The sequence below is a fragment of the Felis catus genome, chromosome D4 (genome assembly GCF_018350175.1).
Source record: "Felis catus isolate Fca126 chromosome D4, F.catus_Fca126_mat1.0, whole genome shotgun sequence".
In the NCBI taxonomy this organism is placed as follows: domain Eukaryota; kingdom Metazoa; phylum Chordata; class Mammalia; order Carnivora; family Felidae; genus Felis; species Felis catus.
In genome coordinates, this window is record NC_058380.1 from 32,373,575 (window position 1) to 32,434,522 (window position 60,948).

The 60,948-nt window shown below is 39.5% G+C and overlaps 1 protein-coding gene and 1 pseudogene across 25 annotated transcripts; one reads left to right on the plus strand and one right to left on the minus strand.

Moving 5' to 3' along the window:
• The first annotated feature begins 3,539 nt into the window (after positions 1-3,539).
• On the plus strand, positions 3,540-60,730 carry LOC123381494. 25 transcript variants are annotated; one of them, XR_006588547.1, is made up of 11 exons: positions 3,828-4,105; positions 9,027-9,118; positions 17,936-18,012; positions 23,953-24,014; positions 24,601-24,780; positions 37,274-37,296; positions 40,258-40,328; positions 42,064-42,098; positions 44,512-44,606; positions 55,502-55,731; positions 60,340-60,730. XR_006588547.1 is itself a non-coding variant. In XM_045042643.1 (8 exons), exons 1-7 carry the CDS (start codon positions 3,944-3,946, stop codon positions 40,292-40,294), a joined length of 633 nt encoding a protein of 210 aa, XP_044898578.1. In that variant the 5' UTR covers positions 3,828-3,943; the 3' UTR covers positions 40,295-40,328; positions 43,113-43,551. The 25 variants fall into 25 exon arrangements, 12 of the variants coding, with proteins under 12 accessions (XP_044898578.1, XP_044898577.1, XP_044898576.1 ...); XR_006588549.1 differs by lacking the exons at positions 44,512-44,606; positions 55,502-55,731 and having other exon boundaries at positions 3,829-4,105; XR_006588545.1 differs by lacking the exons at positions 37,274-37,296; positions 40,258-40,328; positions 42,064-42,098; positions 44,512-44,606 and adding exons at positions 50,508-50,589; positions 55,911-55,979 and having other exon boundaries at positions 3,829-4,105.
• LOC101094142 lies at positions 15,972-16,591 on the minus strand (annotated as a pseudogene).
• Positions 60,731-60,948: the final 218 nt, after the last annotated feature.

Consider the following 60,948-nt stretch of genomic DNA (forward strand, 5'->3'; position numbering starts at 1 on the left):
TTACTTTTCTTTTTTTAAATTTACATCCAAATTAGTTAGCATATAGTGCAACAATGATTTCAGGAGTAGATTCCTTAGTGCCCCTTACCCATTTAGCCCATCCCCCCTCTCACAACCCCTCCCGTAACCCTCAGTTTGTTCTCCATGTTTATGAGTCTCTTCTGTTTTGTCCCCCTCCCTGTTTTTATATTATTTTTGTTTCCCTTCCCTTATGTTCATCTGTTTTGTCTCTTAAAGTCTTCATATGAGTGAAGTCATATGATTTTTGTCTTTCTCTGACTAATTTCACTTAGCATAATACCCTCCAGTTCCATCCACATAGATGCAAATGGCAAGATTTCATTCTTTTTGATTGCTGAGTAATACTCCATTGTATATATATACCACATCTTCTTTATCCATTCACCCATCAATGGACATTTGGGCTCTTTCCATACTTTGGCTATTGTTGATAGTGCTGCTGTAATATTGGGGTGCATGTGTCCCTTCAAAACAGCACACCTGTATCCTATGGATAAATGCCTAGTAGTGCAATTGCTCAGTCATAGGTTAGTTCTATTTTTAGTTTTTTGAGGAACCTCCATACTGTTTTCCAGAGTGGCTGCACCAGCTTGCATTCCCAGAAGTCACAATTCTTTAATATTGCTCACAAAGCCTGTATAACCTGGGCCTTATTTCTCTCTCCAGATTCATCTTGGCAACTCTTTGTTCATAATGCTGCAGTAGCACTGACTTTTTTTGCTCATGGAAGTCATTGAGCTTTGTACAGCCTCAGGACCTTTGCACATAATGTTCCCTCTGTCCAGAAGGCTCACTCCACAACTTTCCACCTGACCAATTCCTCCTTATACTTCAGCTCTCTAATTAATTTGTGACTTATTCACTGACACCTACCCAAACACTGCAAACTAGGTTAGGTCTTTCTGTTTTATACTTTCATAATACCCTGTACTTTGTCATGGCTGTACTTATCACGAACCTAATTAAATAATAGTTGTTTAGTTATTGAATATCTAGCTCTTTGGGTTGTGAGCTCCATGAGATCAAGAACTTATATCTTATGTTCAAAGCTATAAATCAATTATATAGTACAGTTAAAAGCACATAGCAGGCACTCAGTAAATAATGAATGTCCACAATTATCCATATTTGCATCTTTGGTCATAGATCTGTGCATATGAATGCTATATATATATATATATATATATATATATATATATATATATATATCTAGAACAAAAGAAATGTAGCTGATTTACTGCATTCTCTTTGGTAGCTGGAGGTTTTTTGTTTTGTTTTTCGTTTTGTTTTGTTGTGTTTTTTTTTTTTTTTGCCTTATTTTCTGAGGGAGACTCACCATGATAAATTTTGTTCAAGTTTGGCTTGAAAAAACCTTTTTTTCAAGGTTTATCCATACAAAAAGAGCATGTCAACTATAAAGGATAGGGTAAATCAGGCTGTTAGCAATCTCCATATCAAAATTTAATGTTAAAAGAAAATGACGCAATAGCCTATAAAGCACACAGGCAAGAAAAAAAGTGTGATGCAAGATTGTAACATTCAGTACGGTGTCTTGAGACATAAAAGTTAAGAGAATGAAGAAAATGAATTAAATCTTAAATTTCTATTTCCATTTATGATGGGCTAGGTTATTCAGACCAATATGTCCATAGATAATGAATAAAGATGCTGAATGAACTATATACATATATAAAAATTCCTCCAAGGCACAAAATTGCTGACAAGATAGTAAAAACTATTAGGCCAAAAGCTAAGAAAAGGTGGAAGCCCAGAAAAGGTGGAGTACAAGAGCACAAAAGCTACTCTTGCCTTGAGGACATTTTCTAGACAGGGACATCTAGCATTGTTTTTAGTAGGTTCACTGGGCATGGAAAGAGCAGACAAGGTCCAGGGCTACCCAAGGTGAAAATGCTATTAGGTGGACTCTTCCTATATTAGTTTGGGACTCCATAGGCTATACCGTAAGGATAAGGGTGAACCAGTACCCAAGAACTTTAGAAAATGTTGTTTTTTACATGGACTATAATAGGAGAAAAAAAATAAAAGCATCTCTCCCTATCCCATTTTTGAGCAGATATGGCCACCACACAGCTCCTGCTTAGATTTGTAGCCTGGGTTAGCAATGACTCAAGGAACCTCAATCCATGAAAACAGGTCTTACTGAGAAAGCCCTGGGGCACCTGGGTGGCTCAGTTGGTTAAGCATCCAACTTTGACTCAGGTCATGATCTCACGTTTTGTGAGTTTGAGGCCCATTTGGGGCTCTGTGCTGACAGCTCAGAGCATGGAACCTGCTTCAGATTCTGTGTCTCCGTCTATCTCTGCCCTTTCCCCCACTCACTCTCTGTCTCTCTGTCTCTCTCAAAAATAAACGTTAAGAAAGCCTCAAGGCACTTAGCAGGAGCAAACAAAAATCATTTTTTTTCCCCCAAGAAGCCACAAATACTTTCCTTCACAAATAGTTTTTCAAGGATAAGAAGTAAACATACAAGGAAACTAGACACCACAAACAACACACAGCAAAAATATCAGGCAGCAGAAATAAACCAGAAAATAATTGAGACATTAGAATTATGATACAGATTACAAAAGAACTATGATTACTATGTTTAAAGAAATAAAACAACACAACTACCAATGCAGGAAATAGGAGAGAGGAACATGTTTAAATGCTCTATATACATGCAATTGGCAAAATCCAGACTGGAGGAAACTCTGTATTGTCAAAGAACCCAGGTTAGTTAACAAAAAATTGTAAGGAAGAGAAAGCTTTAAAATTTGAAGATTATCATGTTAATTTCCCCGTTATTCCTGGTTTTTCATGAACATTTGTCATAAATGTTTCATTTCTTCTACTTTTTTTTTAGAGGACATTCTCCACATTAACCATTAGTACCTTGAATTTTGATGTTAAAACAACCCAACTTGCTTGTAATGTATTGTTCTTTCTATACAATCCTGGATTTAGTTAATATTTTAAGGATTTTTGAATCTACCTTCATGAGCAAAACTGGAATATAATTTTCCTTTAACTTGGTGCCTGTCAGGTTTCCCCATCAGGGTTATTCTGTGCCTCATAAAAAGTTGAAGTGTTCCCTGTGACTGTCTCCCTTTCCCCAGTTTGTAAATATCTCATTAAGACAGGAAAGTTATCCTGGTAATATGTTTGGTTTAACTTTCCAAGGAAATCAGGGTAGTCTGTAGTCTTCTTTGTGGGTAGCCTTTGCACTACTTTTTCAATTTGTTTTTAAACGATTTCGGTTTTCTATTTCCCTGTACGCAAGCAAAGAAGTACCGGCCCAGGACTTCTCAATTCCGGTAAGCCGACTGCAGAAAACTGAAGCCACAACACAGGAAAATGCGCACAAAACAAGTCACTTCCGTCTAGGAAGTGACGGTATAACCACGTCGGGCGCAGCGGGGCCTCAAAACCCCTTCTGCGGAAGCCGCGTTCTGACGTCACCACGCAGCCGAATACCCATAAGACCGCAACGAGCCGTATTGCATTGTGGGACACTTGTCCATACCCTGGGGGCTCAGTGCGTCAGTAGGGGGTTCTCCACAGTGACGTATGCACCTGTTCATTCCGCCTGCTCAAAATCTCTCCCCTCTATTAAGAACGGGGGCCGTCCCATCTTAGAGGAACAATAAAATGCTAGAGGATGGCTCCGGTTTTCGGTGACGCTGAAGGTAACAGAACCTGACCCAGGGCCTGAAACCCATCAGAGACTCACGTGACTCACTGCTACTCTCCCACTGGTCCCTTTACTGAGGCGTGTGTGTGCGTGCGTGTCATATGACAGACTTCTGGCTCAGCTGTCACGTGACTGCCACGTCGCTTGCGACTTTGGAGACTACTAGCCTCTAGGGGGCGAATGTCTTTACCGCCTCTTTTCCCACTTTGGGTTCCCCGTTAGTAGCGCATGCGCAGCATACGACTGCCGCCAGCTTTGTCTCCTGAACACCTCGTTCACCATTTCTTCCTCCGGAGTCGGAAAGGCGCGCTTCTTTGGGCTCTTGAGAAGGTGGTCCGGAAGCTGGCGACCAAGGGTAGTTGTTCACCCTCATCTGCTGAGACTATAGAGGTCGCCCCCACCCCAAACCCCAGGGTTGAAGAAAGGGTGCAGTGGGCAGGGCGGCGCAGCTGGGGAATCGGTCCTGCGTTGGGTGTTCTCTCAGAGCCAGAACTCGAGTGGGGAGCGCGCGTGCTAGTGACCCATAATGCGGCTATGTCGCTGTCATCTTCCCTTTCCATTGGGTTATCCTGGGTGTGAGCCTGCGCCACACGAATGTATTCTCTCACTCAGGAGAACCGCAATCCACCCTCTCTTCCACTAATGTAAATCTAAGTTGGCCTGTTTTTGTTTGTTTGTTTGTTTGTTTGTTTGTTTTAGATTTTTAGCTACCCAGTTCAGGAAATACCTTCTATCTTGTCCGTGATTTCCATCCTAATCTCATGGTGCTAGGACTAATCCACCGTTGCCATCTTTAGGTGTTTACCATTGTATTTGGCATCCCCCATCTTTTCATGGTATTCGACTTGATTTGACATGATAACATTTTTAAAATTTTATTTAATTCCAAGTTAGTTAAAAAATAGTGTAATAATGGTTTCAGGAGTAGAATTTAGTGATTTCATTACGCATAACACCTACTGCTCATCTCAACAATACCCTCCTTAATGCCCATCATACCCCCACCCCCCCTCCCAGCAATCCTCAGATTTTGTATTTAAGAGTCTTATGTTTTGCCTCCCTCTCTGTTTTTATCTTATTTTTCTTGCCTGTATGTTCATCTGTTTTGCTTCTTAAATTCCCATATGAGTGAAATGATATATTTGTCTTTAACTTATTTCACTTAGCATAGTATGTTCTAGTTCCAACCAGGTTGTAGCAAATGGCAAGATTTCATTCATTTTGATCGTAATATTCCATTGTGTACACACACCACACTTTCTACATGCACTCATTCAGTCGTTGGACATTTGGGCTCTTTCCATAATTTAGCTATTGTTGATAGTGCTGCTATAAACATTGGGATGTATGTGCCCCTCCGAAACAGCATACCTGTATCCTTTGGATAAATACCCAGTATTAAAATTGCTGGGTTGCAGGGTAGCTCTATTTTTAATTATTTGAGGGATTTCCATAGTATTTTCCAGAGCAGCTGCACCAGTTTGCATTCCCACTAACAGTGCAGAAGTGTCCTCCTTTCTCTTCCTCCTCTCTAGCTTTGGTTGTTTCCTAAGTTGTTAATTTTAGCCATTCTCACAGGTGTGAGATGGTATTTCATGGTTTTGGTTTGTATTACCCTGATGATGAGTGATGTTAAGCATCTTCATGTGTCTGTTAGCCATCTAGATGTAATCTTCGGAAAAGTGTCTGTTCATATCTTCTACCCATTTCTTCACTGGATTATTTGTTTTGTGGGTGTGGAGTTTGATACATTTCTTTACAGATTTTGGATACTAACCCTTTGTCTGTCATTTGCAAATATCTTCTACCATTCAGTTGGTTGCCTTTTAGTTTTATTGTTTCCTTTGCTGTGCAAAAGCTTTTTATCTGGATGAGGTCCCAATAGCTCATTTTTACTTTTGTTTCCTTTGCCTCCAGAGACATGTCTAATAAGAAGTTGCTGTGGCCAAGGGCAGAGAGGTTGTTGCCTGTTTTCTCCTCTAGGATTTTGGTGGTTTCCTTACATTTAGGTCTTTCATCCATTTTGAGTTTATTTTTGTGTATGGTGTTAGAAATTGTTCCAGGTTCTTTCTTCTGTAGATTACTGTTTGCTGAAGAGACTGTCATTTATCCGTTGGCTATTCTTTCCTGCTTTTTGGAAGAGTAGTTGGCCATACATTTCTGTATCCATTTCCGGGTTCTCTATTCTCTATTTTATTCCATTGATCTATGTCTGTTTTTGTGCCAGTACCATACTGTCTTGATTACAGCTTTGTAATACAGCTTGAAGTCCAGAATTGTGATGCCTCCAGTTTTTGTTTTGTTTTTCAACATTACTTTGGCTCTTCGGGGTCTTTTCTGGTTCCATTCAAGTTTTAGAATTGTTTTTTCTAGTGCTGTGAAGAATGATGGTGTTATTTTGATAGGGATTAGCTGAATGTGTAGATTGCTTTGGATAGCATTGACATTTTAACAATATTTGTTCTTCTAATCCAGAGGCATGGAATGTTTTTCCATTTGTGTCTTCAATTTCTTTCATAAACTTTCTATAGTTTCCAGATACAGATATTTTACCTCTTTGGTTAAGTTTATTCCTAGGTATTTTATGGTTCTTGGTACAGTTGTAAATGGGATTAATTCCTTGATTTTCCTTCTGCTGCTTCATTATTGGTGTATAGAAATGGCCACAGATTTCTGTACATTGATTTTATATCCTGCAACTTTGCTAAAATCATGGATCAGTTCTAGCAGTCTTTTGGTGGAGTCTTTCAGGTTTTCCACGTAGAGAGTGAAAGTTTGACTTCTTTCATACTGATTTGGATGCCGTTTATTTCTTTTTGTTGTCTGATTGCTGACTCTAGGACTTCCAGTACTATGTTGAGCAACAGTGGTGAGAGTGGACATATCTGTCATATTCCTTTTTTAAAAATATATATATTTTTAATGTTTATTTATTTTTGAGAGAGAGAGAGAGAGAGAGAGAGAGAGAGAGAGAGAGAGAGAGAATGCAAACGGGGGCTGGGCAGAGAGAGAAGGAGACACAGAATCCAAAGTGGGCTCCAGACTCTGAGCTGGGCCCACTAGGCCCCAATGCAGGGCTCAGACTCATGAACCATGAGATTATGACCTGAGCCGAAGCTGGACACTTGACCAACTGAGCCACCCAGGTGACCCTCCTGTCGTATTCCTGACCTTAGGAGGAAAGCTCTGTTTTTCCCCATTGAGGATGATATTAGCTGTGGGTCTTTCGTATATGGCCTTTATGATGTTGAGGTTTGTTCCTTCTATCCCTACTTTGTTGACTTTGTTGAGGGTTTTTATCCAGAAAGGATGCTGTATTTTGTCAAATGCTTTTTCTGCATCTATTGAGAGGATCATGTGGTTATTATCCTTTTATTAATGTTATTTATCACATTGATTGATTTGTGGATATTGAACCATTCCTGCAGTCCAGGAATAAACCCCACTTGATCATGGTGAATAATTATTTTAATGTATTATTGGATTCGATTTGCTAGTACCATGTTGAGAATTTTTGCATCTGTCTTTATCAGGGAAATGGTCCATAATTCTCCTTTTTAGTGGGGTCTTTGTCTGGTTTTGGGATCAAGGTAATGCTGGTAATACACAGAATCTGAAGCAGGCTCTGAGCTGTCAGCACAGAGCCCGACATGGGGCTCGAACCCACAAACCGTGAGATCATGACCTGAGCTGAAGTCAGATGCTCAACTGACTGAGTCACCCAGGTGCCCCTAAAAATCCAGTCTATCTTTAAGATAAGTTTGGTAAAAGTCTTTTAGTCACACCATTAAAAAATTAAAATGTAGAAAAGTATATAGTGAAAAATCTGTTTCACATCCTTACAGCCTATTTGCTCAATTTCCAATGCACCCCATCCCAAAGACAACTAGTTGGGAGGTTATGGTAGTTTATGCTAGTTGGCTAGACAACTAGTTGGGAGCCAAGGAAATACAAATACACTTATTTTCCTACTTTCTTTTTTTTTACACACAAAGAGTAGCCTAATATACATAATGTTCTGCATCCTACTTTTTTTTCATTTAAAAACATTTTTGAGGGGCGCCTGGGTGGCTCAGTCAATTGAGTGTCCAGCTTTGGCTCAGGTCATGATCTCGCAGTCTGAGTTTCGAGCCCCGTGTCGGGCTCTGTGCTGACAGCCCAGAGCCTGGAGCCTGCTTCAGATTCTGTGTCCCCCTCTCTCTCTGCCCCTCCCCCACTCATGCTCTGTCTCTCTGTCTCAGAAATAAATAAACATTAAAAAAAATTAAAAAAAATAAAAAATAAAAACATTTTTGAGATTCATGCGCATATACAATGTTATCACTTTTTGTACAGCTGTACAGATTCCATGGTATGGCTATACTATGTGGTTTTTTTTTTTTTATTTTTTATAACCAGTCCCCTATTGATAGCCATTTGGGATTGTCTATTATGAACAATGCTGTAATGAAAAAAAATTGTTGTGCAAATTTATGATGATACAAATTCCTAAAAGACCATTTCTGTGTTAAAAGTTATATGTATTTGAAATTTTGATAGATAAATGCCAACTGCCTTCTGTAAGCATCATACTAATTGAATTTCCACTACCAATGTGTATATATTTTCTGATAGTCTTATCAACAAAATGTTAGCATACTTATTTCATTTGATGACTTGATAGATTGTCATGATATCACATAATATTTTTAATTTTCATTTCTCTTGGGAAATGAGCATCTTATATTTAAGAGCCATGTATATTTTTTCTTTTCTGGGAACTCAGTGTAAACCGTTGTCAATTTTTCTATTGATTTGTTTTATTCATTAATTTTTAATGTATTTTTAGTTCTTTTTTTTTTAATTTTTAATGTTTATTTTTGAGAGAAAGAGCACATGCATTCGGGAGGGGCAGAGAGAGAGGGAGACACAGAATCAGAAGCAGGCTCCAGATTCTGAGCTGTCAGCACTCATGGGGCCTGAACTCATGAATTGGGAGATCATGACCTGAACCAAAGTCAGAGGCTTAAATGACTGAGTGAGTCAGGTACCCAAATATACATGCTGCTTCTTAATAAAAGGACCTGCAGCAGAGATAATGTATTCAATATGATTGGGAAAATTGAAAGGAAAATTTTCTGCCAAGCTTAATTCATTTGCTGTGATGGAGCATAGTTCAGTCTGAGCTTCTATCAGCTATGGCAAAAAGGGAAAGGTATTTGGCAAAAGGAAACAAATAGAAAACCTTTAGTGGGTTCTAAAAATTCTAAACGAACTATAAAGCTATAAGAGGAATCCATTACCCTGACTCTGTTTTGTTTTTTCCCCCTAGAACAAGACAAATTCATGGGAAAAATGGAAAAGCAAAAGTTCTGATGTTTTGCTTTTGATTTCACCAACTCCAGGTGTTTTCTTTTTAGAAAGGTAAGAAATTTATCTCAGAAACTAACAAATATGCTGTGCTTGAAAGATTCATTCTCACTTAGATTGCTGAAAAGCATCTCTAACAATTCAGCTAAAATAAGAATGCTTACCTGTCTAGTATTTTTTATTTATTTATTTAAATTATTTATTTATTTATTTAAGTAATCTCTACAGCCAAAGTAGAGCTTGAACTCATGACTCTGAGATCGAGAGTTGCATGCTCCTCTGACTGAGCCAGCCAGGCGCCCCCATGTGTCCAGTATTTGATTCAATTGAAAATGGACACCAGAAAATCCCTTTCTTTTTAATAAATTAAATAAAAATAATTTAAAATGAGTACTTTTGAAAGCACTGATACTATAAAAGGTAATACTAAAAAATAAAGGTCCAGAAGAAAACAAAATACTTGGAAACTTACAAGATGGTATAGGGACCATTTGGAACCCCAAGGTCAGTATGAAGATTATTTTAAGCTGAAGACATTTGAGAATCAATACGTGCAGAAAGAAGCCTTCTCAGAGCTTCCCTTATCTAACTAAAAGCAGAAACTTCTGGGAAGTGAGGCTGCAAGAATTTCCCTGTCAGGGTCAGCCTACCCCAAGGAGAGAAATCAAGAGTAAACCTACTATAAATCCCTTTCCCAGAAGAGTTTTATGGCCATGAAAAGTAAGGAAAACCACTCACAGCAGCATAAACAAACTATCACAAAGGTTCTTTCCAGATTGTTTTTTAAAAACCCATTTGTTTTTCTTAAGTAAATCTCTTTATTCTTCCCACAAAGTCTGTTTTTCTCTACTAAATTAGATTAGCCTCTGACTAACTGTTCAATGAGCTAGATTCCTCCTTTATTAACACCATATGCCTATGAATAAACCTTAATTATCAGATCCCCAGTTGCTGAACTTAAAAGGGTGGAGGAAGTTTTTCCTCTCTAACAGTGGTCAAAGGGACAGCAGTTTTTTCAATGAGGAAAAGAAAATGGGGTGGTGGTGCAGGGAACTTCAAATATTTTCCAAAAAGAGGAAATCTAAATGGATCATAAACAAAGCCTTTTAATTTCATAAATATCCAGAAAAGGCAAATTTAAATCACCCTTCTGATTGACAAATATTAAGAATCTGACAGTACCCAGTGTTTGGCAAGAATGGTGAACAACAGGAACACTCAAACACTGCTGGACAGAGTGTAAATAGATGCAACAATTTTACAAACAGCTTGACATTTTCTAAAAAATTGAATATACAGATATTCTAGGACCCAGCACTTTCACTCCCAGCTATACACTCATCCTTGCTACTCAACTGCGGACTATACACCAGAAACCTCAGCATTTCCCAGCAACTTGTTAGAAATGTAAATTTCTGGGCCTTACTATAGATCATATGAATTGAACTCTGCATCTTAACAAGATCTTGAGTGATACATAAGCACCTGTGCCCCAGGATCCATGGACAAGAATGTTCTTGATAGCTACAAACAAATAATCCCTTTATCTGTGAACAGGAGAAAGTATGCTATATTCATAAAATATATGAAAATTATATGTTAATGAAAAGGAACAAATTACAGTTAAATGCAACATGGATAAGTATCACAATGTTGAGAGAAATAAGTAAGACAAAAAAATACATAGACTATAATTCATATATGTAATCTTCAGTAACAGTTACAACCAAACTGTGCTGTTTATGTATGATAAGGTACATTAAGGTAATGATACTAAAAAGGGGAGAAAGTAAAGCAAGAAATTGATTCAGGGTGAAATCAGGGTGGAATTTCTCCAGAGGAGAGGGGTGAGTTGTGATCTTGGAGGGAGGGAGGCAGTTGTAGGGTGCTTACAGAACAGGCGTATGTGTTGGATAGTGTCTAAAGTGTTTCTATTTTATAAGTATTTAAATGGTATATAAGTTCTGTGTAGTTTTCAGTATGTGTGTTATATTTCACATTAGATAAATAAGTGCTATAGACTTATTTCCAACGATATCTGGATGGCTGACAATGAGAAAAACAATAAACAGGAAGTAACAGCAAAGTAAATTGGCACTGGATAGACTAGAAAAAGAAAAACCAAGGCCTCCCAGTGTTTGTTCTATTGAAAATAAGGCCTTTTTTTTTTTTTTTTTCCTGGGTAAGGCAATCTTTATTTTCCATGAGGGAAGTTTGGGCATACAGACTCAAAGAGTGGATGTGTTCTAGGGGGAGGGGTAGAAGGAAGCAGGAGAATGGGAGGAGGCTACAGACCATGCCAGGGTGGAGGAGGAGATGGGGATGACAGAGGGTGGGGAGGGGTTGGGGTTGGGTGGCAGGGGTGGTAGTGGTAGATGGACACAGGATACAGCACTTAGAGATCAAAGAGGAGGCCATACCCCAAGCTCTCAACTTACATGTTTTCCTCCTTCCCCTAGTCCTGCCCCCTGTCCACCTGTTTGCATTTGACCACAGACCCTCACAGGAGTAGCAGTTCAAGAACCCTTTTCTGAGTCAAACATAGAGGGAAATGGTGTCCCATGTTGGAACTATCAGAGGAACATCCCAAAAATTGAGTTAAGGAAGATTTGGCCACTAGGGCACCTAAATAGGAAGTTAGGTAAGGTGAAGAATGCCCAAAAAGAAAACAATCAACCTCGGCTATGCTTTCTGTAGCTTTTATACCTAGATCTGATGTTCATGGAGTGGCCTTGAAGCCTCTCATTATCATGGCCTTGATGGAGATTGGTGAATATATTATTTTAATCTGGAGAAAGTTCCTTTCTGTGTAAAATAGACTATGTAAGATAACTAAACTTCAAATTGTTGAAAATAAACCTCACCTGAAAAAAAAAAAAAAACAAACCCAGAAATTCCTAAGAATGTGTCCAAACATGAACAGATGATAACAGGAACAAAGAAATCCTTGGGTTCATGACCACTTCAGAATATACTTCAGAATACAACTCACTTTTTTTTTTTTTTTTTAATAACTCATTAAGAAGGCTGGGCTTAAAATTGTACTCGGGACTCTAAGAAAGTAGGCATAAGACAGAGGAAGATAAATTTAGGATGGACTTTGAGAAAGAAGTGGCATAGAAATCTGAAAAATGTTACAAATTTCTGGAAAGATAAAACATAAGAAATCACTAAAATTTATAAAAATAAAAATGGTCATTAATTGTCTTAGTCCATTCCGGATGCCATAAGAAAATACCACAGACTGGCTAGTTTATAAACAACAGTAATTTATTTCTCACAGTTCTGGAAGTTGGGAAGTCCAAGATCAAGGTGCCAATATGGTCACTTGGTTTACAACTGTGCTTTAGTGCTGTGTCCTCTCTTAGTGGAAGGGGCAAACAAGCTCTCTGGGGTCTCTCTTATAAGATCATTAGTTCTACTCATGAGGGCTCCACCTCATGAATAAGCCCCTCCCAAAGGACCTACCTCCTAATACCACTACACCAGGCATTAGGATTTCAACATAAGAAATTTGGGGGGAGGGGCGCCTGGGTGGCGCAATCGGTTAAGCGTCCGACTTCAGCCAGGTCACGATGTCGCAGTCCTTCAGTTCGAGCCCCGCGTCGGGCTCTGGGCTGATGGCTCAGAGCCCGGAGCCTGTTTCCGATTCTGTGTCTCCCTCTCTCTCTGCCCCTCCCCCGTTCATGCTCTGTCTCTCTCTGTCCCAAAAATAAATAAACGTTGAAAAAAAAAAAGAAAAAAAAAAAAAAGAACTTTTGGGGGAAACACGTTAAGACCACAACATCAATGAAGCAAAAGTTGTTAAAGAAACCATCAAATGTGAGCTATTTCAAAAGTAGGGGGCAAGAAATTCAGGTTTTGGAAAATAGAGCAGTTGCCACAGAGAGTAGAGAATTGGGATGAACCAGCCACATTGAGCTGAGTAAAACCTTGAAGATCATAAGAGGTCTCCAAATGTGGGGCGCCTAGGTGGCTCAGTCGGTTAAGCATCCAACTCCTGATTTTTGACTCAGGTCATGATCTCATGGTTGGTGAGTTTGAGCCCCACGTTGGGCTCTGCGATGACAGCACAGAGCCTGCTTGGGACTCTCTGTCTCCCTCTCTCTTTGCCTCTCCCCTTCTCTCTCTGTCTCTCTCTCTCAAAATAAATAAATAAGCAAACAAACATTAAAAAAAAGATGTCTCCAAAAGGAAAGAACAGATTTGTTGATTACAAAATTGCAAAGAGAATTGGAACAGTTATTTTGAGATGAATTCTGAAACTGAGGACAAAAGTAATGAAAAAACTTTATGTATATACTGAAATAAGCAATAGAGAATCAGGGCCCAAGCTCTATTAGAACATGAAGACAGAAATGCTTCACTAGGCAAGATAAAGTGATACCAGCCACTCACAAGTCATAGATTGTAGATGGAAGTTGGAAGACCACAGAAGGAAGTTGAAAGAGTAGTCCTGTTCATTGCGATTATTCCAGGTTTAACTAGAAACAGACCCTAAAGCAGAGTATGAAGAAAATAAAAACAAATGTTATGTACTAGGTTGAATAGTATATCTCCCAAATCCATGTCCACCTGGAACTTGTAAGTGTGACTTTATTTGGAAATAGGGTCTTTACAGATGTAGTCAAGTTAAAATGAGATTATGCTGGATTGGAGCAACTGGTGTCCTAAGAGGGGAATTTGGACACAGATATATACACAGAGGGAAGATGGACAGAGATAGGAGTGATGCTGTCATCTGGCAAGAATGCCAAAATTTGCTAGCAACCACCAGAAGCTGGAAGAGTCAAGGAAGGATTCTTCCCTAGAGACTTTAGAGTTGGTGTGACCTTGCTGATGCCTCAATGTTTGACTTCTGGCCTCCAGAACTGTGAGAGAATAAATTTCTGTTGTTTTAAGCCACCCAGTCTGTAGTATTTACTATATAGCCCTAGGAAACTAATGTACCTATGATCAGATGGCAGAATGAGAAAGGTCAGGAACAATTAGTTGAAATAAAACAGTAAAAGCAGAGAATTCAATATCTGGAAAATTAATACAAAACAAGAAGATAACATTGCCATTCTGTAACAAAGTCCACTAAATTTTTTTTTTTTTTTTTTTTACACAAGTGCAATTTTAATCCTCCATTATCCTGCAGTAACATCCACTGCTGGCTTTATATGTATTAAAACTGCATTTGCCAAGAACTGTGAACATTGAGAATCTTTACATGAAGTCACATGGTTGATACAGGTCCATAGATACCTTCTAGCACCAACAGAATACATACACAATACATATCAAATGGTCTTGATGGATAAATTTGCTTCATTAGATACTCATATTTAGTAAAATTCACAGTTAATACAGAATTTCATTTTCTTAGTTTATCTTTATTACACATTTTTTCTAAGATTTTAAGTATTTAAGAAAAACACCACTTATTCATTCAAGGTTGTAATTTGTAGGGCAATAAACAATGGGTTCTAAATTTCTTAAAGGTGTCTATAGCAATTTAAAATACCAGGAGTCTTCTTTTCAATTTGTAGCACCTGACTTGAGACCTTTATTAAGTGCAAAGTTTAAGTTCATTTAGTGCATTCATTAAAATTCATTGTCACTGTTTCTTTTGTGAGAAAGACTTATTTCAATTGTTATTTCTCAGACTACCTATATATAGAGAGAGAGAGCATGGATGTATATTCTTTCCAATTGGGTAGAATTTTATTTTCAGAATTTATAGCTAGAACAAGAACTCACAGCATCTCTGAATGGCCTTTCACTCAAAACAATGGTGATAGTAATGTATAAAATGGATTTGGGGTCTTCCCCCCTATTTAACATTATCAAACATGTTTCCAAAGTATTCTTGGAAAATATTTAAAAATATATGAATAATCTACCATATGATACACCATCATTCTCTAACCATTTCTCAATTGTTCATTTACATCAGTTGCAATTTTTTTATGAGTAACATTGTGGTGAACATCCTCACCCACAGTTTTAAGCAAGAATGATTCTATCTTTAGGATAATGTCAACTAAGTAGCTTACTGGGTCAGACTGCAGATGGTTTTAAGGCTTTAGTATACTTTACCAAATAATCTCCAGAACGTGAACAACTCCTACCAACATTAGTTTACTGTGATCACGAAGTGAACTTGGTATCAGTGAAGGAAATTCAACCACAAATCTATTAGATGCCCAAGCATCTCAAAACTATCACACCAAAGAAGCAAGGAGACAATATTAATGATGATTAAGCCAAAATTCAAATTCTCTAAAACATTACTCAGCTTCAAATCATGATTTAATTAAATCATGATTATTTTAAGAAAACTAACTCATTAAATCATGATTATTTTAAGATAATAAACAGAAAAGCTTTGCACAAAAAAATCTGTTTTTCCAAAAATAAAAAGTTAAAAAGAGAAAAAGTCAGTACTAAATAACCAAAAATTTTTATTTGACTAAATTCTATTTCATGCGCAAGCATGACAGTCTCCCCTGTTTTTTAGACTTTGGCAATTAAAAGAACACGCAGCCTTATACAGAACAGTGAAAATGCCAAGGATGAGAGTAGTCTACAGTTTTACTGTAGGATAAATATATATATTTTTAAAAGGCCTCTCTCCCTTTGGCCATATCTACTCTCAGTTCAAATCATTAAATAGGGACAAATTTTCTTTTCTTTTTTAATTTTTTTTTTTCAACGTTTATTTATTTTTGGGACAGAGAGAAACAGAGCATGAATGGGGGAGGGGCAGAGAGAGAGGGAGACACAGAATCGGAAACAGGCTCCAGGCTCCGAGCCATCAGCCCAGAGCCTGAGGCGGGGCTCGAACTCAGGGACCGCGAGATCGTGACCTGGCTGAAGTCGGACGCTTAACCGACTGCGCCACCCAGGCGCCCCCAATAGGGACAAATTTTCAAAATCACTTCTTTACTTCTCCAAGATTTTCGATACTACCATCATTTACCACCTCCGGCCATATTTCCTGAATGACATCAATGATGTCATCTGTAAAGTCTTCCTGAATGATGATTTCATCCTCTCCTGTTACTGAGATACCACAGGAGAATTTTTGAGCAAAAAATCTTTGTACTTCTTTTTGATCAATTTCAAAAGTTGCAGGGCCACATACTCTTGTTACATATTTCTTCTTTGCTCTGGGAATTTTGGCTATCATAACCTTTTGTGGTACATTCTTCTTTTTTTGCTTTATTTGACCCCTTCCACCTGTCTTCTGCTTTTTCTTCTCTTCTTCTTCCCCTGGTGTGCCTTGACCCTCACTAGTTCCAGCCTCTTGTTTGGGTGAATTTTCCATAGTTAAGTTTTGCAAACTCATTTGGAAAATTCTTCTCTAACCACTGTTCACATTTAGCGACATCAGGCATATATTCACAGTACTCTGTTGGTAATGAACAGACTCCACAGTAGAGGACTTAAAGTGGGTAGTCTGCATCTAACTTGGTATTTGCCCAGCTCTCCTTTGCAATCATGCCTACCAGATTCAGAAATATCAGCAGGCATCTCAAAAACCCAGGTGGTCACGCAACCCCTGCTGCCTCCACTCCACCACTACTGCCAGCTCCACTGTAATTTGACCCTTGTCTAGGATACAGAAGGAACTGTTGCTAAAGAGAAAAAAAATCTTCCTAAGGCAGAAATGAATTCAAGTTATCAGAATTAACATCTCACTCACAGTGCCTTCTTTAAGAAGCAGTCTGGGGCGCCTGGTGGCTCAGTCGGTTGAGCCACTGACTTAGGCTTAGGTCATGATCTCACGGCTTGTTGGTTGGAGCCCTGCATAGGGATCTGCGCTGATAGCTGGGAGCCTGGAACCTGCTTCGGATTCTGTGTCTCCCTCTCTCTCTGCCCCTCCCTCACTTGCACTCTGTCTCTGTCTCTCTCTCAAAATAAACAAACATAATAAAAAAAAAAAAAAAAAGGCAGACCTAATTTCAGTTCCTGATGTTACCATCCTGTGTGTTACTTTGGGCCTTTTAGTTAATCTTCCTAAAAAACATTCCTCATCTCAAAAAATGAGTAGGGGCGCCTGGGTGGCGCAGTCGGTTAAGCGTCCGACTTCAGCCAGGTCACGATCTCGCGGTCCGTGGGTTCGAGCCCCGCGTCAGGCTCTGGGCTGATGGCTCGGAGCCTGGAGCCTGTTTCCGATTCTGTGTCTCCCTCTCTCTCTGCCCCTCCCCCGTTCATGCTCTGTCTCTCTCTGTCCCAAAAATAAATAAAAAACGTTGAAAAAAAAATTAAAAAAAAAAATGAGTAAAAGGTATTAATTACCTAATATGGTGCAGGCTTTGTAAAGCACCCATTATGTAGTAGGGACTCATAGTAGTGCACTTCCTTTTTCCTTACCCTAATATAAGATGATAAAATGCTACTTAATAAGACTTCGGTGCTGTGCTTATAAAATGTACATGCCAGAAAGGGTACCTTACTCTGACATTTATGCTGCTGTCTTATTTCCCTCATGAGCCTGTGGTGGTGAACTTAACCAAATATATTTTCTAATCTCCCACCCTTAGTGACAGACTGATACATATACCAAATCTTACACTGTAAACACTTGACTTGTTGAAAGAAGAGTAGAAAGATTTTTTAAAAAGAACAAGTACAAGGTGAAACACTTGTGTTATAATGAACAGAGGTCTTTAGAATTGATTGAGGAAGATTCCTTTCTCCCCCTGCTCTACCCTCTTCATCACCACAAAGATGAAATCACCTTGTATTGATTCTTTAAAAAGGTAAGTAAAGTATAATGGAGGGACTTTATAAAGTATAAAACAAGGACAGGCTTAGAGGTTAGTTTGTTACTGTTTATTTGTTTTTTATTTAATCTTTTCTCTACATAATCCTCTACAGATGCTTCATTTTTAAGGTTAGTAACTGCTATCTTGATGGAGGCAAGTGGGAAGGCCCCTGGAAGCAGGATCCCCTGGGTAAGAAAGATTCCATGCTCAAAGAAGACTTGGCTTAGGTTTTGTCAGGAGTGGAGAAAAATGGGTCATTTTACCCAGACGATCTTGTCTAAAAGCTGCCATCTAGTGTTCATTTCTGAGAATACATGCTGATATACTAATCCTGTGGTTCTCTATCCCAAGGACCATTTTTATTGATGTTTTTTATGGTTATGCATAGATTCTAAGACAATTTGGTTACCAAAAGGAACACAATGTTAGAAGGAAATTGTTTTTCAGATATTTTCATCATATACATATAGTACTGCCAAAATAGGACTTTAGAATAATAACAGTATAATATTTCTGAAGGAAATTATCTCATATTGAACTGCTGTAATAGCAATTTAAAAAAAGTAACTCAGGTTATCTTATCCATCCTTCTAGTTAGTAAATGTTGCCTATAGTTTTTATTGTAGAGAGGGAGAGAAAAACCATTTATTGTATATTTTCAATATGCCAGACTCTAAAAACATTATCTTATATAAGTCTTACTGCAATCCTTTGAGTTAAGCATTCTTTTCTTTTAAAAAATATTTTTATTTATTTTTGAGAGAGAGAGAAGAGAGCATGAGAGAGGCCAAGAGAAAGGGAGACAGAGAATCTGAAGCAGGCTCTGTGCTGACATCAGAGAGCCCAATGCAGGGCTTGAACTCATGAACCATGAGATCATGACCTGAGCATAAGTCAGATGCTTAATGGCCTGAGCCACCCAGCACCCTTGAGTTAAGTATTCTTTACTTTTTGCCCCTCATCTTTACTGAAGTGGAATTGACAAAGGAAATTTGAGTTAGTATTCCTAACACTATTTTACATATGAGAAATTGTAGTGAAATAATTGACTTTAATTTTTTTTTTTTTTTTCTCAACGTTTATTTATTTCTGGGACAGAGAGAGACAGAGCATGAACGGGGGAGGGGCAGAGAGAGAGGGAGACACAGAATCGGAAACAGGCTCCAGGCTCTGAGCCATCATCAGCCCAGAGCCCGACGCGGGGCTCGAACTCCCAGACCGCGAGATCGTGACCTGGCTGAAGTCGGACGCTCAACCGACTGCGCCACCCAGGCGCCCCAAAAAAATTTTTTTTAATGTTTATTTACTTTAGAGACAGAGACAGACAGAGTGCGAGTGGGGGAGGGGTAGAGAGAGAGGGAGACACAGAATCAGAAGCAGGCTCTGGGCTCTGAATGGTCAGCACAGAGCCCTACATGGGGCTTGAACTCAAAAACTGTGAGATCATGATGAGAGCCGAAGTAAGACCCTTAACCAGCTGAGCCACCCAGGTGCCCCTAATTGACTTTTTATCAAAGAGCAAGTTGACTAAAGAACTCACATCTGTCATACTCACGGTCAGTGCACGTTCATTTATACCACAATACCTAGTAAACTTTTTGAAATTCAGGGGAAGTCTTACAAACCCCTTTTACTGCTTTCATAAATTGTTCAAAGGCCTAAACAACTCTAGAAATCATGGCATTAAAAGGAACCTCTAAAGGGGCGCCTGGGTTGCTCAGTTGGTTAAATGTCTGACTTCGGTTCAGGTCATGATATCATGGCTCATGAGTTCCAGCCCCGTGTAAGGCTCTATGCTGACAGCTCAGAGCCTGGAGCTTGCTTAAGATTCTGTCTCTCTCTCTCTCTGCCCCTCCCCTGCTCGTGTTCTGTCTCCCTTTCTCTCTCTCTCCCTCTCAAAATAAACATTAAAAAAATTTAATAAAAAAAAATAAAAAGGAACCTCTAAACTCCCACATTGCTCCGTAGGATTATTTCCTTAAAACAGATTGTAGTTTTGAGACCTGAATCAAAATGTACACAATTCTTTTTTTTTCCAATAAAGTTTATTTATTTATTTATTTTGAGAGAGAGAGAGAGTGCGAATGAGGGAGAGGCAGAGAGATGGGGAGAGAGAGAAACCCAAGCAGGCTCTGCATTGGTAGCACAGAGCCCGATGTGTGGCTTCAACTCATGAACCATGAAATCATAACCTGAGTCGAAACCAAGAGTTGGACTAAACCACCCAGGAGCCCTGAAGAGTTACAAAATTCTAAGTTAAAATCACTTGGGTGGTTTTATTCTTGAGTTTTGCTAAAGCAAATTCATGAAACGTATGGGTTTTTTTAAAGATATACTTTAATTATAATACATTTGACTGAAATCCCATATTTTATATTATATTTACTTAAACCTTTAGCTATTCTGTATTACTTCAGGAATGCAGGTTCTTGCATGGATCAACCAAATGTGCCATGCCCCCAAATTTCTATTTTTCATTGTGTACAGACTGTACTAATCACAACAGAGAAAACACACAGTTAATTTTTAAAAATTAAGATATTAAATTTCCTAGATTCATTATGTAATGTATTTGATCACCTTTTGAAATTTGATGAGTATTTAATGCTAAATTCCCTAATTTGGAACAATTAATTTAGGGAGCCAGTATGATTTATTAAGGAATCATTTAGCATAGAAAAGAGGACTCATTGATTGCCAGAGTCCAGCTCCAGCAGGTCCAGGGGTTCCCAAAGGAAGAACGGCGTCGGTGAAAATAAAACAAAACTAAAATAAAAAACTAGAAAATAAAAAACTAAGATAAAAAACTAAAACTAAAAAAAAAACTAAAAATAAATAACTAAAATAAAAAACTAAAATAAAAACAAAAAATAAAAATGGACACAGACAACAGCAGTGTGTTGAACTGGCCGATTTATTGTAGTAAACATGCATTATATATGCTAGTGATTTCCTTGTAACATACGTCATCTATGTTTTTCTAACATTACCTAATTTTAAAAATGTTCCTATGTGTAAACAACCTTTAAGAAATAGCATGGTGATTTTCCCCTAACTTTCCCGCATACCCTTTGATTATTGATTAATTTCTTACCTTATTCCATTATGCATCTGCATTTATCTATAATCTACAAAGCATTCGCTTTGCTGTTCTCGTGAAAGGCCCTCCATTTCTCAACACCTCAAGTGGAACAGTTACAGGGACATGACCTCCTAACCACATGAGGCCAGAAGAACAATGTGTTAGCCTCGGTCCGAGGTGCCAGAAAGGGGCTGAAAAAGCCTTAGAAACCCATGCCCCATACATTCTCAGAGAGACAATGCACCTAGGAACCAGTGAACCATTCTATACCTTAACCGACTAGGTTCAGTCATCATCTGGAATGCCTCCGGGGGGCCAGGTGGGCCTAGGGGTTGAAGTCACTTGTGCCCAGAGATACACTCCTTAGTTGCCGGAGTGGGGCTTTCAAATCCATATGTCTCTCCTTAGTTGGCTGCCTTTGCTGGCAAAGGTATGAGGCTATCCTTCCTGTAAGTAGAGGAGTCTCCATGGGGGATGGCAAGGGCTAAATGTAAGGCCGCACAATTTCTTGCGGAACCTTATTTTTCTTCCCTAATGGTTCTTTTCCCAGGGGGCCTGCTGAGGGCAATTCCCCAACAGACAATACCCCAGGTAGTTTTAAGGCCAAATTACCTAAAAGTGGGAGTATAAGAAGCTTCACTGTCTGTGGGCCGCCCTGCAGTCACCAATCCGTCCACAGCCCAGGCCCTGCCACTCAGGCTGGGATAGCTTGGCTTCCAGCAATTGATTTGACATTTATCTTTCTAAAACCTGAGCTGCTTTTCTTAGGCAAGATTATTTTCCTTCAATCCTGACAACAGTTCTGTTAGGTTTGTAATAATTGTGTGAATTTTTAGGCAAACTACTGCAAATAACCCTCATTTTAGGGTGCTCAACACAATAAAATTTTATTGTTCACATCACAGTCTTAACATGGATTGGTGGAGGTTCTGCTCCATGCATTCATTTAAGGAACTAGGCTCCTTCTCTCTAGTACTCTACCACCTTCAAGGCAGGTAGGATTGTCTAAATCCCAGTTTTCCACCTTTAGGAGTCTGGCTTCAGGGCCATGCTTTTTTATCCATTCCTTCCCTATGGCTTGTTCTTACCAACCCAGAGTTAGATTTCTCTTTTTGAGCCTAAGATGTGCTTTTATTTATTTATAAATTTTTTTAATGTTTATTTTTTTTTTTGAGAGAGAAAGACAGAGCATGAGTGGGGAAGGGGCAGAGAGAGAGGGAGGCACAGAATCTGAAACCTGCTCCAGGCTCTGAGCTGTCAGCAGAGCCTGTCGAGCCCAATGCTGGGCTCGAACTCGGAAACGGCGAGATCGTGACTGGGCTGAAGTCGGTAACTTAACCAACTGAGCCACCCAGGTACCCCTAAGATGTGCTTTTATAAAGTTGACTATAAAATAATCATAGAATATTAAGCATCAGACACAGTCCTTCACACTGGCAAGTTATCTTTTTGGCTAAATAAATCCACAATTACATTCAGGCAAAATATTCAGAAACAAATTCTTCACATTTCATACATATTTATGAATTGAAACTTCATGATGTTACTTTTGAAAATATATGTATAGACCTATCTGTATATATGTATTTTAATTGACTGGCAAATGGGCAGTTGTTCTTCAGACCTTAAATATAGATGCACACATACATATATTTATTTTTAACTTAAGAAACTGTAACACATTTGTAGCATTATAAACTGTTTTTAGAGGGTAAAATTATTTTATCTGCAAAACAGAGATTACATGTTAAAACGGAGCTTTCACTTACACATATTTAGATTTTAATATTTACTCCTGCAACATTAAGATTCTTTTTTTTCCCCCAAAAAGCCGACAAGTTCTGTACTCCCTGGCCTTTAATAATTTCTTTGAATAGTGTGAAATTACCTTATTTTTATATATTTCCAGTTACTGAAAAATTAGGTTTGGGGCAATTAAGGTGTTAAATTCATCAAAACACATCTAGGGGGCCCATTTAACATGAAGAGATGGCTTCCATTGGAGCACAGATCTTTTAGGGAGTAGCTGGGTACTCTGGATGCATCCTTTCTATGGTATGACTTCCTAAGGACTATAGGCTATAGGCTTTTGGTGATAATTCAGGCAATTAGTCCTATATGGAGGCAGTTTGGTAGAAGATTCCTGCATCAACTAGTTCCGGGCATCCCAGAAGGAAACCTGGAAGGTTTAGTCAGTATAGGGTGATTTTTAAGTTAATAGCAACATCAGGGAATTGCTGAGGTTTATTGGGGCATTCATTTTTCCAATGGCCATGCTTTTACCATGGTTACATTTGGACTACATAGTCCATTGGGGGGAAATGGCCTGTATTTGGTGCTTATCATAGGAACCCAATAAGGAAGTATTTACTTTTAGACCTGAGCAAGAGGGCCCTGTACTTAGTGGCCCACACATACCACAAACACTAAACTTGTAAGGCCTGTAGGAGGCAGGAGAAAGTTCTTTTCCTTCTCTTTCTCCTCCTCCTCCTCCTCCTCCTCCTCCTCCTCCTTCTTCTTCTTTTCATGGTTTTCCTCTTTTTTTTTTTTTTTTGTATTTTTTATTTAATTTATTTTTTAAATTTATATCCAAGTTAGTGTGTAGTGCAACAATGATTTCAGGAGTAGATTCCTTAATGCCCCTTACCCATTTAGCCTATCCCCCCTCCCACAACCCCTCCAGCAACCCTCTATTTGTTCTCCATATTTAAGAGTTTCTTATGTTTTGCCCCCATCACTGTTTTTGTGTTATTTTTGCTTCCCTTCCTTTATGTTCACCTGTTTTGTATCTTAAAGTCCTCATATGAGTGAAGTCATCTGATATTCGCCTTTCTCTGACTGACTAATTTCAGTTAGCATAATACTGTCTAGTTCCATCCACGTGGTTGCAAATGGCAAGATTTCATTCTTTTTGATTGCCAAGTAATACTCCATTGTGTATATATACCACATCTTTTTTATCCATTCATCCATGGATGGACATTTGGGCTCTTTCTATAGTTTGGATATTGTTGATAGTGAAAGTTCTTTTCCTTCTACCATCATAGGTTCTCTGGCTGAGGCCCTGCAAATTAGACTGATGAAAGACAGACTAACAAGAGAAAAACAGGTTTGTTAATATGCGAATCGTGTATATATGTGGGAGTACTCAGAGATAAGTAACTCAAAGGGATGATTAGAACTTGGGCTTATATAGCATTAAAAAAGTGTTTTTTAGTAATCTCTACACCCAACTTGGGGCTTAAACTCGTGACCCTGAGATCAAGAGTCACACACTCTTACCATCGAGTCAGCCAGGTGCTCCATGGCTTATATAGCATCTTAACAAAAGAACAATAAATGTTTAGAGAAGTGATAAAACAAAGGAATTGAGTTTCTAGGGCAGCAAATTGTGGGAAGGCAAATATATGGGGAACTAATGGAACATAAAATTAGTAAAATTTGTCATGGAGATTCCACTGGTGTAGTCTCCGAGCTGGTAAGGGTATAGAATTGTCTCTGGTCATTAACTTCTGTTCTTTCTGGTTGAGAGAAGATGGGGAATACCTTTAGGAGTTTATGTTTTGCTTTTAGGCAAATAGGGGGAGGAAAGAAAGCTTTTTTTTATACTTGATTCTTCTCAGTTGCCCTCAGCTCAAAATAATCCTGATGCCAAAATGATATGTTTTGAAGTGGTGTGTTCTGCTACCCTTCAGATCCCAGGGAGATTAACACTTCAAGACATCTCTTATCTTGGACATATTCTGATGTCCTCAAAAGAAAATGTGACTGCATCCAAATGCTATGATGGCTCCCCAGTTGTGCATTGTGACATTGTGCCAACATCAGAGATGGATACTACTGCAGAGTGGAGAGGTTCTGAGAAGCAGAAGCATGTAAGTAGGACATCATAGCAAATTACATTTTTTGCCAGATCCTTTCAGATAGATGAATGCAAGGGATTCTTACATAAAAATGACCATTTGCCAGTAGTGTGGCGCATCCATTTCTTACTTCTCTTCATATTTCAGTGAGTGGTTCCAGAATCACTCATGAATTAGTTTAGCACAGTGTTTGCAAAGCTTTGGAAACATTTATGAGTATTAATTTATATTGTGTTTAAAGTCCTCTACATGTATGCCAAGATCTGATATACATGAAATATGCTGTTAACATTGTCAACTAGATGAAAAAAATTGGCAACTAGCTGGACATTGACTGTTAAAATCATGTTAGTTTTATTAAAAAAAATTTTTTTAATGTTTATTTATTTTAGAGAGAGAGAGTGAGAGAGTGGGGAAGGGGCAAGGAGGGTGTGGGGGACAGAGGATCTGAAGCAGGCTCTATGCTGACAGCAGCAAGCCCAATGCAGGCTTGGACTCACAAACTGGAAGATCATGACCTAAGCTGAAGTTGGAAGGCAGCTATGCTCACCACTATACCACCAATGCTGCACGACCTGAGCTGAAGTCGGAAGCTTAAGCCATTGAACCACCCAGTTGCCCCTTAGTTTTCTTTCCTTCCTCCCTCCCTCCCTCACTTCCTTCCTTCCATCCTTTCTTTTTAAATTTTCATAACAGTGTTTAATAAGGGAGTACCTGGCTGGATCAGTCAGTTAAGTGTGTAGCTCTTGATTTTGGGGTTGTGAGTTGAAGCCTCATGTTGGGTATAGAGATTACTTAAAAACCTTAAAAAAATTATATATATATATATATATACATGTATATGTGTGTGTGTGTGTGTATATATATACACACATGTATATATTGTGTGTATATATATGTATATATTTACTAAGATTTAATTACATTTTATTACTCATTGCTGTTATTACAATCACTCATGTCACCCGACCTCCTAAGTAGTGTTAGAAGTCTGATATTGAAAAAAATAAAATGAAAGAAAGAAAAAGAATGAACGAACCCTGGTAATGTGCTCCTTATTAGGAATATACCCAATTATGTGCTAGTATAGGGAAAATTCAAAGTTTTGTGAGTGTGTAACCATGAGTATCATGCTCCCTTTATCTTCACTGTTCCCTTCAAAACCAAGAAAACATATGGGTGTAGAGACCACATAAGTTTTCAAATAAGCTGAAATTAGAATTTTGTAGCATTGAAATGGAGTCTTTTCACCAAAGTACAATATAACTTGAAATAGGAAACAGCAATTGGACTCTGCCCAAATCTGTTGACTAGCATTGGGCTAATCTTTCTTAGGTGGGAACACTACAGAAGAAAGTCCCACAGGGACTGGCAGTTGAGACACTGTCAGGCAGTTATGAAAATTCATTTTACCTTTGCTGAACATTTGTATGTTGAGCCAGCTGCCTCTGACAGCACAAAAGTTCTAAATTTGACACATTGAAAGGCTGGTGTCGAAGTGCAAAACCAAAGGCTGCAACAACCTGACTTTGATACAGTGAATGGAACCAGAGTGCACCTGCACTTAAATTCTTTCAATTTTAGCCCACAGTGGGCTCCAAACATTCCTGATAATGTTCCTGTTCAGGTTCCCTTTTTGAAGGCTCCATTTGTGGGGATAGAACATGCTCCATACAGGTGCTTCCAGCAGATGGCTCTTGCCCTCCCCTAAACTTACAGCACAGCCATTGCTTAAGTGCCCCCTTCAAAAAGGTCCAAAGAAAGATATGTAAGCCCATCTATGACATTACCACTTCACAGAGGCTGCAGAGACCCCAGGCCTGAGGGAGACTCACCACATGACATGATCTCTCCATTCCAGAGCTCCAAGGCTGATGAGACCTGCAGCTGGTGGGTGGGAACTCACACCTCTAAGGTCACTGCTCTGGAAGGCCCTATGCTATGGTGTGGGAATTTATTACTAAGTGGGGTGCATTGACTCCAGCTGGTTCCCACCCTACAGGAATCCCACAGGGGACTAGGTATCATTTCCAACTTCTATTTTCCAGCTGTGTGATGACCGGTCTGTCTAACAAGGAAGTAGGATGCTTCAGTGTCTGTGGCTTTAGTTCAGGTGCTGTGTGGAAGAAGCCTAGAGAACTTAGGTCAGACAAACAGTTGACCAAAGTGATGTAGGGCCTGGCCTAATGGTGCTCACTTTCACCAGTAGATGCAAGCTCATGTGAAGCACCTCAAACCTAGCAGGTCACATGAGGCCCTAAGAAGCAGGACCATTGGCATCCAGGTCTTTCTGTCTACATGTAGGCAATCTGCCACCTTGGTGGAAAAATTTCTCAAGTGGTACCCTTAGTACTGTACTGTGCCACCTTTCTTCTGCTACTTTCTCTTCCAAGGTCCTGGAGGAGTAACTGTCCTTCCCAGCACACAGTGTTGGTGGAGGGTCTGGAACCAGGCAGCTAAGAGGTATGGAGACCACTGGAACACAGACAGTTCCTCTTAGGTTTGCTGTGATATGCCCATTGTCACCTTGAGTGAGCTGCAGACTCTGACATCTTACCCAGCCCTGTTGGACTTTTGCTGTCTCAGCTTGCAGCTCTCTGGAGGACCAGAGTTGGTAGTCCTGACCAGTTGAATATTGGTGCATGCAGATGTCACTAGATGCCAGACCCAGCCCTGTCCTTCGCCCCATGGGCCCCTCTTTTTCTGAAACCACCATCCCCAGAGAGTTAGTTCTCCTGGGATATTCCCCAGACCCTTTGGCCAGCTTTTCCACCTTTCCCTTCTGGGGTCAATACTTTACAGTGTCTACAACCAAAATATCTCCCCACCAGGAGAACTTTCACCATCCACTGGTCATTTAGAACCCTTCTTCATTTGTGGACATCCATGAGCCTTATTCCACTTCACCTTTCTGGTAGGCTATCTTGGTCTTAAGACAGTACATGTCTCCCTCCTGTATAAATGGATCATCCCTTTGGCCCTGAAGACTATTAAACTGACCCCCATTTGTGTTTTTAGACCTAAGCCCTTCAGCTCAGATTGTCCTTTCCTCAAGGTCCTTGATTACCAACCCATCATAGGACTGGAGTAACTAACCGACCTTTCCCTTTTCAAGGTAGAAGTTTCTTTACATTCTTTCCTCGGGCTACTTTGTTAAAGCGCATTTCAAAATAAGGTATACATTTTCCTTTGATGTTTAGTTTTAGCAGTTTTATCAAACAGTATTTTTCTCTTGGAGCTGCCCTGGTATTACGCATTTCTGAACTAAACAACTCATATATGATTGTTCTATCAAAAAAATAGGTTTGACATTAGCTGCAATGGAACACCACCTCAAAGCCTGTCCTCTTTGAACTCTCCTGCTTGGGTCTCAGCTGCTGCAGCAAGGAAGCCTAGATAAGGCCATATGGAGGAGAACTGAAACCTTTGGGCAACAGCCCCAGCTGAACTTCCAGTTGGCATCTGCCACCAGCTGTCAGCTTTGGGAGTGAGGTCGTTTGGACCTTTCTTCTGCACATCACAGAATGGGAGTCCTTTTCCAGATGTACTCCATGTGTGAGGTTTGGAAAAAAACACATATTAGTTGATAATATTGCAGTGTGATGGAAAAAGAATGGCAAATAAGATCTAGCAGAGAAGAATGCCAATAGGATCCCTGTGAGGTGGGCATTCCAGACAGCAAGAGGGATGGATGTTCCAAGAGTGGGCAAGCTTGAGGCGAGCAAAAAAGACACCTATTATGATGAAGTCATAGGTATTGAGCTGGAAATAAATAAGGACAGGTGGCTAGGTCCGAAGACTAAATAGAGATTTCTTGTGGCAGAAAGATGAATACCCAATACTTGTTAGAGGTGATTGGTTTAGAAAGGGTTTTACCTTATCCAGATACTTGAAGAACCATTATACAGGGGGCAAAGAAAAGAATGCCTAACAACACTATTACTAAATTATACTTGAATTTAAAAATAAAGCCTCTTTCATTCTTAAAAGTACCCATTTCAAAAGCTTACATTGCCCACCAAACAGTCTTTATTTTTTTATTAAAGTTTATTTTATTTATTTATTTTGAGAGAGAGAGCAGGGGAGAGGCAGAGAGAGATGGAGAGTGGGAATCCCAAGCAGGCTCCACACTGTCAGTGCAGAACCTGATGCAGGGCTCAAACTTAAAAACCGAGATCATGACCTGAACCAAAATCAAAAGCCAGACACTTAACTGACTGAGGACACAGTAGCAGCAGTTTTTAAAGGATAATTTGGATCATGCTCAAATAGAGCTCTGCAAATTTCTTATTGCACTTTTCTTCACTTGAGAGAGAAACTGTTTACACGAACATGAAACAAACCTAAAACCTGGACCTTCACAGAGCTTTCACTCATCCAAATAAATGCATTTATTTGTTATTCTTAGCACTTAACCTAATAATACCCCCTGGGTTATATATAACATTCTTCTGAATATCTACAATGTAGCAGTTATTTCTGAACATTTACTCCTGGAAATTCACAGGATGAACAAGTTTGCATGGCCGTAGGATTTCTGAAAACCATCTTGGCAAAAATAAAATAAAAATAAGTGAGGTAGGGCACCCGGGTGGCTCAGTCAGTTAAGCATCGGACTCTTGGTTTTGGCTCAGGTTATATTCTCATGGTTTGTGAGTTCAAGCCCCACATTAGGCTCTGCACTGATAGTCCGGAGCCTGCTTGGGATCCTCTCTCTCCCTTTCTCTCTACCCCTTCCCTGCTTGTTCTCTCCCTCTCTCTTTCTCAAAAAAAAAAAACAAACAAAAAAAAAAACAAAACAAAACAAAAAAAAAAACTTAAAAAGTGAGGTAATCATTTCACAGTATATACATATGTCAAATCATTATGTTGTACATCTTAAAGGAATACAGTGTTCTATGTTGATTATATCTCAGTAAAACTGGGGGAAAATGAATGAGGGCTTTGGAATAAAATTGGAACGTAATTTTACTAGCTAAGTATTTAGTCTGTCTTGGCTTAACTACAGTGAAAGTATTCTAATATTAACCTCAATGAATCCTATTCCAAGAATATGGTAGTTAATGGTAAATAGGGCTGGAAGGAAGTTCCTCATAGGTGGAGATTTTTACGAAACCAATTAGAGTCTCAAAGTTCTATTTTTCTAGAAACATCAAAAACTATCAGGATGTGTTGAATTTTGATAGTGACTCTTGAAAATGTTTAGAAATGAAATGCACTGGTTCTTTAGTTGTATGTATATTATGGTGGATTTAATGAAAAGAATCTTCTCAGATCAAAAGCATATTTTCCTCAAATCTATCTTAGTTCCTTAACTACCTTGACATCCCAATTAAGAGCAGGGAGAAAATCAAGGAGAAGACACAGGGAAAATAAAAACTAATACAAAAGGAAGACAGTGATGTTTTACATTTGTATCCCAGCATTCTTCATTTGCCCTCATTTTTTGCTGACAATAATAAAATCTGAAGCATGCAGTCTCACATAGTGAGTAGCTCAGTCACTGTAACCTATTATGGTAATACCTGCTCATAATTCATCAGGGGACCACAAGAAATACAGAACTACATGCTCACAAAAACAGCAGCTAGCCTTTAAAAAAGAAGCAAAACAAAAAAAAAAAAAAACAAACAAAAAAAAAAAAACAAAAAACAAAAAAAGGAAAGGAAACAAAATGTATGGGGTCATTTCTTCTCCAGAGAATAAAAAAAGACTAAAATATATCAACTGATGGCAGAATATGAGAATTCATTACTCTTCTGTAAAATTTACAAAAATATTTGTATGCTAAAACCTATCAGAGTTTATTAACAAGCTGTCATTTATTGAGCACCTACTAGATACAGAGCACTTTTACATGTCAGTTGGGGTTACCATTCACAGTTCTAAGACAGAGTAGCAGGGACTGTGGTCATAGGCATACTTGTATGTATGTAACATAATTGTTACAACAACTCCTTTGGAAATAATACAAAACCCAGTGCAAACTGGCTTAAGAAAAAGAATTTATTGGGTTACACAATGCAAAATTATTTTCAATAAAAAATAGTTTTGATTTTTTTTCCTTTTTTCTTAATGTTTGTTTGTTTATTTGTTTAGAGTGTGCACAAGGAGCAAAGGGGCAGAGAGAAGGAGAGACAATCCTGCACAAGTGGGGAAGGGGCAGAGAGGAGAGACAGAATCCCAAGCAGGCTCTGTGCCATAAGTGCAGAGCCCGATGTGGAGCTCGAACTAATGAACTAAGAGATCATGACCTGCGCTAAGATCAAGAGCCAGATGCTTAACTGATTGCACCACCCAGGTGCCCCAAAAATAGTTTTTGAAAATAAATTATTATTATTGTTTCAATGTCTATATTTTCCAGAGTCCAATGGACTTCAGAACATCAAAAACTGATTATGTAATTTGCTATTAGTATTATGAGCAATTGAAAAGCTCATTTATTTACTTATTTATTTTTAAATGTTTATTTTTGAGAGAGAGCAAGCGTGTGTGCGCATGAGTGGGGGAGGGGCAGAGAGAGAGGGAGACAGAGAATCCAAAGGAGGCTCCAGGCTCTGAGCTGTCAGCACAGAGCCCGACGTCAGGCTCAACCCCACAAACACTGAGATCATGACCTGAGCTGAAGTTGGATGCCCAACTGACTGAGCCACCCAGGTGTCCCGAAGAACTCATTTTTTAAAAGTTTATTTATTTTGAGAGAGAGTGGATGAGAGCACAGGCAGGGGAGGTTCAAAGAGAAGGAGAGACAGAATCCCAAGCAGGCTCCACACCATCAGCACAGAGCCCATGAGATCACTACCTGACTCAAAACTTTTTTTTTTTTAATGGCCAATGTGGGGCTTGAACTTAAAACCTCCAGATCAAGAGTCACCTGTTCTATCAACTATGTCAGCGATGCCCCCAAAAGCTTTGGTTTTGTTTTGTTTTGTTTTTTTTTTTGAGAAACTCATTTTTTACAAGTAGTGTCTCTGAGGTAATTTCAAAGGTAATTCATTCACATAAAGGTTTCTTTTTTTTTTTAATTTTTTTTTTCAAAGTTTATTTATTTTTGGGACAGAGAGACAGAGCATGAACGGGGGAGGGACAGAGAGAGAGGGAGACACAGAATCGGAAAGAGGCTCCAGGCTCTGAGCCATCAGCCCAGAGCCCGACGCGGGGCTCGAACTCACGGACCGCAAGATCGTGACCTGGCTGAAGTCGGACGCTTAACCGACTGCGCCACCCAGGCGCCCCATCATTCACATAAAGGTTTCAAAAGGATCACAGCTACCTTGCAACTGTAGTTCATTATCAGAACTAAATGAATTATTCTGACAATATTAATTACAATCCAAATTTAATGGTAATTCTACTTCAGGGATATATTGCAGTTGTTTGGATTATAATTTAGTCAGTTTTCCTAAATGGCCTACTTCAATAGTCAAGACTGAAACAAGTACAATGTAACATTTTATATAGCGTTTTATAGCTTTAAAAATGCTCCCATTTAAAAAAAAAACATTGTGTTTGGAGTGCATAACAACTCAGGGAGGTCAACACAACTGATTTAGTACCTTCAGTCTCAAGGTGAAAAAACTGAGACTCAGTTATACTTAGTTGAGCAGTTGTAACTTATAAACATTACACAACTGGTAAATAGTGGGGATGGTTCTGGAATAGGGCCCCAGACTTCCAGTCATTTCCCATTACACCAAGCGTAAAGAATACTACTTAAAAGGGCAGACGCTGGCTCCATGTGACTGTGAGCAAATTAATCTCACCAGGCAACAATCTGTCTGTAAACTGGGAATAATAGCATGTACTTCACTGGATAATACTTCACTGAAGATAAAAGGTGCTAATACCTGCAGAGCACCTAGAACAGTATCTGGCAAATCACAAGCCCTATATAAGTTCTACCATGTCACCTTAACCCCTAATGAGATGGGGGTCTTCTACACCTTACTAAATAATACACCCAATTAAGCACAGAAGGAGGGCACATCTCAGAAATTTTCTAAGTGTGAGAAGAGTAGAAAGCAAACCATATTTTTTACTTCTAATATTCCCACTATTTTTGATTTAGTTATATTTCCACAATGTCTTTACAACCAAGTAAATCTGGCAAACCTGTGTTAGCACTTGCCTAGGATTGAGACCACCAAGACCCTTAATTACTCAAGAAGCTGACATCAAGAGGACATGCCAGTCAACGTGTAACATAATTTTCAATAAAAACGAAGCAATTGGTCTTAGCCCAAACCCACTGATAAGTACATGGAGTGACCTAATGAAAGATGGCTGGGTCAAAGCCCCAGCGAGACCCAGCTGCAACAATGAAAATTCTTTAAAGAAGTGTTTCAGGCCGCTAAAGGTCTGCGCGGGTCTTTTGGATACCTTGGATTGGGCAGAGCTTAATGCTCAGCTACAACAGGTGGCTGTAAATCGTCCGTGACCAGGAGGCCCCCACAGTTCTAGTTCTGCCAATGCAGGCCGAAGTTGGCTCAGCCTCCGTGCTCCTGACAAACCTGGAGTCCCCATTTCCCATTCGTGCCTCGCCCTCTAAAATCTCCACCAGTGGGGGCGGGACGTTCTCCGAGGTCTCGCGTTACTGGCGCGAATTCAGAGCAATTTCGCGAACGGAGGCCTTTGCTACAAAGTCGGGGGTAAGGGGATGGCAGAGCCCAGGTCTTCCCTGGCAAGAAGACCGTAAATGGAAGGCGACAAGGCGACGCCATAAGAGACGCCGAGCTCCAGGCTCTGTCGCCGCGGCTCCGCCCACGACGGCGGCTCTGACGTCGCAGCCTCTGGCGACCCCACTCTCCCCATCTGCTTGCGATAGGCCGATAGGCCAGGTAGACGCAGGGACTCTAGTCTGGTTGTGCCCAACGGCGGGGAGTCAGGGGGGTGGGCTGCGTCCGGCCGCCCCCTTCGCGTCGGTTCCTGTCCTCTCTCCGCTCTCTGCTCAGCCTCCCAGAGCCAAGACTTCCTAGGCCTCAGGGGGCCGGAAGTTACGAGAAGGTGGCACTTGCCCAAGTGAAGTGCGCAGCTCGGAGTTGGAGGGAGGAACGTGGCAGGAACCCTCTAGGCCATGGAGGTTCACGCCGCTCCAAGTGGGGCTGGTGCTCACCGCTGCGGTTGACGGTCCAGCAGTACATCCTTTGGTACCTTTACTGGCCCTGCGAGTACACTGGCTTCTTGGGGAATGTCTCTGTAACTGACAGCCTTTTTACTGCCTCTGTAACTCACTCGCCTTTTTACTTTTATTTGTTTTAAAACAATACACATTTACTACCTCCTAGTTCTGTAGGTCAGAAGTACAGGTTGGCTCAGCTGAATGCTCCATTTCAAGGGGCACCTGGGTGGCTCAGTCAGTTAAGCATCCGACTTCAGCTCAGGTCATGATCTTGCAGTTTGTGGGTTTGAGTCCAGCATCGGGGTCTGTGCTGACAGCTCAGAGCCTGGAGCCTGCTTCAGATTCTGTGTCTCCCTCTCCCTGCCCTTCCCCTGTTCACAGTCTGTCTGTCTCCCTCTCTCTCTCTCTCAAAAATAAATAAACATTAAAATAATTTTTTAAAAAGGCCCACTCGCCTTTTTAGCTACAGTCTTGACCTGCCCTTCCAGAAAATTGCTGTCCGGCTGTGATGGGTGGGATGGAGGTGTAAGAAAAGACCTCAGAACAGTTTCTGAATACCAGATTCTGGAAGTGTCAGAGCTAGGGAAGGCAGAGACCATAGGGCATTTTCCACCGTGTCCTCTATTCCTGTTGTCTGGTGGAGTGAGCCTCTGGCTGACCATTACCCCTTCTACTATTGAAGACTTTTTTGCAGTGCTTTTTGGCATTGGCACATGGTCTCATGGCATTGGCACCACCACAAGCATGAGAGCTTCCTGGGCCTAATCCCTTCTTCCACCTCCTTTTCTACTAGGCAAATTTTAGGATGATTAAACACCAAGGTCCTTAAAGTCTGGTGGAGAATCTGAGTTCAAAATTAAATTTGGAATATTTCAGGTGGATTAAAAAATATTTCAGCAATGCAGACAATTGTGTTGTGAAGGATGGTGCTATTGGTAAGATAAGTCTTGGTATCCTATCCAACAGTTTAATGTCTGAATATGTTCAATGGTTTTTGACAACTATGCAGTCACAGTTGTGATTGATGGGAGCCATACATGTTTGGACTTTTTGATCCCAGAGGCAAGAAAAATTTGACAGAATAACCCCTCTGCTATTCACAAACAGACATATTTCTAGTTTCTTTTTTAGTTAGTACCCTCGTCTGAAAATATGAGAGAAAAGTGGGTACCTAAGATAATTCTCCATTGTCTGAAGACTTCTAGTTTGTTGAAACCAAAATTGATCTCAGAAATGTGATTCTCGATTATTGAAAAGCTTGCCAAAGATACATAGACACCTCTCATGACACAGACTGCTGAAATGTTGGTCTGTGACCTGAACGCCGTGAGTATGTGGAGTATTCTGTATTCACACACAAAAACCTAAAGGATGTGTTTGACAAAGCACTGTTAGCTGCCTTGGAGCCTCTAGAGGCTGACCACCCAGGTGAGTACTGGTCTGAACATACCTCCAGACCACTTTCTGCACCATTATCATTAGACTAAAAGCAACATTTAAATAAAATTAAAATATATTTTTGCAGTTGTAGGAGGAACCACTCTACGCTAGTTCTCTAATGACCTTACATCCTGTCATCCTTACTTGACACATTTGGCATCCAACCTGGGGCTTCTAAGGTTAGGAAGTCTTTTTGGAAGAAAGAGCCTCTTGGGCCATATCATAAGACTCCCTGCGATCTGGTAGTGTATGCTTTGGTCTAAGTGGAGGACAAGAGTGAGGAAAGAGCCTCCTCCCACTGCCATACCTGTTAATAGACTGTGTGTTGGATTAAGTGACACGAGTGAGGGCTCTGAGCCAATTCAATGTATCATTGTGAAAATGTATAATTTGAATGATATGCTACTTTATTGTAGTATGAATGCTTATAAAGTGTTAGAGAAAGAAATTTCTGATATTCAAAGTTTCCACTGTGTAAATAATGCCTGTTGACATATCAAAAGTTTTGTCTCTGTGATATTAGCAGATGCTTGCCCACACATGTGACTAATAAACCCTTACAAAACTCAAGGCCTTCTTAAAAGTAACGTTTGGGGACTGTGTGAGTGAATTTTCCACACTGCCTTTTTGCAGTCGAAGAAAAAATGATGCCTCTCACAAAGTAAAGGACTGTATGGTTCTTATGAAGCTACCATGTCATGCCAGACTTGTAAGACCTGCCAGGAGTTGACCTGCTTATCTGCGGTGAAAGAGTTCATACCATTATGGCCATTGAAACTTATCTATGTTAGGTTTTATTCAGAAAACAATTCACACACCCAAGTAGTTGTAACTGATACCTCTGAATATACTGTGGGAACAGGTGTGTATGTATAATACTTCTCTCGATTGTAAGGAATGTTCCCATTGGGGAAATGCCACAAATAAAACAGCACTCGTGGGACGAGTATATAAGTAGGTGCATGCTGGATCTTTCAGCCTAGTTATATGACACTAGTAGAGCAGTACAGAATGCTGAGTGAAGGGAAGAGAGTGAATGAGGAGATCACTGTAGTGAAACTACCCAGCAGAATGTACAGACTGCCCTTCAGCTTGGACTGCTTTGTTCTAATTTGCCTTTTGAGCTATATGTGTCAGTGATTAACAGTTATGTAGCCTGGAGCCTGTAACACTAGGCAGTAGTGTCCACTTGGGTTTTTGACACAGCATTTGCTTGAAACTGCTGCCTGGTATACTCCATTTGAGGGGAAGTTATTGGCTTGTTACTGAGTGTGGGTGGACACTGAGAAGCTAACTAAGCCATAGCAGGTGTTGTTATATTCTGACATGCCCATTCTGGAATGAAGTAAAAATGAAAACACCAACAAAATGAGTATTGCCTAGTAATCATGCATTATAAAATGGAAATGATATATCTGGGAAAGAAGTAAACTCAGTGTATTCGTTTCCTGTTGTTGCTATAAGAAATTACCACAAACTTAGTAATTTGTTTAAGCCAAACTGAGTTGTGGCTTAAAATAACCCAAATTTATTGCCTTACAGTTCTGAGAGCCATAAGTTGAAAATGGATTTCAGTAGGCTGAAATCAAGATGTTGGAAGGGCCGTACACCCTCCAGAGGCTCTAAGGGAGTATCTGTTTCCTTGTCTTTTCCAGTTTTTGCAGAGTCTCCTCATTCTTGGGCTCATGACCCCTTCCTCACAATCATTCCAACCTCTTGCTTCCTTCATCATATCTTCTACTTCCTTTTCTAGTCAAATCTCCCTCCTCTCTTTTTCTAAGGATACTTGTAATTACATGTAGGGCCAACATGGATAATCCAGGATAATCCTCCCACTTAGATCCAGCAAGCTGGATCTCCTGAGTGTTTTTTGCTGTGCTAACTAAAGCGAGGGGGGGGAAAGGTGCAATTTGATGACACCTTTTTGTTTTTTGTTCTCTCTTCTAGGTGGGAGTGGAAAATTACCAAAGGTGAGCCTAGATAGGCCAAAAATATTAAAAGTTTGGTGTTTCTCCAAGTGGGAGGAAAAAATGTTAGATCAATTCCTAGGGCTGGAGTAAAGCAAACCAGAGGGGAGTGGGGAGGGAAAAAAAAACACTTCAGCCATTTCTTCAGCTTAGTTGCTATCACTATTATATTAGTCATACCTTCCATCTCCATTCTAGCTGATTCTTCCTTGGTACCTGTAATGTTAACCCTAAATTTTAAGTTCACTGGTAGAAGGTTGGAAAAAATTTCATTTAAAAGGGTGGGGGGCATATTTAAAAAAAAAAAAAAAAAGCTTTGTGTTATCCTGGACTTCAGCCTCTACTACAAAACTATAATCATCAAGACAGTATGGTATCAGCACAAAAACAGACACATAGAACAGGGAAATAGAACAGAGAACCCAGAATTGGACCCACAAATGTATGGCCAACTAATCTTTTACAAAGCAGGAAAGAGTATCCAATGGAAAAAGGACAGTCTCTTTAGCAAATGGTGCTGGGAGAACATGCAGAACATGCAGAACATTCAGCAACATGCAGAAGAGTGAAACCAGACCACTTTCTTACACCATGCACAAAAATAAACTAAAAATGAATGAAAGACCTAAATGTGAGACAGGAAACCATAAAAACCCTAGAGAACAACCTCTTTGACCTCAGCCACAGCAACTTCTTACTCGACATGTCTCCAAAGCCAAGGGAAATAAAAGCAAAAATGAACTATTGGGACCTTATCAAGATAAAAGGTTTTGTACTGCAAAAGAAACAATCAACAAAACTAAAAGGCAGCCAACGGATTGGGAGAAGATATTTTCAAATTGCATACCAGATAAAGGGTTAGTATCCAAAATCTATAAAGAACTTACCAAACCCAATACCTGAAAAACAAATAATCCCATGAAGAAATGGGCAGAAGACATAAATAGATGCTTTTCCAAAGAAGACATCCAGATGGCCAACAGACACATGAAAAGATGCTCAACATCACTCATCATCAGGGAAATACAAATCAAAACCACACTGAGATACCACTTCACACCGATCAGAGTGGCTAAAATTAACAACTCTGGAAACAACAGATGTTGGTGAGGATGTGGAGAAATGGCAACTTTCTTGCACTGTTGGTGGGAATGCAAACTGGTGCAGCCTCTCTGGAAAACTGTGGAAGTTCCTCATAAAATTAAAAATAGAGCTATCATATGACCCAGCAATAGCACTACTAGGAATTTATCAAAAAGATACAGGAGTGCCAATTCATAGGGGCACATGTACCACTATGTTTATAGCAGTGCTTTCAATAATAGCCAAATTATGGAAAGAGCCCAAATGTCCATCAACTGATGAATCAATAAAGAAGAAGATGTGGTTTATATATGCAATGGAATACTACTTGGCAATGAGAATGAAATCTTGCCATTTACAACGACATGGATATGGAACTGGAGAGTATTATGCTAAGTGAGATAAGTCAGAGAAAGACAGATATCATATGTTTTCACTCAGATGTGGAATTTGAGAAACTTAGCAGAACACCATGGGGGAGGGAAGGGGAAAAAATAGTGTCAAACAGAGAGGGAGGCAAACCATAAGAGACTCTTAAATACAGAGAAAAAACTGGTTGATGGGGCAACAGGGGAGAGGGGAAATGGGCGATGGGCATTGAGGTGGGATGAGCACTGGGTGCTGTATGTAGATGATGAATCATGGGAATCTACTCCTGAAGCCAAGAGCACACTGTATATACACTGTATGTTAGCTAACTTGAGAATAAGTTATATTTTTTAAAAAAAGGAGATTTGTGTTTTGTGGCTATTGCATCTGAGTATAGAATAAAAATTGATGTAAAATGTTATGCTTATAATTTCATAAATGCTAGAGGGATCATCCCAATCAAGGAAACCTGCAAAAAACCTTGCTTTTTTGCCACTGGTGGGTGGGTTGAAATAAAAAATTTTAAGTATCAAAACCCAAGTAAATCTCCATAACTGATGATATTTACTATATTTTTTGCCTATTGGAACCTCTGGAGAAAAGGCAAAAGCATGAAAAGAGAGGTACTCTTCAGGTGAAATACACTTACGAAGTTTACAAAGCAGAGTTTTAGATGCTGATGAGCTTTTGTCAAATCAGATGTTCTGACCCATAAAAGCTGATCATTTTCCAAAGTGTTGTGCATATTTTTGAGTGGGTGTATTTGGACTCTAAGCCTGATAAGATAAAAAGGGTGTAACAAAGCCTTGCTTGGCAGTTGGACCTGGTACATAGTAGTCTAGCCTTGCAGCATCCCAGCTTTGCTACTGCTGAAGAAGAGCCACTGGCTCTTTTGGTATCCTAATGCTAATTGCCTAGACCTGACTCTAAGCTGAAACCCCACCCCTAGGTTTGCCAACGTAAAATCTGACAAAATTTCCCTGTTCAAAAATCAAAACCCAGATGCTGGGACAGTTGCAGATGGGACAGCCCAGATGTGGGCTACATTGTGGAAACATCTTGGATGCTGTCTATACCATCTGGGTCACAAACACCCAAAGAAAATGGCTTATTTCTAATGTTTGTTTATTTTTGAGAGAGGGGGAGAGAGAGAGAGAAAGAGAATGATTGGGGGAGGTGCAGAGAGAGAGAGGGAGACACAGAAACCGAAACAGGTTCCAGGCTCTGAGCTGTCAGCACAGAGCCTGATGCATGGCTCAAACTCACAGACTGCAACATCATGACCTAAAAATGGCTTATTTCTGATGGGACCATCTGAAATTGAGCTACTGATCTGCACCGTATCTCTGCTGCAGAGACTGATTGTGATCCTAACTTCTGATTCCTACAAAAGCTGCAAACTGGGCACATCATAGTGAGTGTGACCCCTCTACCCATTACTGACAGATGAAACCCTGGACCCCATCTCAGGGCTGTTTCACTGTTGTTGACTTGTTGTTTTTGGCTTTCCAGATTGGTTGCATTTTGCAACAGTGATCTGATAGCCTGACTTCCCTCACCTTCCTCCAGGTACATACACCATGGTAAGGCAGTTTGATTATTTTTTATTTTTTTTAATGTTTCTTATTTATGTTTTAGAGAGAGACAGAGACAGAGCATGAGTGGGGGAGAGGAAAAGAGAGAGGGAGACACAGAATCTGAAGCAGGTTCCAGGCTCTGGAGCTGTCAGCACAGAGCTCAACTCAGTGTTTGAACTCACAAGCCGTGAGATCATGACCTGAGCCGACAAAGGGAGTGATCTTTTCTAGGTTGCTCCTTAGATAAACAATCAGGACAAAAGGATGGGAAGTTATGTAAACTCATGAAAAAATTGTTTTTAATTCAAAATTTCATTCTAGACAATTCTGAATATGATGTCTTTCTGGTTCTTTCTAGTTAAATTATATAAAAATGATTTTGTGAAAATACTTTTGTGTTTCTTGCATACAACGCTTCCAGATGAAAGATCTAGATGAGAGTAGGGGGTGATTGAAAAAATGTTATGATTGCTAAAAAGGACACAACATAGTTTGTAATGATGAAGAAAAAAAAAAATCCCAGCATCTGGGGTGTGGGGAGGGGGAAGGGCATTAATGATTTTTGCTTTTCAGAAGTGTTCCTGCAAGCTTTGCCCTCTTCCTAAAGGAAAACTCACTGTGTGCCTTTTCAAGCTGTAAGCACTTTGAATTCTCACTTGTTGAGCCTAGCCTCAAACCTGACTAGCACTGACCATGAGATGGCAGGGGGTGACCCCAATACCAGCACTTTCCTGCAAAATACCTACTGATGTCCACATGATTGAACTGATGTTATAGACATATAAAACTGTTTGGAACTGACTGCCTCAAGTAGTCCCTCTTGAAACCATAGACTGAACTGCACAATTTGGACTAGACTAAGAACCTAGGGTGGGAGGCCCCATAGTGGAAGGCCACACTGGGTGCCCTGTTAACCTGTATTGCCTGGCTGATGTATGTCCTGCTGGGCATGCCGCAGGAGTGGAAAACCCCTTGCTTCTATGCATACCACATGCACCCTCTGAGACTGTACTTCTTGTCTGTGTGCCCTTGCCTATCATGCAATGCCTCAGCCCCGGAAGACTTTCAGGTCAGCTTCAATTTACTGGCTGTGCCTGAATTGATGCCTTGGGCCAAGTTAAAAAAAAATAAAAAGTTTTAAAAACAGAAACTCAAGGATGAAGCCATTTGGCTTTCTCATATATATATGGTTTATTTATTTCAATTGACTTAGTAAAGGACCCCTAAATTTAGGGCATAATTGAGATCAATATTGCAGGTTGCTCTCAAGGTCCTACTTGAGATACTTTTGCTGTAAAGATGCCTTGGCCAAGGGCCAAAGCCTGCTTATTCTTAGCAAGTCCTGCTTATAAGGTTGGCCTTAGGCTAGTTGTCTGAGAATTGTGATTTGGGAGGGTTCCCATTATTTGCAGAGCTGATAAGAATGACTTACTGTACCTAAAATGTCTGTGCAACCAATGTGGTTTATGCTGAATACCTACTTTCCTTCTGGGAATCTTTAGGCAGGGTGCCTACATGACCAGCCCCCAATAAAAACCTTGGGCATGGAGTGTCTAATGAGCTTCCCTCGTAGACAACATTTCATATGTGTTGTCACAACTTGTTGATGGCAGAAATAAGCATGTCCTGTGTGACTGTGCTGGGAGAGGACTTTTGGAAGCTTATGCGTGATTTCCTCCAGACTTTGCCCCATGTGCCTTTTCCATTTGCTGACTTTTTTTTTGTTTCCTTTCAAAAAAAGATACAAGTTTAGCTGTGAGTACAACTAACTACATGGTGAGTGTTTTCCATTCTCCTGGTGAGTCATTTGAATCTGGTGGGTAGTTTGGGTCTCCCCCACCCCAACAGGATTGTACTATGACATTGTAGTTGTGCAGCTCTAAAGAAAACTAATGAGGGGCGCCTGGGTGGCTCAGTCAGTTAAGTGTATGACTTTTGGTTTCAACTCAGGTCATGATCTTGCGGTTTGTGAGTTCAAGCCCCGCATTGGGCTATGCTCTGACAGTGTGGATCTTACTTGGGATTCTCTCTGTCTCTTTCTCTGTCCCTCCACTGTTCATGTTGCCTGTCCCTTTCTCCAAATATAAATAAACAAATGAGAAAAAATGAAAACTATGCATGGAAAAGGGAACTCTGCTCATTGGGTATAGATGTGAGTTGTGGTGCTTGCTCTAAAAACACCTCCCAAATGTTACGTTTTCATTGACTCATGACATTAGTCAGTAGGCTTGCAGTATAGTCTGGGACATGGCAGTAGGAAAATTAGATGATCAAGTCTCAGACTTGGTGGGGACAAACATTATGGCAGAAGAATGCACAAGACCCATGCCTTCTGTTCACAACCCATGTGGATGCCTATGGGAAAGGACTGTTGGAGGATAAACAGAAATGCGATCAACAAGCTGATTTGGCCTGAACTTCCCAAGTAAGGACTGTAGCCACATGGATATACTATCACAGAGGGAATCGCAATCCATTTACAAGTCAAGACTGGGCGTGAAAATAAGCTGTTGTGATTTTAGCACCTGAGACCAAGGAAGCCTGGCACACATGCTCAAACTGCTAACTACACACTTAAGTAGCAAGTGGAACTCAAGGACACATAATCTGGGGCACTGGTCTTGGCAAATGGACTATGTAATTAATCCTCTTATTCTTCGTCTCCCCCTACCCCCCGCTGCTTCCATGTCTACTTCCTGGGAAACTGGGGTACTGGGGTTTGTGAATATAAAAGAAGAGCCAGGGAGTGGAAGAATCTAACTTGGTGTTTTGTTGTGCTCCCAAACTAAGTTTCCTGGATTTGGACTGTTAATGGATGATGATAATGATCATGGATATGGAATGACAACTCTAAAGTGCTCCTAGTCTGGCCCAGAGGATGGGAGGTGTTCTAGGGTGTTACATGTTGGACAAGAAAGAAACTGCTGAGCCACCTGGAAATGATTCTGGACATATGGTGTGAGTAAGACATGGGAGCACTGGTAAAAGGGTGACATTATTGCTGTGGGGACTAATACTGAGCATATGGCTATAGCAGCACAACAACAATCTTGGCTGCTGGGGAGACTTGGGGTTATCAAGGAATAATTAATCTCTCTCAGTTCTTGTCTACAGAGCAGCTGGCCAATTTATTTTATTATTTTAAAAATATGTTTATTTATTTTGAGACAGTATGTTGCATGTGTGCACATGAGCAGGGGAGGGGCAGAGAGAGAGAGAGAGAGAGAGAGAGAGAGAGGGAATCCCAAGAAGGTTCTGCACTGTCAGCACAGAGCCCCAGGAGGGGCTCTATCTCATGAACTATGAGATCATGACCTGAGCTGGAATCAAGAGTCAGACGCTTAACTGGCTAAGCCACCCAGGCACCCCATATCTGGCCAATTTAATGGAGATGGCCACTACCAGCCTCAACGTGATGGATGGCCAGTGGGAAATATTAATCTAAGAACTTTCAGAAACGTCCCAGTAGCTTCTGACTCCAGGAGTTAACAGTCTGCACTCAAGACAACAGAATAAGATCAACTTTCTGGACATTGATTGGATTTCCTTTAACCTCATCCTATTTACATACTATTGCACCTGCTCTGAATTTAACTGATTGTTGAATCTACATTGCCTGTTAGGATATCTGGTGGGGTGGCCTATATTGTAAAAAGAGCTTGGTTGGTGATGTGAAAGGTTAGGAGGTAGAGTTATATGGTAACTGCTCCGTGCAAGTGTCCTTTTGTGTATTCATTCAGACAAGACCATAGACAAGGCTTATGCTCAGTTCATTTAAGTTTTGGTAGAGTGACTCGTAACAGGAGAGAATGGCAGGCTTGTGAGGAACATGGCCATTTCTTACCCACCTCTTTATCTTCCCTTGAGGCTGTGATGAGACAATTTCTCATTACCTTCCAGGTTCTAGTGAGATATAAGTGTTTCTGCCTCGAAATTCCCCTCTTCCCCCTACTTTAGGGTAGATGTAGGCTATAGGGTATAGATATATACTATAATACTCCAAACTGCTGAGTATGACATTGGCTTATCAGAAACAGAGCTCCCCATTGCCCATGTTGCATTATCTGACGTCTTCTGTTTTGGCATCCGATGGGGCAAGGGACACAGTGAATTGGCACCTTTGCTGATCTTAGTATTGTTGTCTGTGTAAGAAACTACTTATCTAAACAGGCTCATTTTTCTTTACCAGGTGAATCTCTCAGCCTTGCTTGACAGCAATCATGACAAATGCTCTGGACTCACCCATATGCACTTGTGTGAGAGAAAAGGTCCAAGGCCAAAGAGGTGTGGCCTTCTTCCTCCTCCCAATTCAGTTTAAAGACTAGTTATAGTTGAGTAATGTCAGAAAAGTGATTAGAATTAGTTTTGGTTTTTATTACTACAAAAAATTTGTATGTTTAAAAGTAAGGTGTGGAGGCGCCTGGGTGGCGCAGTCGGTTAAGCGTCCGACTTCAGCCAGGTCACGATCTCGCGGTCCGGGAGTTCGAGCCCCGCGTCGGGCTCTGGGCTGATGGCTCAGAGCCTGGAGCCTGTTTCTGATTCTGTGTCTCCCTCTCTCTCTGCCCCTCCCCCGTTCATGCTCTGTCTCTCTCTGTCCCAAAAATAAATAAACGTTGAAAAAAAAAATTTATAAAAAAAAAAAAAAGTAAGGTGTGTTCATGATGACTTTTTAACAGACTAATTCTTGGCTCCAGTTTTTGAAACTGCCCACTGGTTTGTATCTGGAGAATAATCTGGGACATCTTAGTGTTTAACTTTTCTTTTTTGGCAGTGTGTCCAGTGTCTTGTTGTCGTTTTTAAATCTTGTTTTTTCGTTCATTAACCAGTGAGCAGACTTAGAGGACAGATTGATTCTACTTCCTAGATTTAGTTTAGAAAGCATAGGCTTCACCTGATGCTCTTAAGAAACCATATTGCAAATGCCTGATTTAATAACATACTCTACTTTTTGAAATTTGCCTTTTCTCTCCACCCTTGAATAGGTCCAGTATTTGATGAAACTCATGAAAGTGAGTGGAACCTCACTTGTCCCTCTTTTCTAGGTACAATGCATATATGATTGTGATTTTTAAAGTAATTTGTTTGCTATTTCCTTATTTATTTGAAGTTAATTTCTAACTTTTTAAATTTATAATGAAGAAAAATATTACATCTTTTGAAATATACTCAAGGAATTGAGTTTGTAATTTGAACAATTTTCATTGTTGGCACCCTTGAGTGGCTCAGTGGGTTGTGAGCCCAACTCTTGATTTCAGCTCAGGTTGTGATCTAATGTTTGTGAGACTGAGCCCTGCGTTGGGCTCTGCACTGACAGCATGGAGCCTGCTTGGGATTCTCTCTCTCCTCAGCTCCCTGCCCCTCCCCAACTCACTTTCTCTCAAAAATCAATAAACTTAAAAAATATATAAAGAATTTTATCCTATTAAAAAAAATGTTTGGTGGCACCTGGGTAGCTCAGTCGGTTAAGCGTCCAAGTCTTGATTTTGGCGAAAGTCCTGATCTTGTTTTGTGAGTTCAAGACCTGCATGGGGCCCTGCACAGGCAGCACAGAGCCTGATTGGGATTCTCTCTCTCCCTCTGTCTCTCTGCCCCATTCTCACTCATGATGTCTTTGTCTCTCTCAAAATAAATACATAAAACTTAAAAAAAAATTTTTAAAGTTTCATTGTCAAAAAAAAGTAAGTGTAGCAACCATTCTATAGTTCCAATATGTAAGTGTATGCATATATATGTATATTAGAATTCTGGGAGAACACAGAAGAAACTAGTAATAGAGGTGAAGGAATTGATTGGTGATGTTGAAATGGGAACTGGGTACACATAGCAAGACTGTAGAGTTCAGAGGAAACAACCAGACTATATATTGCCCATGTATATCATTTTTAAAAATTTTTTTAACGTTTATTTATTTTTGAGACAGAGAGAGGCAGAGCATGAACGGGGGAGGGTCAGAGAGAGAGAGGGAGACACAGAATCTGAAACAGGCTCCAGGCCCTGAGCAGTCAGCACAGAGCCTGACACGGGGCTCGAACTCATGGACCACGAGATCATGACCTGAGCCGAAGTCAGATGGTTAACCGACTGAGCCACCCAGGCGCCCCTCCATGTATATCATTTTATAGTTTTTAACATGATAATACCTGTTGAATACTTAATTTAAAATTAAAATAGATTATATTATTTTTATAATTTGATAAATATCTATTTCCTTAGAAAGTTTTGAGAATTTCTTTATGATGGCTCTCTAAATAAGTTTGTAAGATAGCATTCAAGTTAATTAAGAAGGCATCAGACCAATTTATTTATTTATTTTTATTTAAAATTCTTTTTTTCATTTTTAGATAGAGAGCATGAGATAGAGAGTAGGCAGAGGGGGAGAGAGAGAGAGAGAGACTTTTTTTTTTTTTTTTAGTATTTATTTTTGAGAGAGGGCATGCACGCATTAGCGGGGAATGGGCAGAGAGAGGGGGACAGAGGATCCAAAGCAGGCTCTGCTCTGGCAGCAGCAAGTTCAATGTCAATGTTGGATGCTCAACAGACTGAACGTCCTGGTGCCCAAAGAGAGACAGAGAGAGAAGAGAAAGAGAAAGAGAGAGAGAGATAATCTTTAGCAGGCTGCACACTAAGTGTGGAGCCCACCACTCTAGGATCATGACCTGAGCTGAAATCTAGAATTAGACACTCAACCAACTGAGCCACCCAGGTATCCCTACACCAGTTTATAACAAGTACAAGTAATGTAATGTGAACATGGGCCTTAACTAAATACAGCTCACTTGGTTTGGGAGCATAATTTGTTCCAGAAACAGTCTTATAATCCAAAGCACTTGTATATTAATGTGAATTTCCCCATAAGAAATAATGAAAACTCAGATTCGTTTCACAACCCAAAAATATTCATATAAAATTATTATAATATTGTCATATAACATAAAATAATAAAGAAAATACAAAATATAAAGAAAAATAAACAAATTAACCTGCACTTATGTTTGAAAACCTTTGTGGCTGGTGTGAGAGAGACTAGAGAGAGGAGGGTAATTATGTAGGACAACTTTCACTATCGCTGAAGGAATCATTGCTATCTATTGGGTCAATGGATCTTTTTCTTTTTGTACAACTTTAACAAGGAACCTATCCAATAACACTCGCTTTGCCTCCTTTTGAGGATTTTGCAGAAATGTGACATTGCATTGTCGTTAAACAGATTCATTGCTTGCACTGTTACAGCCTTATTGGGTAGTGCTTTTCTACAAAATTTTGCACTGTTTCCCACATTTTACACATCTCCCTAATCTCATTTGAAGTGAGGGATTCCTCCACCTTTATCTCCTCCTCTGCAGATGAGATCTCCTCTGTAACCTCTTGCTGTTGCTCGCAATGCAGATCCATCAGTTTGTTGGTGGTCAGCTCCTGGCCATGTTCCTCCACCAGCTTTTCAATGTTGTCCTCATTCACCTCCAGTCCCATGGTCTTCCCCAAGGACACAATTTCATTGACAACTGGCAGCTCCTGTTCACGAGCAAGCCCCTCTAAGTTATGTCCAAGAACGCAATCAGGCCAGTTTTCTCCAAGCAGAATTCAGGGTTCTCTTGGTGACCCCATCCTAGGTTTTATCAGTGAACTTGAGGCAGCTTCTAATATGGAAATAATTTTTCCAAAACCCTCGGAGGGTAAGGTTTTTTTCCTTCAGTCACCTCGAAGAATCGCTGAAATAGTGCTTTGCTTTAAAGCTTTTTGAAATTCAAAATGACCTGCTGATCCATGGGCTGGAGGATTGGAGTGATGTTGGGAGGAAGGAATTTGAGCTTAATGAGCTCGAATTCCTCCAGTAAGTCAGCCTCAAAGCCTGGAGGATGAGGAAGAGCATTATCCATAGGCAGCAAGGCTTTGAGTGGCCGACTCTTTTCTAAAAGCTATTTCTTCCCTGCAGGATCGAAGACCTCATTGATCCACTTAACAAACAAGATATGAGTAACCCAAGCTTTGCTGTTGGACCTTCACATAATGTTTAACTGGCTCTTCTGCACCTTGCATTTCTTGAAGGCTCATGGATTCCCGGAATGATACACAAGCAAAGGCTTGACTTTGAAATCCCCACTTGCATTAGCATAACACATGAGGGTGAGATGGTCTTTCATGGATTTGTGACCGAGCATTGCATTCTCTTCTTCTGTAATATAGGTCCTCTTTGGTATCTTTTTCCCAAAAAGCCCCACCTCATCACAGTTAAAAACTTGCTCTGGCAGGTAACATTCAGAAACCATGATCTTTTGGAACTTAGGAGTGAATGCCTCAGCTGCTTAGTGTCCGAACTCGCAGCCTCTCTGTGCCTCACAACACTATGGATGCCACTTCTCTTCTTAAAGTTATCAGACCATCCCGTTTGCCTTGAAGGCTTCTTCATTTTCTGTTGCTGTACGTGGCAGTTTACTTATGAGGTTGCTGTACCAGGCCTTTGCCTTCTTGCAGATAAATTTCTCGGTCACAGTATCACCTGCTAGTTACTTCTTGTTTATCCAAACCAGAAGCAACTTTTCTATATCTTCCAGAACATATGGCCATTGCTTTGATATTCTTGTGACTCCTTTTGCTGCATCTAGCCCCCTTATTTCTTCTTTCTTCTTCAATACCGTGCAAATGGTCAATATAGACTTATAAAATCTTGCAATTTCAGCCACTCACATACCTTGTTCATGTTTCTCAATGATTTCACTAACTTCCACCATAATCATCTTCTTACTGCCTTTCTTTTCAACCTTTTTCTACATGGGGGTCATTGTATACATTCACATGGATGTTGACTACAGTACAGTATTAATAAACTCTTGTCATATACTGCATTTAATGGAACTGGCAATAAGGCAGCAGAGGAAAGGGTTTGTATCTGGAGGCAGCCTGGCCTAGAATGAAAAAAAAAAACATTCCTAAGCTTACTCCTGTATGGAAAAGCAAAGGACTGTCCATAGGTGCTTTGAAGTGACAAAAAAATACTCTAGTGCCAGTTGTAGGCACCTTCCAATGTTCTGAAAAATCACTGATTTCTGCCAAACACCGTGGCCTGAGACCAAGCATCTGAGCATGGGAGAGATAACCCACAATTCCGCAGAAAGAGAGAGAGAGAATCATTGGCTCAGTTGTGATCATGTGACGTTTGGCATCACGTACTACCTGTATTGCAAGACTTCGCTCATTTATCAAGTTAAAATTTATTAGAAACGTTTCCTTGTGTCTTGCAGAACACTCACAGACAAGTTGCTCTCAATCCAAGGTTCTACTGTACTTCGATCTTTGGTCCGGTCCAGAGATAAAATTTTGAAAGAAGTGCATTGCCCTGAATTGCAGACCCAAGGATAGCTTGGTCATGAGGGCTAGGGCAGAGTGAGAGAGGGAAGAAAGGTAGGCGACAAGGTCAGAGAGACAATGGAATGGTCCCTTGCCTATAGCCTATGGTGATAGAAGTAGTTCCTTTGAAGCACCAACTTCAGACTGCAAAGTCCTTCCATGCTATAGACTCCTTTTACCTAAACCCTGTGGATACTAGACTCTTACCCAAGAACAAGGGGTAAGAGGCTGCACACTGTGGGTTATAATTTCCATTTGAAATTAAGATATATACTTTAGTGTGGCCTAACTTATTTTGCTCCCTGTAGAATCTAGCTAATGAAAGAGTTTTCTCACCAATTACTTCATGACTACTTGCTCATTCAGGACACATAGCTCCCCTTCTACCACCAACATTCTTCTATGTCAACCAAGTCAATGTGAAAGAAGACCATTTGAGGGTTGCAGAAATTCATTCAAGGTCTTTGGGATTGGGTACTAGTCAGAGGTCACACTGAGGAGAGCACTAAACACATCCCAGACATGTGAGGAATGATCCTGGTGCTTTCAGGAGCAGGCAGCCTAAGGCTGTGGCTCATATAGTTATTATAGTTATGAGCCACCGAAAAGCTCATGGAGACAGTGATTAATCCAATATTGCTATTTATCTATAAAACTCAATTTTTCAGATACAAGGATAAGGCTTGTGTTGTGACTTTTCCTTCTGGCCCTCATTCATCATCCTTCATTTGTTGGCAACCATTTATTGAACACTTAATAGATGGCAGGTATTATGCTAAGCACTCAACTTGCCTTATTAAGTCATCATAAGCTGCTATTATTATTATCCCCATTCTACAGAGAAGAAAACTGAGGTTCACAGAAAGTCTATATGATCAAGTTTCCACAATTCACAAGGAGTAGAACTGGGACATGAATCCAGGTATGTCTGACATCAGGTCTATTATTTTAATCAGTCTTCTTTACTACAAGAAATTACAAAGGAACTTCAAAGGAGCTCATAATTTGACAGAAAATTTAAGAGAGGCCCAAGTAAGATATAATTATGAGGCCTGGCCTCCATTTCACTCATGTTGGCATGTACATCTTTGGGGCAGGCCCACCTGCAGTAGGAACTCAAACATTTTGTGTTGAGAAGAAATGATACACATTGGTACCAGCATTCTTAGGACTTGCTATGTTCACCTCTGTGAATTTGGTGAATGTATCATAATGCAAAGGCCATTGGGAAAGCCACAACAGGGGCTCAGGAAAAGCAGGACACCAAGGTCAAATGGAGAGATTCTAGAAATAATCTGCAGATGTATTGACACAGATTTGGTCCTTGTGTAGATTTGAATGCTGTCTTTTTTTTCCCCTCTCTTTCAAAGCATTTATTGGTCTAAGAACTTAGGATCAATCACAGGTAGCCCCATTCCAGGCAGCCTGAATGCTCATCATTTCTCTCCTCTGCTTCCATTTTATGTCCATGCTATGCCTGGATGTCTGTTTCCTGCCTTCCCAATGTATTACAATTCTTCTATCTTACAATGACTATACATAAAGTTTCTATTTCTGAAAACTACAGTAATCCATTTTCAAAAATAAAAACAGTAGCTGATGCTACCCCCTCCCCCCATGAACAGTCTTTAGAGGCATACAGACCTGGGTTCAATCCTGGATTTTGCTGCTTCCTATCAGGAAACTTGCCAAGTTTATTTATCCTCTCTAAGATTCAGTTACTACTCCTGATAAATGGGTATTGTAAGTAAGAAAGTTCTAAACAGTAAAAATGATATGAAATTAAATCATGTATGAAAACCACCTAGCTCAATAACTGCCATATATATATGTCTATCCACATATATTTACATATATATGTGTGTATGTATATACATACATTCCTTAATATATTTCACTTTCTTCCTTTTTACTACTCAGCCAAATTGAGATAATCCTCTCTTTTACATCTGATAAAACCTCACATGTCTCACTTTCTACCTGCCCTGTGGTATTTCTGTAGTTGTCTTATTTTCTCTTCAGGACTACAATATCCTTAAGGAGAGAGGATTGCTTAGAATGTGTGACCCATTTCCCACTCCTTTACTTCTACCTCCCTCATCCTGCATTTATACAAAGTTCTTTATACACAGTATGTTCTTGTTAAAGACTTCTTCAAAACATGGTTAACATAAAAGAGAGGAAAGAAAAAATGAAAAGATAAAAGACAGTTGCATTAAAAAATTGATTGAAGTCATAAAAATGATTCAGATTCTTAACTACTACATTCTCTCTCCCAAATTGCAGTGATAAAATATAGCATATAGCTTTTTTTTTTTTAAGTTTATTTTGAGAGAGAGAGTGTGTGCGGCAGAGAGGGAGAGAGAGAGAATCCCAAGCAGGCTTTGCACCTTCAGCAGAGAGCCTGATGTGGGACTCAAACTCGTGAACCATGAGATCATGACGATGATGATATCATGACTCGAGCCGAAGTCAGATGCTTTAAGTGACTGAGCCACCCAGGTGCTCCCCCCTCCTTCCAGTTTTTTAAGAAAGTAAAAACTACTGCAGAAATGGATCTGGCTGTATGGGTTTCAGTGATTGGTGTTTATTTGTTTCTTTTCTCCCCCCATTGAAACCCTCCTAGGTACTTGCCCCCACCTTTTTGATGTTTATTTATTATTTTTGAGAGACAGAGCATGAGTGGAGGAGGGGCAGAGAGGGAGGAAGACACAGAATCCAAAGCACGCTCCAGGTTCTGAGCTGTCAACACAGAGCTCAAACCCATGAACTATGAGATGGTGACCTGAGCTGAAGTCAGATGCTTAACGAACTGAGCCACCCAGTCTCCCCAGTACTTGCCTCTTCTAATTTGGCTACCTGGCAGTGAGGTTTCCAAATATCTCAAGTACCAAAATATCTCAACTCTCACCTACGAAGAGGAAATCGGGATTCTGTGTCAACTGAGTAGGCTGCAGGATTGTAGAAAAAAACCCTAATTAATTTGTGACCCAGAAAATCCTGTCTAAAATCTGCCATCTAGTGTGGGCTTTACAGAATTACGTGTTATTGGACACATTAATCCTATGGTTAATTCTTCTTCCCTATGGATATGAAGTTTGAAATTTTAAATTGTCAAACAAAATGATCAAAAATAGCATTAAATTTGGATTCCCATTTGGTTTTAATTATAGTTGTATGTAGAGATAGAGACAGAGATAGAGATACTAGATAGATATATTGATATGCCAAACAGAGCTCTTGATCAGCATGGTAATGTGGTACAGGAAACCTTTAAATATAAAAATTACCTACTAATGAATTTTTATAACTGGTAATAAAAACAAGGAAACACATTCCCCTTGTTTTCCTTATTACTGGTAAATGTCATCCCTGATTGGAAAGTGTGAGTTTGTTGAGTACATTCTATTGTTCTAGGCTCTTTTCCTACCTACTTTAATTTCATTTAAACCTCATCTTTTGCTTTTTGAGTTAAAATATTACAATACCCATTTTACATATAAGAAAATTGACACCTAAAAGATGAAGTACTTGGTCTTCTATCACAGCTGGTTAGTAAAAGCAGGATTTGTACACATTGCTGTTAACTCATGCTCATGCTCTTTCATCTACTCCATAATGCCTGTTACAGTTTTTGAAATATTGAAAATAGTGTACAAACCTCCACTATGTAGCAGTAAACCCCTCTTTCATTTCTGATATTGGTAATTCATGAGTTCTCTCTTTTTTCTTTTTCAATCTTGCTATAAATTTATCAATTTTTTTTATCTTTTCAAAGAACTACTTTTGGTTATATTGATTTTCTGTTTTCAATATTATTTCTGCTCTTGTCCCTTCTTTTCTTCTGATTGCTTTGGGTTTATTTTGTTCTTTTTCTGTTTTTCTTTTTTTAAGTTTCTTAAGTCTTAAGGTTTAAGGCTTAAGTATTAAGGCTTTCTTTTTTTTTTTTTTTCTAATATAGGCATTTAATGCTATAAAATCTCCCCTAAACACTGCTTTAAGTGCATTCTAAAAATTTTGTCATATATTTTCATTTTCCTTTAGTTTAAAACACTTTCCAGTTTCACTCAAATTTCATTTTCATCCAAATTAAAATCTTTTTTAATTTGAAATTTCCTTGATGTATAAACTATTTAGAAGTATGTTGTTTAATGTCCAAGTGTTTAGAGATTTTTCTGTTATCTTTCTGTTACCAATTTCTATTTTAATTCCATTATGATCAGATAATATAGTTTGAATGATTTTTTTTTTTTATTTAAAAAAAAAATTTTTTTCAACGTTTATTTATTTTTGGGACAGAGAGAGACAGAGCATGAACGGGGGAGGGGCAGAGAGAGAGGGAGACACAGAATCGGAAACAGGCTCCAGGCTCTGAGCCATCAGCCCAGAGCCCGACGCAGGGCTCGAACTCACGGACTGCGAGATCGTGACCTGGCTGAAGTCGCTTAACCGACTGCGCCACCCAGGCGCCCCTGAATGATTATTTTTTTAATGTCTGTTTATTTATTTTGTGTGAGAGAGAGAGCATGTGCACGAGTTGGGGAGGGGCAAGAGAGGAAAAGAGAGAATCCCAAGCAGGCTCCATGCTGTCAGTACAGAGCCCAATGCGGGGCTCAATCCGTGAGATCATGACCATGATCTCATGTGATCACAAACCGTGAGATCATTTCCTGAGCCAAATTAAGAGTCAGATGCTTAACTGACTGAGCCACCTAGGCACTCCAGTTTGAATGATCCTAATCCCTTTACATTTATTAAGATTTGGGGGCAGGGAAGTTGTGGGGGGAAATTTATTGACATTTTTTTAATGTTTATTTATCAAGAGAGAGAGAGAGCATGAGGGAGGGACAGAGAGAGGAGAGGGAGAATCCCAAGTAGGCTCCATGCTATCAGGGTAGAGCCCAACAGCGGGCTTAATCCCATGAACCATGAGATCACGACCTGAGCAGAGATCAAGAGTTCAACTCTTTTTTTTTTTTAATTTATTTTTGACAGAAGAGAGAGAGAGACAGAGCATGAGTGGGGGAGGGGCAGATAGAGGGAGACACAGAATCTGAAGCAGACTCCAGGCTCTGAGCTGTCAGCACAGAACCTGATGTGGGGCTCGAACTCATGGATAGTGAGATCATGACCTGAGCCGAAGTCGGACGCTCAACCGACTGAGCCACCCAGGCACCCCAAGAGTTCAAGTCTTAACCTACTGAGACACCTAGGCGCCCGTAAGATTTGTTTTTATCACATACACACACACACACACATACACACACACATACACAGACACACACACATTTGTTTTATCACAAATCTTTGATGGATGTTTCATGTACACTTGAAAAGAAATGTACCCTGCTGTTGTTGGATAGAGTATTCTGTAAATGTCAATTAAATCCAGGTTAATGGTGTTCAGTCCTTCAGTGTCCCTGCTGAACATCTGTCTACTGGTTCTATCAACAAGATAGGAATGTTGACATTTCCATCTATAGTTGTGTGTTTTTCTATTTTTCCTTTCACTTTTTTTAGTTTTTACTTCATATATTTTGAAGCTTTGTTGTTAGATGCACCCACATTTAGGATTTTTATGTCTTCTTTATGAATTGAGTCTTTTATCATTATGTAATGTTCCTTAGTGGTACCTAGCTTCTGAAATGACTCCTAACGATTCCCAACTCCTGTTACTTGCACCTGTATGTAATCGTCTCCTCTTGAATATAGGCTGGACCTGGTGACTCACTTTTAATGAACAGAGTATGGCAAAAAAATGATGAGCCATCTCTTCCAAGATTAGTTTTATAAATTATTGTTACTTTTTTTTTTTGCTTGCACTTTCTCTCTAGGTTTTGTTTTGTTTTGTTTGTTTTTGTTTTGTGCCCTTACTCTGATGATGACATACCGTGAGCAACCTTATGGAAAGGCCCATATGGCAAGGAGCTGAGTGTGGCTGGCCTCTGGCAAACAGCCAGTGAGGAACTGAGGCCCTCCCTCTAACAGCCTGGGAACAACTGAATCCTGCCAACAACATCATGAGTGGGTTTGGAAGCAGATCCTTCTTTGGTTAAGGCTTCAGGTGAGACCACAGCCCTAGCTGACCTTTGATTGCAGCCTTGCTAGAGACCCTGAAGCACAAAATTTAGCTAAGCCATAAGGAGATTCCTGACCAACAGTAACTGTAAGATAATAAATGTGTGTTATGGACCACTTGGGTGACTCAGTTGGTTAAACATCTGACTCTTGATTTTGGCTCAGGTCATGATCTCCCAGTTGTGAGATGAAGCCTTGCATCTGGCGCTGAGCTGAGCGTGGATCCTGCTTAAGGTTTTCTCCCTCTCCCTCTGCCCCTCCCTTGCTTGTACTTGCTCTCTTTTTAAAAAAAAAAAAAAGAAATAAAATAAAAGTGTGTTGTTTTAGGTCACTAAATTTGGGGGTACTTCATTATATAGCAAGAAGTAACTAATATACCTACCTGGTAATTTTCTTTGCTCTGAAGTCTACTTTTGCCTTTAATATAGCTGTTCCAGCCTCCTTTTCTATTAGAGTTTACATTTCCCCCCACCCTTTAAATTTTAACATATCTATATCATTATATTTGAAGTGACTTTCTAGTAGACAGCGTATAGCTGGGTCATGTTTTTTAATTTATTCTGACAATCTCTTTTAATTGATGTGTATAGAGCATTTAGAGTTGTATGATTATTGATATTTAAATTTCAATTCCTTATCGTCATTTTATTATTTGTTCTCTCTTTATTTTCTCTGTTTTTCATTCCTTGGTTATCCCTTCCCTACTATCATCTGGAAAATTAGAACAGTTTTTGATATTCCATTTTAATTTATTGATTGCATTTTAGCTGTATCTTTTTGTATAGTTTTGTGGAGAAGTTGCTCCAGAGATTTTGATGTACATACTTAACTTTTCGGTTTCCTTAGAATGAGTATTTTATCATTCAAATGGACCCACCATTTAGGTTCTTTTACCTTTCTTCTTTTATGTTATAGTTATCTTATATATTACATCTATGTATATTGAAAACTCATTAAAACAATGTTTTAATTTTTGTTTTCAACCATAAAAAATATTTTAAACAAATAAAAAATAATCTATTCTATTTATACTTATGTTATTCTTCCTTCCTTTCTGATGTTCCCAGTTTCCCTCTGACATTAGTTTCCTAATATCTGAACTTCCTTTAGAAATTTTTAAGAGCAGTTTTTTTCAACAAATTCTCTTAGTTTCCTTTTATCTGAGTATGTCTTTATTTCATCTTCATTCCTGAAAGATGTTTTCACTTGATACAGAATTCTGAGTTATCATCTCTTCTGTTTTTTTCTCTTTTTGGCACTTTAAACTTCTAAAATGAGTTTTTTAATGTTTATTTATTTTTGAGAGAGAGAGAGCAACTGGGGGGGGGCACAGAGAGAGGGAGACAGAGGATCCCAAGCAGGCTTTGTGCTGTCAGCACAGAGACCAATGCTGGGCTCAAACTCACAAACCATGAGATCGTAACCTGAGCCAAAGTCAGATGCTTAACCAACTGAACCCCCAGGCACCCCTCTTTTTGGCACTTTAGCCCTGGGTGTCATATTTAGGAGATGAATCACTGGGTTTTACTTCTGAAGCCAAGACTATACTGTGTTAACTAACTTGAATTTAAATTAAAAAAAAAAATCTTATACTCCTTCTGCCTCCACAGTCATTTGAATCTTTGTCTATCTATTTATTAGTAATACACTGTTAGTCTCTGGCTATCTTCAAGATTGTCTTGGGGCACCTGGGTGGCTCAGTCAGTTGAGTGTCCGATTTTGGTTCAGGACATGATTTCAACAGTCTGTGAGTTTAAGCCCCACGTCAGGCTCTATGCTGACAGCTCAGAACCTGGAGCCTGCTTCAGATTCTGTGTCTACCTCTCTCTCTGCCCACCTCCCCCCCCCCCTCACGCTCTGTCTGTCTGTCTGTCTTTCTCTCAAAAATAAACTTAAAAAAATATTGTCTTTAGTTTTCAGCAATTTGATTGTAGCATATTTAATTCATGTTCATTTGTATTTTTAAAAAGAATTTTTAACGTTTATTTATTTTTGAGACAGAGAGAGACAGAGCATGAATGGGGGAGGGTCAGAGAGAGAAGAAGACACAGAATCTGACACAGGCTCCAGGCTCTGAGCTGTCAGCACAGAGCCCAACGTGGGGCTGGAACTCATGGACTGCCAGATCATGACCTGAGCCGAAGTTGGACGCCTAACTGACTGAGCCACCCAGGCGCCCCTCATTTGTGTTTTTTGTTTAGGGTTTGTTGACATTGAATCTGTAAGTTGTCGTCTTTTGCCAAATTTGGTAATTTTTTAGAAAAAAAATATATATAGTAACACAGTTTTTCTCCTCTTTTTCTGAAACTCCAATGACATGAATGTTAGTCCTTTTTGTACTGTTCATGGACCCATGAGGTTCTGTTCACTTTTGGCTGAGAAGGGATTTCTTTTTTCTCTGTTGTTCAATTAGGATAATTTCTATTGATCTGTCCTCAAGTTCATTGGCTCTTTCCTCTGTCACTTACATGCTTCTGTAAGGTGTTTTTGTTTACTTGTTTAGTTTTTGTATTTTCAGTTCAAATTTTTAAATGTTTTATCTAATTTGTTTAAAGAATAGTACTATCTGGGAATGCAAGCTGGTGAACCCACTCTGGAAAACAGTATGGAGGTTCCTCAAAAAACTAAAATAGAACTACCCTATGACCCAGCAGTTGCACTACTAGGCATTTATCCATAGGATACAGGTGTGCTGTTTCGAAGGGACACATGCACCCCCATGTTTGTAGCAGCACTATCAACAATAGCCAAAGTATGGAAAGAGCCCAAATGTCCATCGATGGATGTATGGATAAAGAAGATGTGGTATATATACACACAATGGAGTATTACTCAGCAATCAAAAAGAATGAAATCATGCCATTTGCAACTATGTGGATGGAACTGGAGGGTATTATGCTAAGTGAAATTAGTCAGAGAAAGACAAAAATCATATGACTTCACTCATATGAGGACTTTAAGAGACAAAACAGATGAACATAAGGGAAGGAAACAAAAATAACATAAAAACAGGGAGGGGGACAAAACAGAAGAGACTCACAAATATGAAGAACAAACTGAGGGGTTGTGGGAGGGAAGATGGGCTAAATGGGTAAGGGGCACTGAGGAATCTACTCCTGAAATCATTGTTGATATGCTAACCAATTTGGATGTAAATTTAAAAAAAATTTACAAATTAAAAAAAAAAAGAATAGTACTATCTTCTAGTATATTTGTTTTCCAATTTCTCTTTTTCCCTATGTCTCATGACCCATTTTCACTGCCCCAGCTGGGTAGATGCACAGTTGTCTGCCAGCCACAGCTGGCGTTAGCTATGGTAAACTATGTGCTCAAGTGAGATATCAAATCCAGTAAAGAATTTACCACAAGTTTCCTCTACTTTATGTAAATTTTCGCCTCTTCTGCAATGTCTGTCCAGATATGTTTCTTCTCAAAGTTTAAATCTCTCTTCTGAGATGTTTGAATATATACATCTCATTAGGGCAGTTTAAATTTGGGAGGAAGATGCTTTAGTTTTACTTCAAAGTTCATTATACACTATCAGAAGCCTTAATTTTTATCCTTTTGATAAATTATAGTTATTTTATATTTGAATGTTTGGGCTGTTGCCCTCTGGCTAAGAGGGTGGCTGGGAAATGACTGCTTCTCAAGATAACCTGCTAAAAGTATCCTCTTCATCTTTTTTTAACTTTTTTAATGGAGATATAAGTGGCATATAACATTGTATAAGTTTAGGGTGTATAATGTGTTATGCAACATAATTATATATATATATACACATATATATATACATATATATACGTATATATATATATGTATATATATGTGTATATATATAGTGGTGAGAACATTTAAGAGGTAGTCTCTTAGCAACTTTCAAGTTATAATACAATATTGTTAACTATAATCATGATACCGTGTATTAGATCGTTAGAACTTACTCATCTTCTAATTGCTGAGCTTGTTCCCTTGGACTAACATCTCCCCAATTCCCTCACTCTCTTTCCAAATCCTCCCCCCGAAAATTTCTATTTTGTGTCTGTTTATATTTTCTATTTCTTTGCTAAGAGTTTCTACCTTTCCATTCATTTCAAGAGTGTTTGCCCTTACTTCTTGGCAAACTTTTTAATAATAGCTGCTTTACAGTCATTGTCAGGTAATTCTAATATGTATACAGTCTCAGTTTTGGCATATATCCATTGTCATTTCCCATGTAAAAACCAAGATTTTCAGGGTTCTTCTTATGTCAAGTAAGTTTACTTTGTATCTGAGAGATTTTGAACATTAATATTGAGACTCTGTGTGTTATTTGAATCCTATAGACTATGTTGATATTTTTGCTTTAGCAGGCCTGGGGGGAATATAATTGTGGGGGCAGGGAGGGGCAGGTGGATGATAAACCCAACTCAGTTCTCTGGTACTGATTTCTGTTCTTCTGCAATTCCAGCTATTATTTACTTTTCATTGTCTTCAGACTATTCCACACATTCTATCTAGGTTTTTTAGCTGGATCAGGGGAAGAGAAATAGTAGAGTGCAGTTACTACTTTTTACCCTGAACCTGAACTCACTGTGTCTTTTTTTCTTTTTTACAGATAAACTTGATGCAAATTTGCTGAACATCTACTACCACAAGGAATGACCAATAGTGTTAATATTTTTTTGTCTTAAACCCAATCCTACATCATTAATTGTGTGAAATAAAGCCACCATAGAAACTCCCATATCATAGAGTATCATGGGGACTTAATTTTTTCTAATTACTGATGTAATATGTGTGGGGTTCAGAGATTTTGAAAAATATAGCCAATATGTAAGAGGAGCCATTGCTAAAATTTGGTTATAGAGTTTCTAAGATTTTGTTCTTTGTTTATATGTACAGATTTTAAGCAAATGTAGAAACATATTGCTTTGTTACTTTTTCTTTAACATAATAATACTGTATATTGACCAGTGTTTTCTGTGACAGTAAATACTAATGTTTAATGTTTTTATTTATTTTTGAGAGAGAGAGAGAGAGAGAGAGAGAGAGAGAGAGAGAGAGAGAGAGAGACTGAGCACAAGCAGGGGAGGGGCAGAGACAGAGGGACACACAGAATCCGAAGCAGGCTCCAGGCTCTGAGCTGTCAGCACAGAGCCTGATGTGGGGCTTGAACCACAAACCATAAGATCATGACCTGAGCTGAAGTCAGATGCCCAACCAA

What these genes read in the sequence shown, in the direction of transcription:
- LOC123381494 (XM_045042641.1), top strand. Translation starts at nt 3,944, where the DNA reads ATGCGCAGCATACGACTGCCGCCAGCTTTGTCTCCTGAACACCTCGTT. An exon ending in GGTGTTTTCTTTTTAGAAAG is followed by an intron (nt 9,119 to 17,935) that starts GTAAGAAATTTA and finishes AATCCTCTACAG; the next exon opens with ATGCTTCATTTTTAAGGTTA. An exon ending in GTTCTGAGAAGCAGAAGCAT is followed by an intron (nt 24,781 to 50,507) that starts GTAAGTAGGACA and finishes CCCATTCTACAG; the next exon opens with AGAAGAAAACTGAGGTTCAC.